This window comes from Zea mays, chromosome 9 (assembly GCF_902167145.1).
Source record: "Zea mays cultivar B73 chromosome 9, Zm-B73-REFERENCE-NAM-5.0, whole genome shotgun sequence".
NCBI lineage: Eukaryota > Viridiplantae > Streptophyta > Magnoliopsida > Poales > Poaceae > Zea > Zea mays.
Genome location: NC_050104.1, coordinates 92,152,436 through 92,224,524, shown reverse-complemented (window position 1 = coordinate 92,224,524; position 72,089 = coordinate 92,152,436). Strand labels below are relative to the sequence as shown.

The following is a 72,089-nucleotide window of genomic DNA, read 5'->3' as shown; positions in this document are numbered from 1 at the left end:
TCTTTGCCACCATTTGGTTTGTTTTTGCAAATCAAACTCAATTTCCTATCTCTAAGTCAAACACACATGTTGAAACATAAGGAGAGATATTTCACGAGAAATTGATCAAGGATTCAAAAACTCCCCCTTTTTCCCATAATTAAGCCTTCTCCTCACAAGAGACCAACTTTTGACAATAAGAGGCAAACAAGAGTATTTTGACAAACAAAAACTCTAACTCTACTATTTTCAAAATTCACAAGTGGTAGCTGATCCATTTATTGCTTTGGCCTTATTTTCTCCCCCTTTGGCATCAACCACCAAAACGGGATCAATTTTGGCCCTTTAACCCCATTGCCTCACCAAAAATCTTCAACTAAGAGTAAAAAGGCAATAAGAGCATAGAGATGAACTTGGAATAAGTTACTCTTTCATCGGAGTGCAGTGGAAGTCTTGCATGGTCCAAGTCCACCTTTTCCCTTTCAAACCTCCTTTGAGACTAAATTAAGCAAACTCAAGCACACAGTTAGTCTTAAAGGGTCAAGTTGTAGCACATCTCCCCCTAAATATGTGCATCACTTGAAGTGGACTTGTGAGGTCCGGGGAGTGTTTGTACAACTTGAGCACCATAAATAAACAACAAAATGCTTAAGGAACATGATCAAGGCATAAAACACATGTATGCTATAAATCAATCCAAGTTCCGCGAATCTAAGACATTTAGCTCACTACGCAACTTGCAAAAGGTCTGCTCATCTAAAGGCTTGGTAAAGATATCGGCTAGCTGGTTCTCGGTGCTAACATGAAACACTTCGATATCTCCCTTTTGCTGGTGGTCTCTCAAAAAGTGATGTCGGATGTCTATGTGCTTTGTGCGGCTGTGTTCAACAGGATTATCCGCCATGCGGATAGCACTCTCATTATCACATAGGAGTGGGACTTTGCTCAGATTGTAGCCAAAGTCCCGGAGGGTTTGCCTCATCCAAACTAGTTGTGCGCAACACTGTCCTGCGGCAACGTACTCGGCCTCAGCAGTGGATAGGGCAACGAAAGTTTGTTTCTTAGAACTCCAAGACACCAGGGACCTTCCTAAGAATTGGCATGTCCCCGATGTACTCTTCCTATCGACCTTACATCCAGCATAGTCGGAGTCTGAATATCCAATCAAGTCAAAGGTAGACCCCTTTGGATACCAGATCCCGAAGCAAGGCGTAGCGACTAAATATCTAAGAATTCGCTTCACCGCCACTAAGTGACATTCCCTTGGATCGGATTGAAATCTAGCACACATGCATACGCTAAGCATAATATCCGGTCTACTAGCACATAAATAAAGTAAAGACCCTATCATAGACCGGTATGCCTTTTGATCAACGGACTTACCTCCTTTGTTGAGGTCGGTGTGTCCGTCGGTTCCCATTGGAGTCTTTGCGGGCTTGGCGTCCTTCATCCCAAACCGCTTGATCAAGTCTTGCGTGTACTTCGTTTGGGAGATGAAGGTCCCATCCTTGAGTTGCCTCACTTGGAACCCAAGGAAATAGCTTAACTCGCCCATCATCGACATCTCAAACTTTTGAGTCATCACCCTGCTAAACTCTTCACAAGACTTTTGATTAGTAGAACCAAATATTATGTCATCGACATAAATTTGGCACACAAAAAGATCACCATCACAAGTCTTAGTAAAAAGAGTTGGATCGGCTTTCCCAACCTTGAAAGCATTAGCAATTAAAAATTCTCTAAGGCATTCATACCATGCTCTTGGGGCTTGCTTAAGTCCATAGAGCGCCTTAGAGAGCTTACACACGTGGTCGGGGTACCGTTCATCCTCGGAGCCAGGGGGTTGCTCCACGTACACCTCCTCCTTGATTGGCCCGTTGAGGAAAGCGCTCTTCACATCCATTTGGAACAACCTGAAAGAATGGTGAGCGGCATATGCTAGCAAAATGCAAATGGACTCTATCCTAGCCACAGGAGCAAAAGTCTCCTCAAAGTCCAAACCTGCGACTTGGGCATAACCTTTTGCCACAAGTCTAGCCTTGTTCCTTGTCACCACCCCATGCTCGTCTTGTTTGTTGCGAAACACCCACTTGGTTCCCACAACATTTTGCTTGGGACGAGGCACCAGTGTCCAAACTTCATTTCTCTTGAAGTTATTGAGCTCCTCTTGCATGGCCAACACCCAGTCCGGATCTAGCAAGGCCTCCTCTACCCTGAAAGGCTCAATAGAAGAGACAAAAGAGTAATGTTCACAAAAATTAACTAATCGAGATCGAGTAGTTACTCCCTTGCTAATGTCACCCAAAATTTGATCGACGGGATGATCCCTTTGGATCATCGCTCGGACTTGAGTTGGAGGTGCCGGTTGTGCTTCTTCCTCCATTACTTGATCATCTTGTGCTCCCCCTTGATCACACACCTCCTCTTGATGAACTTGTTCATCTTCTTGAGTTGGGGGATGCACCATTGTTGAGGAAGAAGGTTGATCTTTCTCCTTTTGTTCCATTGGCCTCACATCTCCAATCGCCATGGTGCGCATTGTGGCCGTTGGAACGTCTTCTTCATCTACATCATCAAGATCAACAACTTGCTCTCTTGGAGAGCCATTAGTCTCATCAAATACAACGTCGCTAGAGACTTCAACCAAACCCGATGATTTGTTGAAGACCCTATACGCTTTTGTATTTGAGTCATAACCTAACAAAAACCCTTCTATGACTTTGGGAGCAAATTTGGAATTCCTACCCTTCTTCACTAGAATGTAGCATTTACTCCCAAAAACTCGAAAATACGAAACATTGGGTTTGTTACCGGTTAGTAGCTCATACGAAGTCTTCTTGAGGAGGCGATGAAGGTAGACCCGGTTGATGGCGTGGCAAGCTGTGTTCACGGCTTCCGACCAAAAGCGCTCGGGGGTCTTGAACTCTCCAAGCATCGTCCTCGCCATGTCTATAAGCGTCCTGTTCTTCCTTTCTACCACACCATTTTGCTGTGGTGTGTAGGGAGCGGAGAACTCGTGCTTGATTCCTTCCTCCTCAAGATACTCCTCCACTTGAAGGTTCTTGAACTCGGACCCATTGTCGCTTCTTATCTTCTTCACCTTGAGCTCAAACTCGTTTTGAGCTCTCCTTAGGAAGCGCTTGAGGGTCCCTTGGGTTTCAGATTTATCCTGCAAGAAGAATACCCAAGTGAAGCGGGAAAAATCATCAACTATAACAAGACCATACTTACTTCCTCCCATGCTTAGATAGGCGACGGGTCCGAAGAGGTCCATATGAAGTAACTCCAGGGGTCTTGATGTTGTCATCACATTTTTGGCATGATGAGAGCTTCCCACCTGTTTCCCTGCTTGACAAGCTGCACAAGGTCTATCTTTTTCGAAAGTAACATTAGTTAGACCTATCACGTGTTCTTCCTTTAGAAGCTTGTGAAGGTTCTTCATCCCTACATGTGCTAAGCGGCGATGCCACAGCCAGCCCATGCTAGTCTTAGCAATTAAGCATGCATCTAGACCGGCCTCCTCTTTTGTAAAATCAACTAAATAGAGTTTGCCATCTAATACACCCTTAAAAGCTAATGAACCATCACTTCTTCTAAAGACAGACACATCTACATTTGTGAATAGACAATTATATCCCATATTACATAATTGACTTACGGATAGCAAATTATATCCAAGCGACTCAACTAAGAATACATTAGAAATAGAGTGCTCATTTGAGATTGCAATCTTGCCTAAGCCTTTAACCTTGCCTTGGTTCCCATCACCGAATATGATTGAATCTTGGGGATCCTTGTTCTTGACGTAGGAAGAGAACATCCTCTTTTCCCCCGTCATATGGTTTGTGCATCCACTGTCGATAATCCAGCTTGATCCCCCGGATGCATAAACCTGCAAGGCAAATTTAGGCTTGGGTCTTAGGTACCCAACTCATGTTGGGTCCTACAAGGTTAGTACAAATAGCCTTAGGGACCCAAATGCAAGTTTTATCTCCCTTGCATTTTTGCCCCTAAATTTCTAGCAATTATCTTCCTATCCTTTCTACAAATAGCAAAGGAAGCATTTAAAGCATGATAAATTGTAGAAGGTTCACTATTTGTTTTCCTAGGCACATGAACAACATTTCTTCTAGACATGTGATTAATAGCATTTCTCCTAGCTAAATTTCTATCATGCATAATAGAAGAACTAGAAGCAACCATAGCATGTGAATCAAAAGCATCATAACTTCTATAAACATTTATAGAATGTCTCCTATCATGATACATGAAGGCATGGTTCTTTTGAGCACTACTAGCCATAGGGGCCTTCCCTTTCTCCTTGGCGGAGATGGAAGCCTTTTGGCTTGTTAAGTTCTTGACTTCCCTCTTGAAGCCAAGACCATCCTTAATTGAGGGGTGTCTACCAATCATGTAGGCATCCCTTGCAAATTTTAGCTTGTCAAATTCACTCTTGCTAGTCTTAAGTTGAGCATTAAGACTAGCCACTTCATCATTTAATTTAGAAATGCAAGCTAGGTGTTCACTACAAGCATCAACATTAAAATCTTTGCACCTATTGCAAATTATAACATGTTCTACACAAGAGTTAGATTTATTTGCTACTTCTAGTTTAGCATTTAAATCATCATTAACACCTTTTAGAGTAGAAATGGTTTCATGACAAGTAGATAGTTCACAAGAAAGCATTTCATTCCTTTTAACTTCTAGAGCAAGAGAATTTCGTGCACTAACAAATTTATCATGCTCTTCATACAAAAGATCCTCTTGCTTTTCTAATAACCTATTCTTATCATTCAAGGCATCAATTAATTCATTAATTTTATCAACCTTGGTTCTATCTAGGCCTTTGAATAAACATGAATAATCTATTTCATCATCATCACTAGACTCATCCTCACTTGAAGAAGCATAAGTACTAGTATTACGAGTGCTTACCTTCTTTTCCCTTGCCATGAGGCAAGTGTGATGCTCGTTGGGGAAGAGGGATGACTTGTTGAAGGCAGTGGCGGCGAGTCCTTCGTTGTCGGAGTCGGACGAGGAGCAATCCGAATCCCACTCCTTTCCAAGATGTGCCTCGCCCTTCGCCTTCTTGTAGTTCTTCTTCTTTTCCCATTTCCACTCTTCTTTTCCTGGTCACTATCATTATCGGGACAATTAGCGATAAAATGACCAATCTTACCACATTTGAAGCAGGAGTGCTTCCCCTTCGTCTTGTTCTTGTTGGGGTGCTCCTTGCGACCCTTTAGCGTAGTCTTGAACCGCTTGATGATGAGTGCCATCTCTTCATCATTAAGCCTGGCCACCTCAACTTGCGCCACCTTGCTAGGTAGTGCCTCCTTGCTCCTTGTTGCCTTGAGAGCAATAGTTTGAGGTTCTTGGATTGGGCCATTTAATGCATCATCGACATATCTAGCCTCCTTGATCATCATCCGCCTACTTACGAACTTTCCAAGAATTTCCTCGGGCGTCATCTTCGTGTACCTAGGATTCTCACGAATATTGTTCACAAGATGTGGATCAAGGACGGTAAAGGACCTTAGCATTAGGCGGACAACGTCGTGGTCCGTCCATCGCGTGCTTCCATAGCTCCTTATCTTGTTGACGAGGGTTTTGAGCCTGTTGTACGTTTGGGTTGGCTCCTCCCCCTTTATCATCGCGAATCTCCCAAGTTCGCCTTCCACCAAGTCCATCTTGGTGAGGATGATGACGTCGTTCCCCTCATGTGAGATCTTGAGGGTGTCCCAGATCTGCTTGGCATTGTCCAAGCCGCTCACCTTATGATACTCGTCCCTGCACAATGAGGCTAACAACACAGTAGTAGCTTGTGCATTTTTATGAATCTGTTCATTGATAAACAAAGGACTATCCGAGCTATCAAATTTCATTCCACTCTCTACAATCTCCCATATACTAGGATGGAGAGAGAACAAGTGACTACGCATTTTGTGACTCCAAAATCCATAGTCCTCTCCATCAAACTGAGGAGGTTTACCAAGTGGAATGGAGAGTAAATGAGCATTGGTACTTTGAGGAATACGAGAATAATCAAAAGAGAAGTTTGAATTAACCGTCTTCTTATTCTCGTAGACGTTGTCGTCGTCCTTTTGGGAAGAAGAGGACTCGTCACTGTCGTCGTAGTAGACGATCTCCTTGATGCGCCTCGTCTTCTTCTTCTTCCCATCTCTTCGTTTGTGGCCCGAGCCCGAGTCGGTAGGCTTGTCATCTTTAGGCTCGTTGACGAAGGACTCCTTCTCCTTATCGCTGACCACCATCCCCTTGCCCCTAGGATCCATCTCTTCGGGCGGTTAGTCCCTTTCTTGAAGAGAACGCCTCTGATACCAATTGAGAGCACCTAGAGGGGGGAGTGAATAGGTGATCCTGTAAAAACTTGAAACTTAATCCGCAAAACTTGATTAGGAGTTAGCACGAATAAGCCAAGTGGCTAGAGAGGAGAACTCGCACAACACGATAACCACAAAGATATCAACACAGAGATGGCACGGTGGTTTATCCCGTGGTTCGGCCAAGTCCAACACTTGCCTACTCCACGTTGTGGCGTCCCAATGGACGAGGGTTGCAATCAACCCCTTTCAAGCGGTCCAAAGACCCACTTGAATACCACGGTGTTTTGCTTTTACTTTACTATATCCCGCTTGCGAGGAATCTCCACAACTTGGAGCCTCTCGCCCTTACACTTTGAAGTTCACAAAGAAGCATGGAGTAAGGGAGGGATGAGCAACACACACAAGACACAAAATCAGAGTACCAACACGCACACAAGTCGCAACAGGAGCTCACAACACAACTCAGCAAGTTCACAACTCAAATGGAGCTCTAATTGCTATCGCAAAGAATCAAATGCGTGGAATCGAAGTCTTGGTGCTTAGGAATGCTTAGAGAATGCTTGGTGTATTCCTCCATGCGCCTAGGGGTGCCTTTTATAGCCCCAAGGCAGCTAGGAGCCGTTGAGAGCATTCCAGGAAGGCAATTCTTGTCTTCTGTCGCCTGGCGCACCGGACAGTCCGGTGCACCATCGGACACTGTCCGGTGCGGATCTCCTTCCTTATTTGGCGAAGCCGACCGTTGGCGCTTTGGAGCTGTTGGCGCACCGGACACTGTCCGGTGCCCCCTTCCGACCGTTGGCTCGACCACGTGTCTCGCGCGGTCGACCGTTGGCCCGGCCGACCGTTGGCTCACCGGACAGTCCGGTGAATTATAGCCGTACGCTGTTAATCACTTCCCGAGAGCAGCAAGTTCGCCTGAGCCAGCCTGGCGCACCGGACAGTCCGGTGCACCCAGACAGAGCTGACTTTGGCTGAACAAAGCCATCTTTAATTTCAACTTGATTTTTTCTGTTTCCAGCACTTAGACACAATACATTAGTCTCTAAAACAATGTACTAAGTCCGAGAAACATACCTTTATACTTGATTTGTACTTTGTCCATCATTTAACACTTAGGCACTCGATGGGTCGCTGATGAAAACAGGAGCAGGTGCGGGCCTGCTCTTCATCTCACCCCTCGGGAAACATGTGCGCTACGTGCTGCGCCTCCATTTTCCGGCATCAAACAACATGGCCGAGTACGAGGCTTTGGTTAACGGGATGCGCATCGCCGTCGAGCTAGGGGTTCAGTGCCTTGACGCTCGTGGCGACTCGCAGCTCGTCATCGACCAAGTCATGAAGAACTCCCACTACCGCGATCGAAAAATGGAGGCCTACTGCGACGAAGTTCGGCGCTTGGAGGATAAGTTCTACAGGCTGGAGCTCAACCATATCGCTCGACGGTACGAGGCTGCGGATGGGCTGGCTAAAATAGCCTCGGGGAGGACGACGGTTCCCCCGAACATCTTCTGCAGGGACATACATCAACCATCCATGAAACTCGACGACGCGCCCGAGCCCGACGAGACCTCGGCCTAGCTCGAGGTACCCTCGGCCGCCGAGGGTGAGACCTTGCGCATCGAGGGAGAGCGGAATGGGGTTGCGCCAAACCAAAACAGACAGACCCCGTACCTACAATATCTCCATCGAGGAGAGCTATCCCTCGACAAGGCCGAAGCTCGGCGACTGGCTCGGCGCACCAAGTCATTCGTTTTACTAGGTGATGAAAAGGAGCTCTACCACCGCAGCCCCTCGGGCATTCTCCAACGATGCATATCCGTCGTCGAAGGACAAGAGCTGTTGCAAGAGATACACTCGGGGGCTTGCGGTCACCACGCAGCACCTCGAGCCCTCGTGGGAAACACCTTCCGACAAGGTTTCTACTAGCCGACCGCGGTGGCTGACGCCACTAGGATTGTACGCTCCTGCCAAGGGTGTCAATTCTACGCGAGACAGACGCACCTGCCCGCTTAGGCCCTGCAGACAATACCCATCACCTGGCCATTTGTCGTGTGGGGTCTGGACCTTGTCGGTCCCTTGTAGAAGGCACCCGGGGGCTTCTCGCACCTACTGGTCGCCATCGACAAATTCTCCAAGTGGATCGAGGTCCGACCCTTAACCAGCATCAGGTCCGAGCAGGCAGTGGCGTTCTTCACAAACATCATCCATCGCTTTGGGGTCCCGAACTCCATCATCACCGACAATGGCACGCAGTTCACTGGGAAGAAGTTCCTGGGCTTCTGCGAGGACCACCACATCCGTGTGGACTGGGCCGCCGTAGCTCACCCCATGACGAATGGGCAGGTGGAGCGTGCCAATGGTATGATTTTGCAGGGACTAAAACCAAGGATCCACAACGACCTCAACAAGTTTGGCAAGCGATGGATGAAAGAGCTACCCTCGGTGGTCTGGAGTCTGAGGATGACGCCGAGCCGGTCCACGGGTTTCTCGCTGTTCTTTCTAGTCTATGGGGCCGAGGCTATCTTACCCACGGACTTAGAATACGGTTCCCCGAGGTCAAAGGCGTACGACGACCAAAGCAACCAGACCAGCCGAGAAGATTCATTGGACCAACTGGAAGAGGCTCGGGACGTGGCCTTACTACACTCGGCGCGGTATCAGCAGTCTCTACGACGCTACCACGCCCGAATGGTTCGGCCCCGAGGCTTCCAGGTGGGAGACTTGGTACTTCGGCTCCGACAAGACGCCCGAGGGCGCCACAAGCTTACTCCTCCCTGGGAAGGGCCGTTCATCATCGCCAAGATTTTGAAGCCCGGAACATACAAGCTGGCCAACGATCAAGGCGAGGTCTACGGCAACGCTTGGAACATCCAACAGCTACGTCGCTTCTACCCTTAAGATGTTTCAAGTTGTTCATATACCTCGTTTTCTTTACATACATAAATAAAGTCTAACCGTCAAGGGAGGATCAGCCTTGCCTTGGCAAAGCCCGACCCTCCCTCGAGGGCTAGTAGGGGGGAACCCCCTCTGCGTCAAAATTTTCCTCAGAAAAGACTTTTGCTAGAACGTTTTTCGCGCTTTTCGACTGCTTCGATAGCAGGGTCCTAAAAACGACGAGAGTACACGTAAGCGTTAAGGCCGACCGAGCCGAGGGACTCCTACGCCTCCGGGATACGGATACCTCACTCATCACCTTCCGCAAAAAGTAACTCACGCTCGGACGAGGGATTCCGCTACCAAACAAGTCCTAACACACGAAACGAGAGGAAAGAAAACACAGCTTTATCCGGCGTTAAAATGTTTAGGCCTCAGCGGCTGTGAAAAACATACGCATGCTTCAGACAAACTGTTCTTGTAGGTTCAGACATCGGCAGGGGGAGGAGCAGCGCCCTCGGTGTCATTTCCACCCTCGGCAGAACCTGGCCCAGCCTCAGACGGCGACACGGGCGGAAGGATCTCCACCTCGAAGGAGGACGCCAGCGCCGCGCTTGGGCCCTCACGGCCAGGCTCTCCGCAAGGGTTCTGGCCCGAGCAGACACCCCGCTAGCCGCTCCGTAGCCTCAGCCAGCTGTCCCCCGAGGACCTCAGCCTGGCTCACGGCCTCGACGGCGTGACTCCAGGATTGGTCCCGCTCGCGGACGACCTGGCCAAGCTCCAGTCGCTGCTGCTGCACCTCCTCGGCCTGGGAAGCCACATGCTCCCGGGCCGACGAAGCCTCTTTTCGAGCCGACTCCGCCTCTGTCCACGCCGACACCGCTGCCTCCGGCTTCAGCTCATCGCAGAGCGGCCGAAGGTCCTAAAGCTGAGCGAGAGAAGCCTTGAGCGGCAAGGCCGACCGAGCCGAGGGACTCCTACGCCTCCGGGATACAGATACCTCACTCGCCACCTTCCGCGCAAGGCAACTCACACTCGGTTAAGTGGTTCAGCTAGACGACAGGCGAGTCCTAGTGCTCGAAATGAGGAAGAAACACGACATTACGATCAAATACCCAAATGTTCAGGCCTCAGCAGCCACAAAGAACAAACACCCATACTCAGGGTACCATTACAAATGGGACTCCGGTTCCACTCCCGCGGGTATGAACAACCTCCACACCAGAGGGCCTGTGGGACAACAAACTCCAGGTGGCTCGCCGGTGACCACTGCACCAGCAGCGCGACAACGACCTCCGTCTCGGGCGGCTAGACAGCAACAGCGATGGCCTCAGGGAAAACGCTACCGCTGAAAGGCCCTCGTTCGCGTCCCCTCACGGGGGACGAGAACCAGCCATTAAAGCCAAAGAGCCGGAGGTCCGGAGCGCAGGTGGCACTAACGGTCTCGTCGGCGGAGGCAACCGCTTTAGCAGAGGCAACCTCACCTATGGCGACCACCACCTCAGCACCGACGACGGCGGCCACCTGCCCACCAACACCGCACCAGCGAGCGGCGACCGCCCCAAAGCGCACCGACAGGTCCTCACTCCCGCTCTCGCCACAAGAATGAGAACGGGACCGTCCCAGAACACGAGTACCGCCCTCGCAGCTTACGACGTGTTGTGCGACCCCCCGGTGCAGCCGGCGACCGTCGCCCGGGTGGAAGACGGACAACTGCACCCTGTCCTGGCATCAGCAGTTCACCTTCCCCCGCGTAGCTGGAGGATGCCTCCTCCGCAGAGCTGGAGGATGCCCTTCTCCCCCGAATGTCGGAGGAAGAAACGGGTCGCCGACCCACACGGAGGCAGGCCCCAACTCGATGCGCCCTCCTCCCCAGCCCGGATGATGAACATCCTTGAAGCTGAGGGCGAGGCAGAGGGCGCAGCCCGGCTTGCTTCTCCCCACCACAAGGCTGGTGATCATCCCTACGGATGACCATTGATGAGGGACTGCAGCCGGACTGCATGATGAAAATCCTTGAAGCCGAGCGATGTCTGGAGAACGCCAACCCCCATGAGGTCGCGCTCCTCCAACAGCAGCAAGAAGAAGGCAACACGGGTGCACCCCATCTGGGGGCTCGGAAGGTGGAAGGGTGCAATGCATGAGGGGAGTGCGGAGGCATGTCTGCTGCCTGGGGGATCAATCCCTTTTTAAAGGCAGATCTCCTCACTCGCACCTCCAAGCGTCACGAGCAAAGTCTCCACCGGCGAGCTCCAGGGTTCCCACCCTCCGGCGCGAGGGCTGGGTTCCACATGTCATGCGAGTGGACCGGAAACAGAAGAAGCCAAACCGTTGCATGCGAAGCAGGTAACCGCCCCGCGGTTATAAGCGTTCCCCCATCCTTGCCGAAACCAGCGGGCGAAAGGGCGGACCGCCATGCAGGAGGCGTGCAACCGCACCACGGTTGTGCACCCTTTCGGCTTCGTCGCATCCGGTGGGTCAGCGCGAAGGCCCGGGCCCGCATGTCATGCAACCAGCGCAACGGTTACTGCGTGCAAGGAAACCGCACCGCCACTCGTGCCAATGTCGTGTCTTCTCGACTGCAGAACCAGTGCCGCGACTCGAGGCAGCCCTGCGCGTGACCCAACAGTGCCAATGGAGTGCAACGATCACGGGTCAGTCAACCGCGGGAAGAGGCGCGACAGTCGACATGGCCAAAAGCGGACCGACAGTAATTGCAGTAGCTGATGGGCGGAAGCAGCGGTCCAATCGCCTGCAGGCTCGCATCCCCTCCTGAAGCGGCAGGGGAGCCCTCTCCCACGGAGTAAAGACGGCGCGCCCGTGTTCCGTTCCTCGAACGGCTCGCGCACGCGCAACGGCCGCCCCGCGAATCGCCCGTCCTGTCGCGTTAACTCCTCGGCAGGGCAGGCGACACCTTTGGCAGACGAGGCGGGCATCGCTTCACCTCCGCCATGATGAACGCGTCAAAAAGGTGCACCACATTATTTAAATCCATATCCTTTTCCTTTTCCTCTCTCTCTTTCTTGCCACAGGGACCGGGAAAGGGGATATTTCAAAAAGGATCCTTCTCAGCGAAGGAAACGGGCCCCCAAGCCCTCCTACTGATCAGGGGTTCGAAGGCTGGCCCCTCGGAAGGGTTCGACAGCCGCCCTAGAGCACTCGGGCTCTGAGCCCATTACTGATCAAGGGTTCGAAGGCTGGCCCCTCGGAAGGGTTTGACAGCCGCCCCAGAGCACTCGGGCTTCGCGCCCTTTACTGATCAGGGGTTCGAAGGTTGGCCCCTCGGAAGGGTTCGACAGCCGCCCCAAAGCACGCAGAGTGAGGGATGACTCTGGGTACATCCGTTACATGGCCGAGGCTCGGGCTATGCTCCTGAGGTACCCTAGGACATTTCCGAGACCAGCAGGAGCGATTTTGTAACGGAATCCCACCAGAGGGAGGCATCGAGCCCTCGGACCCTATCGAATGGGTCAGGGTCCGGCAAATCACCTGCAGGTACTTTTGGAGCGCGCCCCTGGGCCACTAGCCGACCCTTATCGAACGGGGCACGGGCGTCCACTCGGATCACCCGTTAGCAACTCACTGGAAACACCATGTTCGACGCCCTCCGAGGTCAACATGGCGCTTTCCCCCCTTCCTCCTTGCGGAAAGGCGACGAAGGGGCGTATAATAAAAGTCGAGACAGTCCTTGATCGTCCTCTCGCTCCGTGCAGAGGCTCGGGGGCTTCTCTCGCAACCCGGCTACGGCCAAACCGTTGACAACGTCAACAAACCAGCCTAAAAGCTCGGAACCTGACCATGCACCCGGGCTACGGCCAGGCCGCATGAGGGAACAACAAGGCCAGTCGAGGCATCACGAAAAGCATTAAGACCTCAGAGGAGTAAAACCACTCCTCCGAGGCCTCGGGGGCTACACCCGGCGGGTGCGCTCGTGCGCACCCACCGGAACAAAGTATAACCGAGAAAGGTCGGTCACCTCACAAAGAAATGCGGTAAAGCCTCCAAGCGAGTACCAACACTCTCTTCGAGGCTCGGGGGCTACTGTCGGGTACCGTAAGGGGTACCCCCAACACTCCTAAACACGGCTGGTAAGCACCCTCAGCACAAACCGCAAAGACTGATGGGCACGGTTCAAAACAAGGCCTCGTCTACCAAGGGACGCAACCTCGCCTCGCCCGAGCCCGGCCTCGGGCAGGAACAGTAGTCCCGGACGAGTTCACGCCTCACCCGAGGGCCTCCTCAGGCAGTGAGCGCACCCTCAGCTCGCTCGAAGCCCAGCTCGGGCAGGCTTCGTCGTGAAGCAACCTTGGCCAGATCGCCTTACCAACCGACCGTATCACAGGCACATTCAATGCGAAGATCGCCTGGCACCTCATCCTGACACGCGCGCCGCAGTCGGCAAAGTCGAAGTGACCACAGTCACTTCGCCCCTTCACTGTCCGATCTGACAGGAAAACAACGCCGCTCGCACCGCTCCGACTGCTGTGCCAACCACCCGGGTAAGGCTGACAACAGCCGAGTTCAGCCTCGGGCGCAACAGGAAGCTCCGCCTCGCCCGACCTTAGGCCACGGCCTCGGGAGGAGATCTCCGCCTCGCCCGACCCCAGGACTCGACCTCAGTCTCGACCTCGGGAGGAATCGCGTCCTCGCCCGACCCCGGCCTCGGCCTCGGCCTCGGGAGAAGTCTCCGCCTCGCCCGACCTTGGGCTCGGACCGACCGCGCCACAGGGGATACATCATTACCTTACCCCTAGCTAGCTTAGGCTACGAGGGAACAAGACCGACGTCTCATCTGGCTCGCCCCGGTAACAGGTAATGATGGTTCCCCGCGTGCGTCCATGACGTCGGTGGTTCTCAGCCCCCTACGGAAGCAAGGAGACGTCAGCAGGATCCCAGCCGCACCGCCAGCTGTGCTTCTGCAGGCTCAGGCACTTCTCCGACGACTATGTTATCGCGTACGCAGGGCTCAAGCACTTCTCCGACAGCCACGTTGGCATGTACACAGGGCTCAGGCACTTCTCTGCCAGACACGTTAGCGCATATCTACATCCCCCACTGTACATCTGGACCCTCTCTTTGCATCTATAAAAGGGAGGTCCAGGGCCTTCATGCGAGGGAGGGTCGCGCGGGGAACGAGCAAACGAACAAGCTCACTCTCTGAAAGGGAATTAGGCTTACACCTAGTTCCTAAATAATTTTGGTGGTTGAATTGCCCAACACAAATCTTTGGACTAACTAGTTTGCCCAAGTGTATAGATTATACAGGTGTAAAAGGTTCACACTCAGCCAATAAAAAGACCAAGTTTTGGATTCAATAAAGGAGCAAAGGGGCAACCGAGGGCACCCCTGGTCTGGCGCACCGGACTGTCCGGTGCGCCACCGGACAGTGAACAGTACCTGTCCGGTGCACCAGGGGACTCAGACTCAAACTCTTCACCTTCGGGATTTCTCGGAAGCCGGCGCGCTATAATTCACCGGACTGTCCGGTGTGCACCGGACATGTCCGGTGCTCCAAGGAAGCGCGGCCTCCAGAACTCGCCAGCCTCGGGTTCGCGTGGCAGCCGCTCCGCTATAATTCACCGGACTGTCCGGTGTGCACCGGACTGTCCGGTGTGCCAGCGGAGCAACGGCTCCCTGCGGCGCCAACGGCTCCCTGCGGAGCATTTAATGCGCGCACAGCGCGCGCAGAAGTCAGAATCGCCCATGCCGGTGCACCGGACATCAAACAGTGCATGTCCGGTGTGCACCGGACACCCAGGCGGGCCCACAAGTCAGAAGCTCCAACGGTCAGAATCCAACGGCAGTGATGACGTGGCAGGGGCACCGGACTGTCCGGTGTGCACCGGACTGTCCGGTGCGCCATCGCGCAGACACCTCCAGCCAACGGTCAAGTTTGGTGGTTGGGGCTATAAATACCCCAACCACCCCACCATTCATTAGCATCCAAGTTTTCCACTTCTCAACTACTACAAGAGCTCTAGCATTCAATTCTAGACACATTCAAAGAGATCAAATCCTCTCCAATTCCACACAAGGGTTTAGTGATTAGCGAGAGAGATTTGCCGTGTTCATTTGAGCTCTTGCGCTTGGATTGCTTCTTTTCTTTCTCACTTGTTCTTGTGATCAAAACTCCATTGTAATCAAGGCAAGAGGCACCAATTGTGTGGTGGCCCTTGCGGGGAAGTTTTGTTCCCGGCTTTGATTTGAGAAGAGAAGCTCACTCGGTCCGAGGGACCGTTTGAGAGAGGGAAGGGTTGAAAAAGACCCGGCCTTTGTGGCCTCCTCAACGGGGAGTAGGTTTGAGAGAACCGAACCTCGGTAAAACAAATCCGTGTGTCACACTTCATTATTTGCTCGCGATTTGTTTTGCGCCCTCTCTCGTAGACTCGTTTATATTCCTAACGCTAACCCGGCTTGTAGTTGTGTTTATATTTGTAAATTCCAGTTTCGCCCTATTCACCCCCCCTCTAGGCGACTATCAATTGGTATCGGAGCCCGGTTCTTCATTAGAGCCTAACCGCTCGAAGTGATGTCGGGAGATCACGCCAAGAAGGAGATGGAGACCGGCGAAAAGCCCACTACAAGCCAAGGGAGCACTTCATCGGAAGAGTCCCGCACCAAAAGGAGGGAGAAGAAGAAGAGCTCCTCCAACAAAGGGAAGGAGAAGAAATCTTCTTCTCATCACAAAGAGAAGAAGGAAAAATCTTCTTCCCACAAGCCGCATCGGAAAGGCGACAAGCACAAGAGGATGAGGAAGGTGGTCTACTACGAGACCGACACTTCATCAACATCGACCTCCGACTCCGATGCGCCCTCCGTCACTTCTAAGCGCCAAGAGCGCAAGAAGTATAGTAAGATCCCCCTACGCTACCCTCGCATTTCCAAACATACACCCTTACTTTCCGTCCCACTAGGCAAACCACCAACTTTTGATGGTGAAGATTACGCTAGGTGGAGCGATTTAATGCGATTTCATCTAATCTCGCTCCACAAAAGCATATGGGATGTTGTTGAGTTTGGTGCGCAGGTACCATCTATAGGGGATGAGAACTATGATGAAGATGAGGTAGCCCAAATCGAGCACTTCAACTCACAAGCCACAACAATTCTCCTCGCCTCACTAAGCAAAGAGGAATATAACAAAGTACAAGGGTTGAAGAACGCCAAAGAGGTTTGGGATGTACTCAAAACCGCGCACGAGGGAGATGAGCTCACCAAGATCACCAAGCGGGAAACGATCGAGGGGGAGCTCGGTCGATTCCGGCTTAACAAAGGGGAGGAGCCACAACACATGTACAACCGGCTCAAGACTTTGGTAAACCAAGTGCGCAACCTCGGGAGCAAAAAGTGGGATGACCACGAAGTGGTAAATGTTATTTTAAGATCTCTCATTTTTCTTAATCCCACTCAAGTTCAATTGATTCGTGGTAATCCTAGATATACTAAAATGACCCCCGAGGAAGTTATCGGGCATTTTGTAAGTTTTGAGTGCATGATAGAAGGCTCGAGGAAAATCAACGAGCTTGGCGAGCCATCCGAAGCTCAACCCGTGGCATTCAAGGCGACGGAAGAGAAGAAGGAGGAGTCTACACCAAGTAGACAACCAATAGACGCCTCCAAGCTCGACAATGAGGAAATGGCACTCGTCATCAAGAGCTTTCGCCAAATCCTCAAGCAAAGGAGGGGGAAGGACTACAAGTCCCACTCCAAGAAGGTTTGCTACAAGTGTGGTAAGCCCGGTCATTTTATTGCTAAATGTCCTATATCTAGTGACAGTGATCGAGGCGACGACAAGAAGGGAAGAAGGAAGGAGAAGAAAAGGTACTACAAGAAGAAGGGCGGCGATGCCCATGTTTGTCGGGAATGGGATTCCGACGAAAGCTCAAGCGACTCCTCCGACGACGAGGACGCCGCCAACATCGCCGTCACCAAGGGGCTCCTCTTCCCCAACGTCGGCCACAAGTGCCTCATGGCAAAGGACGGCAAAAAGAAGAAGGTTAAATCCAACTCCTCCACTAAATATGAATCGTCTAGTGATGATAATGCTAGTGATGAGGAGGATAATTTGCGTATTCTCTTTGCCAATCTTAACATGGAGCAAAAAGAAAAATTAAATGAATTGATTAGTGCTATTCATGAAAAGGATGACCTTTTGGACTCCCAAGAGGATTGTCTAATTAAAGAAAACAAGAAACATGTTAAGGTTAAAAAGGCTTATGCTCTTGAAATTGAGAAATGTGAAAAATTATCTAGTGAGCTAAGCACTTGTCATGAGATGATTGACAACCTTAGAAATGAAAATGCTATTTTAAGTGCTAAGGTTGATACTCATGTTTGTAATGTTTCAATTCCCAATCCTAGGAATAATAATGATGATTTGCTTGCTAGGATTGAAGAATTAAACATTTCTCTTACTAGTCTTAGATTAGAGAATGAAAATTTGATTGCTAAGGCTAGAGATTTTGATGTTTGCAATACTACCATTTCCGACCTTAGAACTAAGAATGAAATGTTGCATGCTAAGGTTGTAGAACTTAAATCTTGCAAACCCTCTACATCTAATGTTGGGCATGTTTCTATTTGCACTAGATGTAGAGATGTTGATGTTAATGCTATTCTTGATCATATGGCTTTAATTAAACAACAAAATGATCATATAGCAAAATTAGATGCTAAAATTGCCGAGCACAACCTAGAGAATGAGAAATTTAAATTTGCTCGTAGCATGCTTTATAATGGGAGACGCCCTGGCATTAAGGATGGCATTGGCTTCCAAAGGGGAGACAATGTCAAACTTAATGCCCCTCCTAAAAATTTGTCTAACTTTGTTAAGGGCAAGGCTCCCATGCCTCAGGATAACGAGGGTTACATTTTGTACCCTGCCGGTTATCCCGAGAGCAAAATTAGGAGAATTCACTCTAGGGAGTCTCACTCTGGCCCTAATCATGCTTATATGTATAAGGGTGAGACATCTAGTTCTAGGCAACCAACCCATGCTAAGTTGCCTAAGAAGAAAATTCCTAATGCATCAAATCATCATGCCATTTCATTTAAAACTTTTGATGCATCTTATGTGCTTACTAGCAAATCCGGCAAGGTAGTTGCCAAATTTGTTGGGGGCAAACACAAGGGCTCCAAGACTTGTGTTTGGGTACCCAAAGTTCTTGTGTCTAATGCCAAAGGACCCAAAACCGTTTGGGTACCTAAAGTCAAGAACTAAAATTGTTTTGTAGGTTTATGCATCCGGGGGCTCAAGTTGGATACTCGACAGCGGGTGCACAAACCATATGACTGGGGAGAAAAGAATGTTCTCCTCATATGAGAAAAACCAAGATCCCCAACGAGCTATCACATTCGGGGATGGAAATCAAGGTTTGGTCAAAGGATTGGGTAAAATTGCTATATCTCCTGACCATTCTATTTCCAATGTTTTTCTTGTAGATTCTTTAGATTACAACTTGCTTTCTGTTTCTCAATTATGTCAAATGGGCTACAACTGTCTATTCACTGATATAGGTGTCACTGTCTTTAGAAGAAGTGATGATTCAATAGCATTTAAGGGAGTGTTAGAGGGTCAGCTATACTTGGTAGATTTTGATAGAGCTGAACTTGACACTTGCTTAATTGCTAAGACTAACATGGGTTGGCTCTGGCACCGCCGACTAGCCCATGTTGGGATGAAGAATCTTCATAAGCTTCTAAAGGGAGAGCACATTTTAGGATTAACAAATGTTCTTTTTGAGAAAGACAGGATTTGTAGCGCATGCCAGGCCGGGAAGCAAGTTGGAGTCCATCATCCACACAAGAACATCATGACGACCGACAGGCCGTTGGAGCTCCTACACATGGATCTATTCGGCCCGATTGCTTACATAAGCATCGGCGGGAGTAAGTATTGTCTTGTAATAGTGGATGATTATTCTCGCTTCACTTGGGTATTCTTTTTGCAGGAAAAATCTCAAACTCAAGAGACCTTAAAGGGATTCTTGAGACGAGCTCGAAATGAGTTCGGCTTGAGGATCAAGAAAATTAGAAGCGACAACGGGACGGAGTTCAAGAACTCTCAAATTGAAGGCTTCCTTGAGGAGGAGGGCATCAAGCATGAGTTCTCTTCTCCCTACACTCCACAACAAAATGGTGTAGTGGAGAGGAAGAATCGAACTCTATTGGACATGGCAAGAACCATGCTTGATGAATACAAGACACCGGACCGGTTTTGGGCCGAAGCGGTCAACACCGCCTGCTACGCCATCAACCGGTTATATCTTCACCGAATCCTCAAGAAGACATCCTATGAACTCCTAACCGGTAAAAAGCCCAACATTTCATATTTTAGAGTTTTTGGTAGCAAATGCTTTATTCTTGTTAAAAGAGGTAGAAAATCTAAATTTGCTCCTAAAACTGTAGAAGGCTTTTTACTTGGTTATGACTCAAACACAAGGGCATATAGGGTCTTTAACAAGTCCACTGGACTAGTTGAAGTCTCATGTGACGTTGTGTTTGATGAAACTAACGGCTCTCAAGTAGAGCAAGTTGATCTTGATGAGATAGGTAATGAAGAGGCTCCATGCATCGCGCTAAGGAACATGTCCATTGGGGATGTGTGCCCTAAGGAATCCGAAGAGCCTCCAAATGCACAAGATCAACCATCCTCCTCCATGCAAGCATCTCCACCAACCCAAAATGAGGATGAGGCTCAAGATGATGAAGGGCAAAATCAAGAAGATGAGCCACCTCAAGATAATGGCAATGATCAAGGGGGAGATGAAAATAATCAAGAAAAGGAGGATGAGGAAGAACCAAGACCGCCACACCCAAGAGTCCACCAAGCAATCCAACGAGATCACCCCGTCGACACCATCCTCGGTGACATTCAAAAGGGGGTAACTACTCGATCTCGGGTTGCTCATTTTTGTGAACATTACTCTTTTGTTTCCTCTATTGAGCCACACAGGGTAGAGGAAGCTCTCCAAGATTCGGATTGGGTGGTGGCGATGCAAGAGGAGCTCAACAACTTCACCAGAAATGAGGTATGGCATTTAGTTCCACGTCCTAACCAAAATGTTGTAGGAACCAAATGGGTCTTCCGCAACAAGCAAGATGAGCATGGTGTGGTGACAAGGAACAAAGCTCGACTCGTGGCCAAAGGGTATTCACAAGTCGAAGGTTTGGATTTCGGTGAAACCTATGCACCCGTAGCTAGGCTTGAGTCAATTCGCATATTATTGGCCTATGCTACTTACCATGGCTTTAAGCTCTATCAAATGGACGTGAAAAGTGCCTTCCTTAATGGACCGATCAAGGAAGAGGTCTATGTTGAGCAACCTCCCGGCTTTGAAGACAGTGAGTATCCTAACCATGTTTATAGGCTCTCTAAGGCGCTTTATGGGCTCAAGCAAGCCCCAAGAGCATGGTATGAATGCCTTAGAGATTTCCTTATTGCTAATGGCTTCAAAGTCGGAAAAGCCGATCCTACACTCTTTACTAAAATTCTTAAAAATGACTTGTTTGTATGCCAAATTTATGTTGATGATATTATATTTGGGTCTACTAACGAGTCTACATGTGAAGAGTTTAGTAGGATCATGACACAGAAATTCGAGATGTCAATGATGGGGGAGTTGAAGTATTTTCTGGGATTCCAAGTCAAGCAACTCCAAGAGGGCACCTTCATTAGCCAAACGAAGTACACTCAAGACATTCTAACCAAGTTTGGGATGAAGGATGCCAAACCCATCAAGACACCCATGGGAACTAATGGGCATCTCGACCTCGACACGGGAGGTAAGTCCGTGGATCAAAAGGTATACCGGTCGATGATTGGTTCATTGCTTTATTTATGTGCATCTCGACCGGACATTATGCTTTCCGTTTGCATGTGTGCAAGATTTCAATCCGACCCTAAGGAATCACACCTTACGGCCGTAAAACGAATCTTGAGATATTTGGCTTACACACCTAAGTTTGGGCTTTGGTACCCTCGGGGATCCACATTTGATTTGATTGGTTATTCGGATGCCGATTGGGCAGGGTGCAAAATTAATAGGAAGAGCACATCGGGGACTTGCCAGTTCTTGGGAAGATCCTTGGTGTCTTGGGCTTCAAAGAAGCAAAATTCGGTCGCTCTTTCCACCGCCGAAGCCGAGTACATTGCCGCAGGACATTGTTGCGCGCAATTGCTTTGGATGAGGCAAACCCTGCGGGACTACGGTTACAAATTAACCAAAGTCCCTTTGCTATGTGATAATGAGAGTGCAATCAAAATGGCCGACAATCCCGTCGAGCACAGCCGCACTAAGCACATAGCCATTCGGTATCATTTTCTTAGGGATCACCAACAAAAGGGAGATATCGAGATTTCTTACATTAACACTAAAGATCAATTAGCCGATATCTTTACCAAGCCTCTTGATGAACAATCTTTTACCAGACTTAGGCATGAGCTCAATATTCTTGATTCTAGAAATTTCTTTTGCTAGCTTGCACACATAGCTCTTTTGAATACCTTTGATTATATCTCTTTTATGTACTATGACTAATATGTTTTCAAGTCTATTTCGAACCAAGTCATAGGTATATTGAAAGGGAATTGGAGTCTTCGGCGAAGACAAAGGCTTCCACTCCGTAACTCATGCTTCGCCATCACTCCGAGCACCTCTCTATTCCTTGGGGAGAAATGAGCATCAAAGAAAAGGACTTCATCCTTGGGGGAGAGAGTAAAAGCTCAAAAGCAAAAGGACCGGACTTCGTCTTTGGTATAATCTTAACTCATTTACTTATGACCAAAGGGAAGAAATTACTTCGAGGGCTCTAATGATTCCGTTTTTGGCGATTCATGCCAAAAAGGGGGAGAAATGAGCCCAAAGCAAAAGGACCGCACCACCACCACCAAATTCAAAAACTTAGTGCTTTCCAAAAAGTATTTATCATTTGGTATCCTATTGTGTTCAAAAGGGGGAGAAAGTAGTATTTCAAAAATGGTATATCAAAACCCTCTTGAACACTAAGAGGTGGATCTCTTTTAGGGGGAGTTTTGTTTAGTCAAAGGAAAAGCATTTGAAACAGGGGGAAAAGAACTTTGAAAAGGATTTACAAAAGAATTTGCAAAAACAAAACTCGTGGTGCAAACGTGGTCCAAAATGCTAAATAAAGAAAGAAACATTCCATGCATATCCTGTAAAGTAGTTATATTGGCTCAATTCCAAGCAACCTTTACACTTACATTATGCAAATTATGCACATCTCTATTTGCTTTGGTTTGTGTTGGCATCAATCACCAAAAAGGGGGAGATTGAAAGGGAATTAGGCTTACACCTAGTTCCTAAATAATTTTGGTGGTTGAATTGCCCAACACAAATCTTTGGACTAACTAGTTTGCCCAAGTGTATAGATTATACAGGTGTAAAAGGTTCACACTCAGCCAATAAAAAGACCAAGTTTTGGATTCAATAAAGGAGCAAAGGGGCAACCGAGGGCACCCCTGGTCTGGCGCACCGGACTGTCCGGTGCGCCACCGGACAGTGAACAGTACCTGTCCGGTGCACCAGGGGACTCAGACTCAAACTCTTCACCTTCGGGATTTCTCGGAAGCCGGCGCGCTATAATTCACCGGACTGTCCGGTGTGCACCGGACATGTCCGGTGCTCCAAGGAAGCGCGGCCTCCAGAACTCGCCAGCCTCGGGTTCGCGTGGCAGCCGCTCCGCTATAATTCACCGGACTGTCCGGTGTGCACCGGACTGTCCGGTGTGCACCGGACTGTCCGGTGTGCCAGCGGAGCAACGGCTCCCTGCGGCGCCAACGGCTCCCTGCGGAGCATTTAATGCGCGCACAGCGCGCGCAGAAGTCAGAATCGCCCATGCCGGTGCACCGGACATCAAACAGTGCATGTCCGGTGTGCACCGGACACCCAGGCGGGCCCACAAGTCAGAAGCTCCAACGGTCAGAATCCAACGGCAGTGATGACGTGGCAGGGGCACCGGACTGTCCGGTGTGCACCGGACTGTCCGGTGCGCCATCGCGCAGACACCTCCAGCCAACGGTCAAGTTTGGTGGTTGGGGCTATAAATACCCCAACCACCCCACCATTCATTAGCATCCAAGTTTTCCACTTCTCAACTACTACAAGAGCTCTAGCATTCAATTCTAGACACATTCAAAGAGATCAAATCCTCTCCAATTCCACACAAGGGTTTAGTGATTAGCGAGAGAGATTTGCCGTGTTCATTTGAGCTCTTGCGCTTGGATTGCTTCTTTTCTTTCTCACTTGTTCTTGTGATCAAAACTCCATTGTAATCAAGGCAAGAGGCACCAATTGTGTGGTGGCCCTTGCGGGGAAGTTTTGTTCCCGGCTTTGATTTGAGAAGAGAAGCTCACTCGGTCCGAGGGACCGTTTGAGAGAGGGAAGGGTTGAAAAAGACCCGGCCTTTGTGGCCTCCTCAACGGGGAGTAGGTTTGAGAGAACCGAACCTCGGTAAAACAAATCCGTGTGTCACACTTCATTATTTGCTCGCGATTTGTTTTGCGCCCTCTCTCGTAGACTCGTTTATATTCCTAACGCTAACCCGGCTTGTAGTTGTGTTTATATTTGTAAATTCCAGTTTCGCCCTATTCACCCCCCCTCTAGGCGACTATCACTCTCTCTCTCTCTCGCGACGCTTGTAACCCCTACTACAAGCACCCCGGTGCGAGATAACACGAGCCACATTTCCCTCTTGTGTTCCATCTTGCGCCAACCCATCTGGGCAGGGGCACGCAGCGATAAATTCACTGGTCGGCTTGGTTGAGGGTCCCCCGGGGTCCGAAACGCCGATAGATATAAATTTAAATAGAAAAGAATTAAATCCCCTCCTATTCAAATTTAAATAGAAAGAGATTTAATCCTCTCCAATCCTCTCAATTTCCCCACTAAAGTCTAGATATTCTAGGAATGAGTGAGATTGATGTAGATTGAGATATATTAAACGAGAATTTGATCTATTAAGGGCGTGTTTGGCAACAAAGTTTTTCATACTACGGTTTTGAAATACTATGATTTACATTTGTTCATGACAAAAATACTACAGTTTTCAAAACCACGGCAAAACATGGTTTTTTAAAATACCGAGATCTGTTTGGGAGTGAAGGAAATACATCATGTTTGCTGGATACTGTACAGTAGACAGAACTATGACGTTGGGGCTGGGCGGAAGGTATGCGTGAAAAAAGCAGAAGAAAACAGAGGTTTGAGTGGAGTTTCCAAAAGAGAAAATCCCTTCAATGCCATCGAAACTTATATCAATCTCTTAAATGCCATCTAAAATTATACCATTCCTTTAAAGCCATTGATTTATATTTTCCATCCCTTCAACGCCATTGCAGTTACATATCGCCGTTAAATGGTGTACGGGCCCATGTGTCATAGCCTAGCATCCTACTCACGTGCCTCGCTAGAGCTAGCAAGCTGACGATCGCGCGCTGCCTGCAAGCTGCAACGTATCCATCTGCATGCACGAGAGAATGACCAGCTCCAGCTGAACTGAGCTGCCAGGTGCCAATGCCAGCAGGCATGGATCGATCAGACTGCACCAGTACAAACCAAACATCATGTAGTATTTGTACGTACAGTCCCTCCCGTTCCCTTGTTCGATTCTCAGCGCCCCGCTCTTTGACAAATACATGAGACGCGCTTCTTCTAGAGCAGATACGTCTCACGATCCTCTCACGTCGCGTCGCCGCTGCACGCACGCTTCGTCGATCTCATACGCTCGAGCTCGGGGCTCGAGTAGCTGGCCGCCTTTCGGATTCCATGCATGCGCATGCATATTGCAGGTGCAGACAGTCAGCCTCGCGTGTGCCGTACGTCCACCGTCGGCCACAAGGTTACAACACGCACGGGACCGGTCGGCCTACGTGCTCGCTCGGACGCACGCACACTCGATAGGACGGACAACAGGCACAGATGCATGGATGGATGGATGGAGTCGATGATGCAATGTCGGTTCACCGTTTCATGCATGCATGGGCTGATTGCAGGCTGCAGCAGCGCGTATGCAAGGGCAGGCGAGGAGCAGAGCTCGGGTCCTCGCGCGCGACATATGGCTGGGGCTGGGGGGCAGGCAGGCAGGCACCACACGGATCAGGTCACAGCACCCCGCGAAGCACAGGCGCCTGCAGTCCAGTCGTCCAGCGGCATGCAGAGCGAGCAGGCCTCGAGGCCAACGCCGCACGTGGCAGGGTCTTGAGCTCGAGCGCGTCCCCTCGAGGCACTGGACGTCGCCAATGTTGAGGTGTTCGACGAGCCGACGTTGGGAGGTGTCGACGGTGGGCTTGCGAACGGACGTGCAGTGGAAGTATCGGTCTGCCTCGGCTCAGTCCCCGCCGCCGTCGAACAGCCTTGGCTCGCCTCGGCCCGGTCCCCGACGTCGAGCTAAGGTCGACAAGACCGCCACGCACGCTCCAGGCCGGCGGGGGGGCTGCGGTCGGTGCTGCTTCGCCTTCGGCCTTGCTGGTCATGGCAAACAAAGATGATGGGAGGAGGTTAGTGCATGCCATGTGGGTCCAGCTACACCAACAAACGGCGTTGGCCAGCTTTTGACGGCAATGGTAGAGAGGGGAATAAAATCTAAAATTGATGGCATAGAAGGAATGCTATAATTTATAATGGCACATAAAGTATCGATATAATTTTCAGTGGCATAGAGGGAATTAACTCTTTCCAAAACTCTAAAAATACTACAGCTTTAAGTAGACCATGGTATTTGAAACTGTGTTTTATTAGTAGCATCCAAACACGTTTTAATTTTTAATACTACGGTATCATCAAATACTACAGTATTCATTCAAAACTGTAACAAAACTGTGCTCCCAAAAAGAATTTAAACACCCTTGGTACCTCTGAGCCACTCCAATTCAAAAGCATCGAAACTAGGCCTAACCGAACAACCAGCATTCCGCAACGACCCCCAAGCTCAACATCAGCTACCACTCGTGCAGTCACCCTCCCGCTACGACCTACGATCATGACCAAAGGACCGATCGAGCGCGTGCCGCTTCGTCTCGGCTCGTCCCAAGTCCTAACCCTATATAAGCACAGGGTCTGGCTTCCTGCCCCTGCCCCCCTGCCCCACACTTTAGCCCAAGGAGGCCGGCCTCGCCTCGCCTCGCCTCGCTTCATACGCCCGCCCGCCCCTGCCGATCCATCCACCCAATAAAGCGCCTGTACAGATCCAACCCTTAGGATCCGGATCGCCTTACCCCCCCGCGACGATTTGCGCGATTCGATTCGATTCGATTCGATTATCCTCCGATTTTCCCCGTTTTTTGTAGGTTTCCTCTCTTTTTCGATCGGTGTGCTAGGGTTTGGGCGCGCGGAGGCGTCGCATTCCAGGGTAATCATTGGTTCGACGGGCTAGGGTGCTTTCTCACCCGGGGAACGGAAGCGAATCCAGACGATGGAGAAGAAGAAGGTGGCGATACCGCTGGTGTGCCACGGCCACTCGCGGCCGGTGGTGGACCTCTTCTACAGCCCCGTCACACCCGATGGCTACTTCCTCATCAGCGCCAGCAAGGGTAAGCGAATCCTCAACTTCCCTTCCCGTGTGATAGTTCATTTTAGTTTTCTGATTGGCTAGGATTGGCTTGGTGGTTGAGTGATTGTGATGCGATGATCTGCTGTTACTTATATGTGTTTACGAGATATTGGTTAGGATGATGTGTTTGATCGTTATATTTTCAATCTAATTTTATGTGGATGTAAGAATTAGTTGCCAGTGCAATTTGTGCCATGATAGTCTCCTGATGCTTTAAACTATGTAGTTTATTTGGTGTGGGTTCAATGTTTCGTTGGTGTGGGGGCTCAACATTTGTAAACTACATATACTGTAGACGTTGGACATTGTTCTTTTGCTGGTCAAGTAAATACGATTACATACCCATGTTGTTTAAGATAATGGTTTTAGTTGATGGTGTAATTAGGCGAACCATCAAGTAATCTAGATTTTTGGATTTTCATAAAAAGAGTTTTGATTTTTATCAAAACAATATTAATAAGTTGGTTATAATCATTGTTTTTTTAGAAAAGAGCCAATCATTCAAAGATATCTATTATTTTTATTGTATGTTTAAATGGAGTTCAGACTGAAAACATAAGAAAGAAAACATCGGACATGAATCACAGGAAAAAAAGCATCGCAGTCACTTGGATCTGGAAAGCGGAAGACAAAATCATGGAAACCAAGCGGAAAAAAGTCAGACAAAAATAACCAAGCATGAAGTTTGAACGAAAAATCCGAATGGAGGTCTGACTGAAACAGGAACAGAAATGTGGATGACCTGGAACAGAAACACAGATGTCTTACACACAGAATGATCTGGAAAGAAACACAGGACGGTGTATATGAGGAGTCAGAAAAAAGTTACGACAAAACAAACAACAACAAAGCCTTTTATCTCAAGCAAGTTGGGGTAGGCTAGAAAAAAGCTACCATGACAGAATTTCTCTCTTTAATATGAGGTGTAGATATAAGAGCAATTTTCATAGCTTTATTTTTTGAGCACCACCGAGTTACAAGTAGAATGGATGAAAGCAAAATGAAACAGTTGGATATTCATGAATACCATGTTAAAAGCTTGACAAAGAAATAGTTATGGTTAAACAGAAACATGCATGCACATCTCGGTTGTGGACTACTAAAGAACAACCTGGATCCATTGGGACCTTGTTTGGATGTAGTCGGATTCACATAAATCCACATGTGTTGGGTTGGATTATAGTGGAACTTGAACTAAATTCCACCCCAGCACAGGTTGATTGAGGTGAGTCTGACAACATCTAAACAAAGCCTAAGAAGCTAATGCATGGTTTCATATCCGACCCCTATGAAAGGTGAACATATTTTATGCTAACCTTTACCTTACTCCATTTTTTCTTTGAAAGAAGGATGATCTTGTGGTATTTGATTCGAACATTTTCAAGTTGTATTATTAAGTTTTTTTATTTCCACATATATTTTTCTTGAAATATTAGATGCATTCCCTTCTTGTAAGGAATGCTCTATAAAGCATCCTTGCAATAATAAATTCTCTATAGAGGTGTTAGAAATATGAATGATAAAGGTACATCAGATGAAACAATAAGCCAATAATAAATAGCTTGTTGTCCTAGTTGTCAGCAACTAAACATTGTAGGACTAAGCCTCAATTGGGTACCAGCAGTGTATTAATCTCTATCTTGCAGTTTTTCCTGATTTAACTGTGTGCCCATATTGCAAGGCGAATAATGAGAATGGTGAACTTCCTATCTATCGTGTGATCATTAGAGCGATTTAAGTGCTTTGCTAAATGTTATCCACGAAAAGAATATTATATCATAGAATCTGTAGATATTTATGCATTCGAGAAGAGTGAGCAGGTTCTAGGCTAGGTTTCGGTAACGATCTTGGATTGGGATTTTGGGACCAAGTGATAGTCGAAAGGAGTTAGACATCTTATCTGGTTTTACATGGCAAAGGTTATACATTTTTTTATGCTTCATGGCTTCATTACCAAGCTTTGAATGATTTCACACTGTTTGCAGACCAGTAAACTTTGCAAATAGGAGAAGCATACATGTCCTCTCGTGTTGCTACCTATTGAATGATCTTATTATTTTTTCGTTTCACAGATACAAATCCAATGCTTCGTAATGGTGAGACTGGCGACTGGATTGGGACTTTTCAAGGTCATAAAGGAGCTGTTTGGAGCTGTTGCCTTGACAGGAATGCTCTGAGGGCTGCATCTGCTTCTGCTGACTTTTCAGCGTATGGTTTTCTTGCTCTTTGAAATTCCAATTAGAATTGTTGTTCATTTTCCCTTCTACAAAATTGATTGCTTACTGTATCAAATAATCCCTGCTTTATGGATACTTTCTGTAAATGCTTTCTTTATTTGCTTTCCTGAGACATGAACTTAAAGGCGCTAAAGTTCATCCTGACACTCTGATCGGCCAGCAACTTGACACACAATTAGGTAGATCTATACCGGGCATATTCATTAATGTGTTCTCTGAGGACAGATGTCATGAAACATGTTCAATTATTTACTTGTTCGTTGCCCTTAACATGCATCATTTCATACCGAACTATCATGTGAATATAGGATGGAATAGATATGCTGACCTGGAAAAAATATTTTACTTCTTGGTTTTATTCTATAGGATCAAGAATGTAGTTACATAAGTTTTGTTGTTGAAGTTGAACACTTGGATGAGCAAACTGTAAAACCTAACGAGGGTCAATCGGGATTGAAGAATTTGGGAAAGTGTTATTTTCTGTCTGTGTGTGTGTGTGCGCGCGCACTATGATTAAACTCCTAAGGTTTAGGAAGTAAGTGGCCTACCATTGCCATAGCCGTAATCTATATTCCCTCATCCCTCCATCCACAAATATATGGGATTCTGGGTAACATAACTCCCATAAAATCTTTTTAATGGTATTGTTAACCTGCCATTTATTCTTGCCAATTGAAACTTACAAACATACTTTAGTTAGGGCTATATGAGTCTTCCCTATGCAGTTTTTTATTTTTAAATATCTGTTCTTAAAATTCCAGGATTCCTTTTATTTGTGGGACAGTGGGAGTAGACGATCTTGGGTACTGTGTGTGATGTGGTTTATTGATTGGTAGATGGGATAGCAGATAGATCTGTGACTGGCTCTGAGCTGCACTTGTTTGATCTATTCTGTGCTTAATCTCAACTGATACAAGGGTGTCCCTTTTATAGAGACAACTTGACCCCTCAGCAAATATCATAACCGAATCTATCTTATCTCTAACTAACTCTATCCTAATGGATCTGCTCAGTCCAATGTGGATGTTACACAATTCTGTTTAGGGCTAGTTTGGGAGCAAAGGGATTGGAGGGAATTGAGGGGTCTAGAATCCCCTTATTCAAAATTGAATAAGGGGATTCTAGCCCCCTCAATATCCTCCAATTCCCTTGCTCCCAAACTAGCCCTTAGCAAATGTATATCTTTTAAGTAGGTTTATTAATTCAATATAATATATACAATTGCATGCAGAATGAATGAATACTACTAATTTGGAAGTTTGCATGACAAAGTAACAATTGGCAGGCGTAAACACTTTAACATATCCACTTCAATGTTCATTCCTGATTTGAATTCTCTGTTAGTGACTAATTTTGATGTTCCTTTTCCAGTAAAGTATGGGATGCACTTACTGGGGATGAGCTACATTCATTTGAACACAAGCATATAGTTCGGGCATGTGCCTTCTCTGAGGTAGTTCTTGCTAATGCTTATCTTATCCTCATCTCAATGAAGTATATGTAGAAACCATGATTGTCGTTTTTGGTGTGTCCTTTCCACCTAAAATGTTGTACATAGTTCTTCAACAAAATTTCTTGAATACTGGTAACTACTGAACAATTTGGCGAGTTATATCAAAGCTTGCTCTAATTCATTTTTCTTACTGCAATGATCGGATATCTGAAAAGTGTACTGGTAATATGGTTGATTTATATCCGTGGCCACATCTTACTTAGCATTATTAGCATTTGTTCACTTAACTTCATTATAGTCCTGCCAAAGTGGCCATTTTAGTTTACTGCTTATAGAACTATTACCCCCCCAACACACACACACACACACACACAAAGACTGTATTTGCATGTTTCTGATATCACCACCTGCAAAAAACATGTTGGAGTTTGCTGCATTTGGCTTCCATAAAGCCAATATACAAGTATTTGCAAACTAAAATAATTTTGATTGAGAAAACATATGATTTGGGTTTGGTGCAGGCACTTTATCTCTTGTTCTTTCATTTTATGTTTTACATGCTGTTGTACAAAAATGGTCCTGTACTTTATGGGTTATTTCTGACCTTACTTAAATTGCTGTTGACACTGCAGGATACACACCTTTTACTCACTGGAGGCATGGAAAAGATTTTGCGTGTGTATGATATGAATCGTCCTGATGCAGCTCCAAGAGAGCTTGACAAATCACCTGGTTCCGTCCGAACTGCTGCTTGGCTTCATAGTGACCAAACTATATTGAGTTCCTGCACTGACATGGGTGGAGTAAGGTGTGTGCATGGAAGAAATGCCTCAATCAATGATATACATTTATACTGGTTGGCCTCTATATTTACCTACTATAGCTGTATTCCTATTAATTCAATTTTATGGTACCGTGCAGGCTGTGGGATGTTAGAACTGGAAAAATTGTCCAAACTCTTGAAACCAAGGCTTCTGTCACTAGTGCAGAAGTAAGCCAGGATGGCAGGTTCATCACTACTGCTGATGGCTCAAGTGTAAAATTCTGGGACGCGAATCAGTAATATTCTTTTATCACCCTTTTTAAATACTTTGGTTGATTGATCCCTACCTGACAAACATTTTGTATTTTGCATCAGCTTTGGCCTTGTTAAAAGCTATGATATGCCATGCAATGTGGAATCGGCTTCACTTGAACCTAAGTCTGGGAGTAAATTTGTCGCTGGAGGAGAAGATTTATGGGTTCATGTATTTGATTTCTTCACTGGTGAAGAAATAGGTAAGTCTTAAAATTTTCAGCTCTTTAGCATGCGTTTCAGGACTCCTATTGTACCTTTGCCTTTACAAATAGAAAGACTACCATAGCAGCCCTGTTTGGCTTTCAATCAAATGAATCTTATCTGTTGTGTTATGCTATTCTAGCTTTCAGTATTTGACATGTTGAGGATTTATTTAGCTACATTATTAGTTACATTCTATTAGTGTTTTAGCATCAATGCTAGTCCCTGGCCACTAGTCTATAGTACAAAATAAAACCATGTAGCAAAAATTGTATATAGGAATCAAAACTTCTTCCCCTGAGTACCAATTGTGTTTGGACTAAGAAAAAGTTGGCAATGATAGAATCCGGAATTCCGGATTTCCACAATTTGCCAGTGTTGGACCAAGTGTTCCTTACATACCTGGGTTTTCTAGAGATGTTTTTCCTATCATATGTTCCAAAATTGACTTACCTTGAGGACTTGAGGTATCAAGGGTAAAACAGCCTTTTGGGCGAGGGCATTTTCACAAGAAACTATTGTTTGCCGGTGGCTAGTTGTAGAAGCACTTATACCCGTAGCATATATGCATGTCTGGGGATGGCTCGGCATCTGTTTTTGTGTCCCAGGTTCATCCAGAATCACTTGTCTATCCAAACAGTTTTGGCTACATTACTTGATAATCACCATAATTTTCGTCTGTTGATATGTTGATGGCATTTGTGTTTCTTAAGTTGAGAACCTTTTCTCTTCTCTGTTACTATAAAGCATCAGTTTCCACCATCGTCAGTTTCTGTTGAAATGTTTATTGCCCATTAGTGGTTCTCTTTTCTCATCTTCAGTATTTCTAAGAGAGGTATTCCTGTTTATGGTTTTACTCCACCTTCCAATTGAAATGACTATAACTGATATTTAATGCAGCTTGTAACAAAGGACATCATGGTCCAGTCCACTGTGTCCGGTTTGCACCTTGTGGTGAATCATACGCATCGGGTTCAGAAGATGGCACCATTCGGATCTGGCAGCTTAGCCCGGCTAATGCTGATGACAATGAGGTGGCCAATGCAAATGGCAAGACAACTGCTGGGGTAAACGAAGTTACAACCAAGATCGAAGGCTTCCACATTCCCAAGGAGGGGCAGACCGAGGGGTAGGATCTCATGTGTTTTGTGGTGCTTGTGGTTCTTATTGCGAGGAGATTGCCATCAGAGCTGCAGTGGTCATTCAGTTTCCCTCTGCGGAGTCATCATGTCTGCGATCCAAGGGTATCCTGGCTTCATGAGTCATCATCAGCACTGGGGAAAAACAAGCAAGCAAATGGTGGTGGGTTTTTGGATGGGGCCCTCGCTTTGATAGAACATAGCAATTGTAGCGTCAAAAATAAACAAGAGTTGGGTAGTTTAGGTACCGTGTTTGCGTTCATTAAAGTGAAGTATTCTGTATCACCACAGGTAACCTTGATTGTGGTGACTATTTTTTTTTGGTTTGCCTCACCGTGTTCCAGTCCCCTAAAAAAATACTTGAGGCCTTCATCGTTGGAACACCGACCTTCAAAGCTGTAGACCACTTCTTGATCCTGAGGTAGTTCTGGAGCGTCATGCCTATCAAATGATAGATTTCTGTTCAGATGGCTTGAGCTCTCTAGACATGCTCTTGTGGTGGCTCTCTACTAGACATGCTCTTGTGGTTGCTTCCACGGTACTGAAGACCAGGACACGACGATACACGAATCATGTGTTATTGTGCTACCCGAAATTCATGCTTGCTTTAGGTATCCCATAAGGAGAACATCTGGGATATGGCACATGTTTCGTTTTGCAGCGAACATCCCTGCTTTCGCAAAAGGGAATCGCGTCACATGCCCCGCCATGTGAGTCAAACTTGGCTGAACGGTGAATGCATCTGATCGGCCTTTCTGCGATGGTTTCGGGCTGCGGCGTCCATGTGAAATTACTGGCCAGACCAGTTGCTGTTCATGGCTATCTCATTCTCATGATTGGCACCAGCTGTGATATCACTGGTACAGTGGTACCGTTTGATAATCGTTTCGTCCAGCAGAGAACGGGAATTTCTGCTCCAAACTGCTGTTGTCACGGAACGGACCATTGGTTCAGAACCTCAGATCTAACTACCGCACACGACAAATGGTTTCTGAGAAAAAAGTTGCGTACTCCAAAGGACGGTCTTGCAATTCTGATCTTGTGTTGGCCTCATCCTCACATGGAGTCAGTGTCACAGGACGTTGTAGGCTTCTGCATGCCTGCCTGCTACAGGAAAATGGAAAAACGCCGTTTTATGCTGACTCCGTTCCAGGGCGCCTGCACAGCACTGCACACAGCGACGAAAAAGGGATGAATATTTTTTCCATATTCGTTCGCCTAGGTTCAAAACGCTATATAGATAGTCTATATCTGAATCCGTAGATTTAATATCTGACCGTATATATATATATAATTTTTATTCGGTTCTGAGATTTGCAAGGATTCATCAGGAATTCAGGATGTGGTTGGCAAATGGAGCATCACTTGGGTTTCTGCAGCCACAGAAGGAAGGCAGCAGACAGCAGGCGCATCAGGCAGCTACGAACTGGCCGGATGCGGAGCACGGGGACCTCACCGACCCCCTTGCAGTTGCAGCGCACACTTGCGTGCAGGCTGGATTGATGTGCATGTTCCATGGACACATTTCAGAGCCATTATCACCTTTTCAGGTACTAGCAAATATGTATACTACTGCATCTCCTTGCTGGCCAAACCTTTTTTTTTCTTGTATAAAGATAAACATCCATGTGTACACCCTGTTCATTGTTTTTCTATGAATCCAGTGATACCAAGATCAAGTGGTCAACTCTATTTTAATTCAAAAATAATGCTAGGACAACCAGACAGGCTACAACTGCTATCAAGCAATAATTTACAGGTTGGATATTGATTACAAGTATGAATGCATAATTGACAGGCTCTTCCTTCTAAATCACTCAAGCGAGCTCAGATCCACATCAGAACCAGCAGCTCAAAGTCACTCCGGGCAATCACACTATCACACAGCACGCAATTGGTACCTCCCGATAACAAACTATAGTTGCAACAGAACACTGGTAAAGATGTTAGAACAGAACCAATCAATTGGATAGGGGAATTTCAAGTTTAAGTTGGCCTGCAATGGGAACATCTCAATCACGCAGCAAAGAATGCAAATCGATTGCTCTCTCCAATCTGAATAAATAGGACATATCAGGCATTCAGACAACCCTAGCGAGCCGAAGAACACACCCTTTCTACCTAACCGAATCATCTACTCAAGTTCCTTCACAGATGCCATGCTACAACTGAATACAAGAACCAACGGTGGAAACGATGGAATAAATCTCTGCCCAGCCCCTGACAATCACCCAACTCCACTTGCCACCTAATAATAAGAAGAATGGTTCTTCAAGCGCCACCAACCTTTGAAATCTTTGGAACATCCACCGGGAAGTTGTCAATCTCATCCATCCAGGGGCTCTTCTCCTTGGCCGGGTTCACCGTCCGGAGTGCCTTCCAGACGGCGCTGTTGCACTTGAATCCAGAACCAAATGCGATCTGCCAGATCCTGTCGCGCTTCCTGATCCTACCCTTTGCCTCAGTGTACGCCAGCTCGTACCAGAGTGAGCTGCTTGATGTGTTGCCAAACCTGTACAGGGTCATCCTCGATGGCTCCATGTGCCAGTCAGTGAGCTCCAGGTTCTTCTCCAGCTCATCCAGCACAGCGCGGCCGCCTGCGTGGATGCAGAAGTGCTCGAAAGCCAGCTTGAAGTCAGGGATGTATGGCTTGATTTTCATCTTGAGCACCTTCTTGGCAATCAATGTGCCCATGAAGAGAAGTTGCTCTGATAATGGGAGCACCAACGGCCCCAGCGTGGTGATGTTGGTCTTAAGTGCGTCTCCGGCCACTGCCATGAGGTCCTTGGACAGTGACACGCCAATCTTGCCAATCTCATCTTCCTCCTGTGTCACGCAGCCGAAGCACTTGTCGTTGGCGCCCTTGTGCGTGCGCACCGTGTGCACCAGCTCATACTTGGACCTCCGCCTGTCAGACCGCCTGTTCGAGAGCAGGATGGCCGCGCCACCCATCCGGAACAGGCAATTCGACACAAGCATGGACCGGTTGTTCCCAAAGTACCAATTCAGTGTGATGTTCTCCATGCTGATCACCAGGGCGTAAGAGTTGGGGTGCACCTGCAGCAGATCCTTGGCGAGGTCGATGGACAGAAGCCCGGCGCTGCAGCCCATCCCGCCGAGGTTGTAGCTCACAATATTCCCCCTCAGCTTGTAATGGTTCACCACCATGGCTGACAGCGACGGCGTCGGGTTGAACAGGCTGCAGTTGACCACTAGGACACCAATGTCCTTGGGCCTGACACCGGTCTTCTCGAGCAGCTGGTCGATGGCGCCGAACATGACGGCGCGCGCCTCCTTACGCGCCTCGTCCATGCACGGGTTAGGGGGCACCCGGAGCACGGCGGGGGGAAGGTACGTGTCCTCGCCGAGGCCGGAGCGCTCGAGGATCTTGCGCTGGAACTCGAGGTTCTCGTCCGTGAAGGATCCGGTGAGCTTGGAGCAGTGCATGAAGGTCTCGCGCGTGCACTTGCGCTCCGACTCCGGCTTGTAGCAGGCGAAGTCGAGCAGGTACACGGGGCGCGGGCGGGTGAGGAAGTAAACGGTGGAGAGGAAGACGAGCAGCGTGGAGCAGGCGACGACGGAGAGGAGGTTGAAGCGGAGCTGCTCCCACAGGTCGGCGAGGTCATGCGGGGAGACGGTGGAGAGCTGCACGGCGACGAGCGCCATCAGCGGCGACAGCAGCAGGTACATCCCGTGGGATATGAGGTAGTGGTACCCCAGCTTCACATACTTGAGCCGCACTGACTGCTGGAAGTCCGGCAACCGCCTCCGTGGCTGCGCCGGCGGAGCGGGGGCATTGGGCGGCGCTGACGTCTCCATTCTGAAAACAATAGAGACTGCTGTCAGAAAGTCCCAAATGCCAGGATCTCAGCCAAGAACTTCTGGATCTCTAAAATCGTGGTTCAGATTGGAAACCGCAGAAAATCCAAATCTAACGCGGGCGAGTCATCAAGGTTTTCAGGCGTACCAGGAGGAAGAAGCGGACGTAAGGAGGAGGCGACGACGGAGGGAGAGAAGGCTTAAGCCGGCAAGCCGCCGCCTTCCCTCTCTTGTCTCTCGATCTCCGCGCTAATGCGGCCGCGAGCGCCACGGGGAGGCGCCCAGCTCGGTGGTTTAATAGGGGGCAAGGGAAGCCACGCGAAATGAACAAATGGAGAAGACAAGGGGGCCGTTGAAGAGGAAAGTTCATCTAGCCCCTCCGTAAAGTTCTGTAAATCTAATTTGGCCCCAAAAGGATTTGAGCTGGGCACCGCACTGTGCAGCTGGCACCTGAAAATATTATGCCACCTTTTGCCAAGAAGTACGAAGGCATGTATGATTGTTGAGAAAAAAAATCTTGCAGTTATCAACGTAGTATACGTTAAATAAAAATAACTCTGTAATCATATAGTGGGGCGAGGATTCATATTCAAGGCAATAATTATCTAATTGTCGTACATTTTTTCTAACGCTTCGTTTAGATTATTGGAATTGAATTCCATTCTAATAATAGTAATTTAGGTATATATTAATTAATCTAATTAAATTTTATATAAAATATATTTGTATACTATTATTAGAAAGATGTCGGAAATATTTATGTGTTATAATTTTACTATAGAGGAGTGAGATAAATAGTGTCATTTAAGTTACAGAGTAGAAACAAATTATACTACTGTATAAAATCATTTCTCATCCACCACCCCATGAATTTGAGATAGCCTTATATCTGAACTTTAGAAAGTTGTGGAATGTCAAATTCTAAACTAAATAAGTTACTTTATTGAATAAATTCCAATTCCTCTAAAATAAAGAGATCCAAACGCCCCGTAAAAGAAAAATCGTCCATTTCTTTAAAGCACCTTGGCACTATTTTGAGTCCTTGGCCTCATAAAAAAACACCCTTTCTCTACAAGAGTGAAGTGGTTCGATAGATTCTAATTCAAAGCGTGTACGTCGACTCTATAAACAATCAAATTTTGATTAGAATAAATCTGAAAACTTACTATAAGACGGTTAGGGATTATTGCCAGAGCGCTAAATGCACAAATAAGAATTCTATATATTTCATAATTGTCTTTTAAAGTATCTCCAACAATACCTTAAATCGGTGCCTTAAATTGAAATATAGAGCTCTACATAGAAAAAATTAATTCAATAATACCTCATTTTATAAAATTTGGTTAAAAAATTATAAGCATGCTCTCAATTGTCTTAAATATAATACATCGCAGTGAGCTGCCCTATAATCTAGATTTAAGGCTTTACTAGTTGTGTGCCCGTACATTACAACGGGAACATATAATACCATTGATAGCTTATGTACGTTGGGATGAGCATCGACATATATCTGACCGGATCTTCTTCTTCCTTGGGGATCTGGAGAAAAGCCTGTTCGGAAGCCAAACATGTTAAGACCTGATCATGTGCTGCCCTTGTGTCTCTGATCATCATCAGCACAATGTTCGACGCTTGTATGAGTCTTGTTAATTTGCATGCCTCGTGCATAGTCTCTCAACCATCAATTCATTATGGTATACAGAATTCGTGTGAGTTGTGACAAACATTATCAATTTCATATAAATTATTTTAAAGAATCAATATAGAGTTTTATATGATAGAGAAATACATGTGGATTAAAAAATGCTAAACAAAAGATCTAAAATATAATAGTTCGATCAAGTTGCATAAGATGTACAATTTTTCAATTGCTTCTGCATTTGAAAGTCCACCTTTCTATGTTATCTTTGCTATTTCTGACTTAATAGAATTCAAATAGTATTGAACACTAAGAAAACTACAAAATGAGATGGAGTTGTGTTGACTGAAAAACATATGTATGTAGCATTTGGAATAAATAATACACTTTAAGTATTCAAGTACCAGATAATGCCAGACAAGGGATTAATTCCACAGAGCAAAGTACAAAATCCATGACAAGATATTTCATAATAGTTTTAAAAAGGAAGGCTTTTGCTTAAAATATGAGGCCTTAATCTCAAAATGTGTATATGTGATATTGAACGGGTCACCACCAATGCCTACACAAGTTGACTGCCCCAAACCTACAGCTGTTGTTTGAAACACTCGTCAACAGAAATCAGACATGCATTAACCAAACATAGTCATGTGCTCGTGCGTTGCCACGACTCACAAATTATTAATCTTTATTTTTGCATAATTTTAGATTTTTACCGTTTAAATGTGGGAGAGGAGAGAGAGGTGAATGGAATAGTAGAGATAAGATTTATAAGAAATAGGGATCTGCACCAAAAACATAAACACAAATTAATTAGCATATTCTTGCCCCCTCAAGTTAAAATCATGCATCAATAGTACGACAACAATACAAATCTGGTGTGCATACTACAGAACAAGAATGTAGGCATTACCTTAATTAAAAAAGTAATGTGCTAGTATTAGTAGTACCTTCTAGGGTTGAGTCTTCCTCAACACCCTTGTATGCCCAGTGGCATGATGCAATGATGTTCTCAGACGCATATCTTGCGATATTTATTTATAACCAGTCAAAAACTCAGAGAGTAATCTTACTTTACGAAGGATTTGAAACATAAAGAAAATTATGAAAATTACTGTATTAATCAACGAAAAAACACTCGATGCAACAACATACAAAGATCAATTAAATGCCCAAGCACAAAAAATCTGAATGTGAAGCAAAACATATATACATATCTGGACATACAGTCTCGTTCTTGCCGCATGCTTCCCAGCTGGACACTTCTCCGACCATTCTCTGTACTACCGAGCGAATAAAGGTCTGAATAATTAACATTTAGCTTCTCTCTTTCTCTCTATCTATAGAAAACTCTTATCCTAGTTCCATATCATTATGTTTTTCTTCAGTGTGTCGATGTAACCGGCTACGCTGTCTCCATAGAAGTCGTCTTTAGTCGGCTAGATGATGCTGGCGTTCCAAACCGGGCAATTAGTGAACAAAACAGAGCATGCCCTAGCATCTAGGTTCCTATAGATTTCAAGATCATGACTGATGATGTCCAATATTTGACGTATGTACATAGTGTAAAACAGTCTTCCTTGCATACCAGTGGAAGTCGACGGTGTTCCCTCCTTTGTCGGAGTGAAGTGGCTATGGAGTACATGTAGTAGTTGTGTTAGCAGTCAGTAGCATGAGCGATCAGCCACATTGTTGATCTGATCAAACACACCAAATAGAGCACATCAAACCTTGCTTGTGGTTTGTACTACCTAGTGTATGTCTCTGATGAAGTGCGAGAGGAACATGAGCGCTTGTGTTATATTATCTGCACTGCAGAAAAGCAATGTTCATGACTGTTAATGACAAATTGTCCAAAACTTTGCAGAATTGGAGCATGCACATACGAGTAGCAGAGTAGCGACATTACATTATGGGGGAGAAGATCTCCCATAGGTGGGGAGCTAGGAGGTACAGTTGTTGATGGCGCCCACGACGCACAGGCCCTTGACACCATCCTTGTCCTTGTAGTCCCCTGATAAAACAGAAAAAACGACGCATGACGACCATGAGCACAAGATTGCGTGTCAGATTCATCTTGGAACGAGGGGTGTGGTCGCTTACCATCGTAGTTGTAGGTGCAGAGGAAGTAAGAAGAATTCGTTAATTACTGTTATAGAGAATAAAATGATGTAGATGGCTTAATCTAGGCTGTTGAATGTCATTATCATAAGGCATATCCACTATGCTGCAAGCCTGGAACCTTTTATTCACGTAAAGTAAGCATGTGATGTGAACTCCGTCATGCTAGCTTCATACAAGTTACACACACTCAAAGAAGTTGCCAGGAAACCAACATTTTTGTCTCTTGTATCTAGTCTTGCACTGGGGGCAGCATTGGTTCCCCTCGCGCTCATACTCATAGCATGGGCGGCAGACAAGGAAGGCACACTCATTGCAGGCAACAAAGACATCGCCAGTGGCTGAAACACCTATAGAGTCACCACAAATCTGGCAGACCTGCCCATTCGCACTCTTTGTGGGTTTAGCCTGCATTAGCGAGATAACGACAAAGTCAGCACACATGCAATCAGAAATTCAGCATTAGAGGACACCTCAGTGACTCATGCACTTTACTGGTGAGCAACAGACTGTAAAATCAACCTGCGATCAAGTGTCTATTAGTCTTGAAGTCGAGGCTAAGATCAAAATGCCAGGAAGGTAATTTCGAATTTACATAAGATGAACTAATTCAATGGTGTAGTAGTCATAAACAAAGGCACGCTGCAGCAGGGCAAAGAAGGATCTAATTCACCGTCGGTCCATGGTAATTATGACAAGGAATTGTTGAGGCATGGGTAAACACAGAGATCTAAACAATCTGAGGCTCCATTTCACTGGATCTCCAGGACAGTGAAACATGAACAATATATCATTACCTATTGCCGATTTGGCAACTGTTCGAAGAATTGGACCGAGCATGAACAGTTCAGAAATTGCCAGGAGGACATGTCTGATCTGGTGACTTACACGGCGCAACGGAAGCATCGCTGAAATGGACAGGCAAAATCTACGAGCAGAGACACGCAGAAGCGACCGCATTTGAGGGGCGAACCCCAAGCGTTAGACTAAAGACTAACACCTCGGCCCAGATCCAGCGACAGACGCACGCGCACGACATGAGCCGCTAGAAACTGAATCTGAAGCAGGCAACGAGGGCGTCACTGGATTGGCTGGATGTACCGGGCCCGGCGCATCGCCGTCATGGCGGATCATGACGAACTCGTTGCGGTTGTGCGAGCCCGCCACCATCCCCATTTTGATCAGCAAACCACACCAGCAAGCGCCCATGAGAAGACGGGTCGCGGCCGGTCAGACCCACCGCTCCTGCGTCGGTTGGGAAATCAAAGTCGCAGTCGGATCTGGGCGAGCAGGGCGTGAATCCGGGCATGACGGCGACAATGGTGAGGAGATCTGGGGAGGAGCGGGCGGGATCAAGGCGGTGGCGCTCGTGCCCCTCCGGTCTCGCTTTGGGCTGGTTCGGGGCGGCTACAGGGTTCCACGGGTCGCGCTAGGTCGGCGTGCGGCATGCGTCAGGCGGGCGGGATTGCGGTGTGCGGGTGGTAGGGCGGGCGAGAGGGCGGTTCGCCATGGTCGCGGCGGGATTTGCGGGCTTGCGGTGTGCGGGCGGGAGGACGGTTCGCCTTGGTCGAGGCGGGGTTTGCAGGTTTGCGGCGTGCGGACGGGCGAGCGTAGGGAGGCGGGGGCAGTCTACAGTAAGTTCTTAATAGTTAGTGGAGATTACTGTTTCTATATGCCTATATCAATCATAGCTGAATGCCCGTGCGTTGCAACGGGAATATATAATACCAGTATACTACGATAACTTATATACAAAATATGTGTTATAGCGTTATGAGAAAATGTTTCATAATCAATTTGTGATTCTGACCATACATAAATTTTGTTATTTATAATCTATCTGTTTCACCACTACATTGCAACCATCAGTATCATGTAGACTTCGATATATGTCACGATTTGCATGGTCTCATTATTGGAGAGCACGTTTCACACATACCGGAAGAAATTCCCTCGTACGTCGTTAGTCATCGGACACGTACCACCATACGCTTTTGCTTAAAGAACAAGGTAAGTGTATGGGTTTGCAAGACTAATGGCCAAACATCGTATAACCATAAAGTTAGAATACTATATTAATATATTAAATAAATTAATCCAATAGACATAGATTAACCCAATTAACATATGATAAATAAATATCTATTTATAAAAGTATTAAACATGGTATAATCAATGTTGTTACTGCGTAGTAAATATTCATACGAGACTAACACAACTGGAATGGTTCAATTTTGAATTAAAATGGGGAAGTTACGAATTTCCAAAGTTTCTATGTATTTGATATAGGATTAATTAGGAAATCAATTTTATTGTTGTTTTCATGACAAAACAGAGGTATTATGTGATAAAAAATAATATTATAGAATTATAGAAATTAGAATGAACTCATTTGGATTTAATATGAAATTTCCATGAATTAAATGGGTTTCTGAATTATTTTTAAACTAAAAATCAATTTCTAAACTTCTTTTCCATATTTTCTTTATTTCCTGGACTGCGTCCCAAATTCTAGAAAGATCAGGGGCCAAGCTATAAATGTTTTTCTAGATTTAGTGAGCATATAGAGTGGACGGCGGGTTAAACACAAAAGATGCCTTAGTTGAAATTGTACACAATTCAACATGAGTCATGTTGGCTAGAGGGTGGAAGGCTAGGCATTCTGCTCAATAGATCCAAGGTTCGATCCCTCAGCAGCCACGGTTTGATTTTTTTTTCTGCGCCTAGAACAGGGGAGGGTAGAACGGCAGAACGGCAGACTACTCTTACCTTCTTAATAAGTTGTATAGATTGTTGGAGTAGAATATTTTGTTGGTGATTTAAATTCTATAAAATATATTCATTTTTAAATTATAGAGTATTTTTATTAGTCACTGAAAGTCGTCTAGAGGGGGGTGAATAGGTGAAACCTAAAATTTATAAACTTTGAACACGCACTTCACTCGGGTTTAGGGTTAGAAATAAATATTATTGAATTCGTAGTGCGGAAAATAGTTCTTGTTATGAGTTGCTCAATCAATGTAGATAACTTTGGGAGCAAACTCAAAACGATGTGAGCAAGAGAATTTAGAGGGAGAGAGGAGATTGAAGAAACAAATCGAATGGTGAAGATTAACACAAGTGGACATGGTGATTTGTTTCTCGAGGTTCGGTTCCAAAGAACCTACTCCCCGTTGAGGAGGCCACAAAGGTTGGGTCTATTCCAACCCTTTCCCTCTCTCATTCGGTCACTTAGACCGGTCGAATGCTTTTTCTTAATCACACGGGTCACTAAGACCCCGCAAGGATCACCACACAATTAGGTGTCTCTTGCTATCTTTACAAAGTACTTAGAAAGGTTAGAGTGGGAAGAAGAAAGCAATCCAAGCAACAATAGCAACAAAAGAAACACAAATCACCCTCTCTCAAGTCACTAAGCACTTGATTTGATTTTGGATCTTGGAGAGGATTTGATGCTTTGATTGTGTCTTAGAGTGTATGCTTTTGCTCTAGTATTGAATGAGAAGGTTGGAAAGATTGGATGGCTTGAATAGTGGTGGTTGGGGGTATTTATAGCCCCAACCACTATGCTAGTCGTTGCTGTGGATGGACACACCGGACAGTCCAGTGGTGCACCGGACACTCTACTGTTCACTATCCGGTGGTGCCACGTCAGTCGATCGTTGGGGTTTGGAGCTGTTGACCGTTAAAGTCTTCTATCCTCTTGCGGCACCGGACAGTCCAGTGGCACACCGGACAGTCTGGTGCGTTCTGACTTTACAGACCGACTTCTGACTTTTGCTCTGCTGACTGTGCTGCAGTCAGCGCATTCGACCATTGAGCAAAGTTGACCGTTGCTCCGTTGTCTCACTGGACAGTCCGGTGGTGCACCAGACAGTCCGATGAATTATAGAGGACGCGCGCTGAGAAAACCCGAGAGCGGCCAGTTCGCGAGGTGCTCGACCAGGTTATCGGACAGTGTCCGGTGCGCCACTGGCTGCACCAATTCTTATATGCTCCAAACTTTGTAGAATTCCCTCGAGTCTTTTTCTTTGTATGTTTATGTTGAACTTTATGCACCTAATAAAAAATAGCAACTAGGCAAACTAGTTATTCCATATGGTTTATGATGGACGTCAAACACCAAAATCGATTATAGAAAATGATTAAGTCCTTTTCCCTTTCAATCTCCCCCTTTTTGTGACTGATGCCAACACAAACCAAACCAAAGCAAATACAAAGTGTAGAAATGTAACTAGTTTGCATTTTGTCAGATGTGCATAAGTTACTTTGAAATGAAAACATTTTTAAACATATATGGTTGCTTTAATCTAGTTTAATATTTTAGACCACTTTTGCACCACTTAGTTTTGTTTTTGCAAATCTTTTGGAAAAGTATTTTCAAATTTTTTGCAAATAGCCAATGGTATAAGAATATGATTTTTAAAAGCATTTTCAAGTTTTTGAAAATTCTCCCCCTGTTTCAAATGCTTTTCCTTTGGCTAAATAAAAGGCTTCCCCTGAAGAAATTCTCCCCTTAGCTGTCAAGAGGGTTTTTGCAATTTGAATAATCTCTCCCCCCCTTTTTGAAAAAGTTTTTAGAAAATAGGGTGGTGGTGCGGTCCTTTTGCTTTGGGCCTATTATTCTCTCTCCCTTTGGCATTTAGCGCAAAAAACGAAGAGAACTAGAGGCCTATTATTCTCCCCCTTTTTGGAAAAGTATATGAATGAAAGTTCATGAGTAGGGCAAATGATAAATGATACCGACAAAGTCATAATGGAAGCCTTGTCTTTGCCATATACTCCATTTCCCTTTCAATCTAAGACTAAGGATAGAAATACACTTGAAAGCACATTAAGTCTTAGCTTTGGCACAATAAGAAAGATGCATTTGTACCAAATGAGAGAGACATGATCAAAGGTATATAAATGAGCAATTTGTGCAAGATTTCAATCAAAGTTTTGAGAATCGAGGATATTGAGTTCATTAATAAGCTTGCTAAAAGTCTTTTCATCCAGGGGCTTAGTGAAAATATTGGCTAATTGGTTGTGGATGCTAACATAAGCAATTTCGATATCTCCCTTTTGTTAGTGATCTCTCAAAAAGTGATACCCGATGTCTATGTGCTTAGTGCGGATGTGTTCAACGGGATTATCCGCCATGCGGATTGCACTCTCATTATCACATAGGAGAGGGACTTTGCTCAACTTGTAGCCATAGTCCCTAAGGGTTTGCCTCATCCAAAGTAATTGTGCACATCAATGTCCTGCAGCAATATACTCGTCTTCGGTGGTGGATAGAGCTACTGAGTTTTGTTTATTTGAAGCCCAAGACACCAGAGATCTTCTCAGAAACTGACAAGTCCATGATGTGCTCTTCCTATCAATTTTACATCCAGCATAATCGGCATCAGAATACCCAATTAGATCAAAGGTAGGTCCCTTGGGGTACCAAAGCCCAAACTTAGGAGTGTAAACTAAATATCTCATGATTCTTTTCATGGCCCTAAGGTGAACTTCCTTAGGATTTGCCTGTAACCTTGCACACATGCATATTGAAAGCATAATATCCGGTCGTGAAGCACATAAATAGAGTAAAGAACCTATCTTCGACCGATATACCTTTTGGTCTACAGATTTACCTCCTGTACCGAGGTCGAGATGCCCATTTGTTCCCATGGGTATCTTGATGGGTTTGGCATTCTTCGTTCCAAACTTCTTGAGTATATCTTGAATGTACTTAGTTTGGCAGATGAAGATGCCTTCTTGGAGTTGCTTGATTTGGAATCCAAGGAAATACTTCAACTCCCCCATCATAGACATCTCGAATTTCTGTATCATAATCCTACTAAACTATTCACAAGATGACTTGTTAGTAGACCCAAAGATACTATCATCAACATAAATTTGGCATATAAACAAGTCTTTATCAATTGTTTTAGTAAAAAGAGTAGGATCAGCTTTTCAAACTTTGAAGCCATTAGTGATAAGAAAGTCTCTTAGGCATTCATACCATGCTCTTTGGGCTTATTTGAGCCCATAAAGCGCCTTTGAGAGTTTATAAACATGTGTAGGATACTCACTATCTTCAAACCCGAGAGGTTGCTCAACAAACACCTCTTCCTTGATAGGGCCATTGAGGAAAGCACTTTTCATGTCCATTTGATACAACTTAAAGCCATGGTAAGTAGCATAGGCAAGTAATATACGAATTGACTCAAGCCTAGCTACGGGTGCATATGTTTCATCGAAATCTAAACCTTCGACTTGTGAATATCCCTTGGCAACAAGTCGGGCTTTATTCCTAGTCACCACATCATGCTCATCTTTTTTGTTGTGGAATACCCACTTGGTACCTACAACATTTTGGTTAGGACGTGGAACTAAATGGCATACCTCATTACTCGTGAAGTTGTTGAGCTCCTCTTGCATTGCCACCACCCAATCTGGATCTCTTAGTGCATCATCTATCATGTATGGCTCAATAGAAGACACAAAAGAGTAATGTTCACAAAAATGAGCAACTCGAGATCTAGTGGTTACCCCATGTGAATGTCACCAAGAATGGAGTTGACGGGTTGATCTCTTTGAATTGCTTGGTGGACTCTTGGGTGCGGTGGTCTTTGATCTTGAATTTCTTGATCATCTTCCTTGTCTTGATCATCTTCATCTCCCCCTTGATCATTGTCCTCCTCTTGAGGTGGCTCATCGTCTTGATCTTCATCCTCTTCTTCTTGAGCCATATCCTCATCTTGAGTTGGTGGAGATGCTAGCGTGTATGGAAGATGATGGTTGATCTTGTGCTTGTGAAGGCTCTTCAGATTATTTTGGACACACATCCCCAATGGACATGTTCCTTAGCGCGACACATGGAGCCTCTTCATCATCTAATTCATCAAGATCAACTTGCTCTACTTGAGAGCCGTTAGTGTCATCAAACACAATGTCACAAGGAACTTCAACTAATCCAGTGGACTTGTTGAAGACTCTATATGCCCTTGTGTTTGAGTCATAACCAAGTAAAAAGCCTTCTACTGCTTTAGGAGCAAATTTAGAATTTCTACTTCTTTTGATAAGAATAAAGCATTTGCTCCCAAAAACTCTAAAATAAGAAACATTGGGCTTTTTATCGGTGAGGAGTTCATACGATGTTTTCTTGAGGATTCGATGAAGGTAGAGTCGGTTGATGGAGTAGCAAGCAGTGTTTATCGCCTCTGCCCAAAATCGATCTGGTGTCTTGTATTCATCAAGCATGGTCCTTGCCATATCCAAAAGAGTTCTATTCTTCCTCTCCACAACACCATTCTGTTGAGGTGTGTAGGGAGAAGAGAACTCATGCTTGATGCCCTCCTCCTCAAGAAATCCTTTAATTTGAGAGTTCTTGAACTCCGTTCCATTGTCGTTTCTAATCTTCTTGATTCTCAATCCGAACTCATTTTGAGCCCGACTCAAGAATCTCTTTAAGGTCTCTAGGGTTTGAGATTTTTCCTGCAAAAAGAATACCCAAGTGAAGCAAGAATAATAATCCACAATAACACGTCAATACTTACTCCCTCTGATGCTTATGTAAGCGATCGGGTTGAATAGATCCATGTGGAGTAGCTCGAGCGGCCTTTCGGTCGTCATGATTTTCTTGTGTGGATGATGAACTCCAACCTGCTTCCCTGCTTGACATGCGCTACAAATCTTGTCTTTCTCAAAATGAACATTTGTTCGTCCTAAAATGTGTTCCCCTTTAGAAGTTTGTGAAGATTCTTCATTCCAACATGTGCAAGTCGGCGATGCCAGATCCAGCCCATGTTAGTCTTAGCAATTAAGCAAGTGTCTAGTTCAGCATTGTTGTCATTGAAATTGACTAAATATAGCTGACCATCCAATACTCCCTTAAAAGCTATTGAATCATAACTTCTTCTAAAGACGGTAACACCAACATCAGTAAAAAGACAGTTGTAGCCCATTTTGCATAATTGAGAATCAGAAAGCAAGTTGTAATCTAAAGAATCTACAAGAAAACATTAGAAATGGAATGGTCAGGAGATATAGCAATTTTACCCAAACCTTTAACCAAACCCTGATTTCCATCCCTGAATGTAATCGCTTTTGGGGATGTTGGTCACTTGTTCTCAAATGTTGTGGATCAAGAACAAGGCAACACAATTGTTAAACATTAAGGACCTTCGTCCTCCGAAGCATTATCTGCTCTCAGATATAATGATCTTCGGACGAAGGTCATGAAAGACATGTCTTCATCATATCAAAGATAAATAAAAATACATAAAGATAAAAAATATAATTCATTGATCCATTTGCATTTGTATTTTATAATATACACATGAATATTAACAGAGTTAATATTACATTGATACCTTCGGCTTGTTCTAAGGTGCTGACACGAGAGAGCAGTTGCAATTCAACGTGAACAATACGATGTTACTGTTCATCTATTTATAGGCACGAGATGCAGCCCGGGTAAAATTACATTCATGACCCTCAACATTTGTTCATAGACATAACTTAGATTACTATGGTCTATCTAGTATTTTCCTCCTCTGCTTGATCTAAACCAAAGCTGGTGGTAGCTTCGGCATTTGGCGTCGTTGCTTCTATGCAAGGTCTTCATCTTGAGAACATTCGACAGAAGGAGGGAGGACTTCTGTATCACTTTGCCGAAGGTGTTTTTGTCTTGAGGACCTTCGGCGGAGAAGAAGACCCCCAACAGTAGCCCATTCGCGGTGCTAGATCGTTTTTTCATAACAAGCCCGGTCCGCGACAAACATAAAGGCTTCGGAATGCCGAAGGTTCGAAAACACCTTCCCTGAGCTTGTTATAAAAAACGATTAAAATATTCCGAACGCTGGCCGGTCCACCGTTCAGCCAGTATACATGCTTTGGCGGTTCACCTTCTCCTCCTGCAGGGCTATATAAACAGACAGGTTGGTGAGAAGTTAACACATCATTCATTGCTATTACACTGTTGTGCTGTTGAAAATTTTAGCTGAAGCCGAAGCTCTCTACATTGTGCTTTCAAACAAGCACTTCGTCACTTAAGATCAACTTCGTCTAAAAGAAGCTGAACACTGAAATGACTAGAGTAAGATCCACCGCTAGGGTGTCCCGTGAGGGAGATGAAATTGAAGTAACTGAGACAACACCCATATCAGAAATGATGAGGCGGTCAGGACTGGTTGTGCAGGAGGAAGCTATTGCCAAAGGTACCTCTAACGCTGAAGCGGAACAAGTTGTGGCCGAAGTCGGGAGTGATAACGAAAGTGAATAGGACGATAATATTCTATGCCCAACAAAACCGATGAATTTGGAAAATCCACAGTAAAAGCAGAGGATCTAGTTGTGATGAAGAAGCTAGGTTATTTTGGAGAAAATGGAGATGGACTGATTCGCTTTGCATACCGGACTTTCATAAACAGCTATGGGACCTTGGTCTGATGTTATCTTCATGCATAGATATGCTAGATGAAGTATTGCTTCGAAGGCGTTTAATGTTCCTCGACCAATGATTGCATTGTAAGGATACTCCATATCAACAATGTCAAAGATAACTTGCTTTGTCCTTGTATTGTGAACATAGCCAAAGGTAATTGACATTGTTATCTTGCCAAGTGCCACTATCTGCCTTCCTCTGAAGCCACAGAGGGGATGTGTTGCATCATGTATCTTATCATCCTATTCTTGCATTTTCTTGAAGGCTTTTGCGAAGATGATGTCTGCTGCACTGCCTGTGTCTACAAGGACATTGTGAACCAGAAACCCTTTGGTAACACAAGATTTGACCATTGCATCATTATGGGGGTAGTCCTTGAGCTGAAAGTCCTCCTGAGAGAAGGTGATTGGAATGTGTGACCGTTTGGATTTGATGAAGGGTCCTTGAATTCCGACATGTTGTACCATTCTTTGTGCCTCTTTTTTCTGCTTCTTATTAGCTGGCTGTCACACCCGTTTCTAGGGGCAAAACCGAATGCATAGCATATGTGGGCCAGGATCCATTTTCCACACATATGTTGACGTCACAAGTGTAATACATCAAAAGACAATGCAATAAAGGCGTAAAGAGAGTAGAGTAACTTTATTACATCATCTGGATCATAATATCTTAAACAAGTATCATAATCAAAGTATGACATAATTAAACATGGACACTCTTCCACAGGAAGGTGACTGGCGCATCGTTAGACTCAAAACTCATTAACGTCATCTGCGAAGTCTTCGTCATCACCCTCTGATCAAAATATTAGTTGGTCAATATTTTATTAGCAACACCTGTCTTACTAATAAGTGTATCACAAATATCCCAATTAATCAAAGGTATAAGAATATATCAAAAGCACTTAAGTGAAATCACTTAAGCAAACCACTGGTAGATCCTCAGATCACAATTTATTTTCCATCTTTAAGTTCAATTATCAAGTGAAGGTCCAGGTTGCTCTTAATCGTGAGCACGACTGACATATCAGTTTTACACTCTGCAGAGGTGGTACAACTTTACCCACAAGCCATGTATCCCATATAGCCTGGGTTGATCGGACCCGTAAACACTGCCGAGGTGAATGGCTAGGGATCCATTATGAGGCTTTCACAAAATATCCTTAGTACAAAGCCACCCGCTAAGGTTTCCATGTCAGTATTGATGGCCCTCTAGGTGAGGTAACTTAGCCAAGACTACCACCCCATGTTAACATGAGCTGCCACCAAACCACTGCCGTCCCCTCTTGCGGTCTTGCCCATCTTTCAGGTAGGGTTGCTAAGCACTAAGTCTATAGAGCTAATTACCAAAGCCAGAGCCATTATAGCACTCGTGGTTGCACTGTTATCCTGGGTGGTCACTCCATGTTCCATTTAACACAAAATGTTCTTGTTTAACCATCGGGTTAACATCAAAATAAAACTTCATTTCCAAAACATTGTATCATCAAAAGAGTGACATCATATTCATCAAGTTGAGCAATAGAAAAAATTGCTAAGCAAAGCATTTATCCCAGGGTAATTCAAGGAATAGGGTTGGTAATTCTAGGAAATCCTTATTTAGGCAAATCCAATCAAATTATGCAATATATCCAAAAAGTAAACATTATTATATGCATTATTTGGGTACAAATAGAAATGCAGGGGGAGAATCCACTTGCCTTGAACGAAAGTGTCCTGTGGGTCATCCTCGAACAAGTTTGGTTCGTCTACCTCACAGCCAACTTCTAGCATCGATTTGCGTATCGTACATACAAAAGAATACGTACGCCAAATAAATAAACATACACCATTACATGGGTAATCATTCACCATTACATATACATTCATACATCACACTATTATACTCATAAATACGTCTTAAAGCATAAATACTTATTAATCCACTATGACTTCTACTTTGAGTTATCATCGGTGAAAATATGAGTAGGTGACTATAACGCTAGATTATCTAGTATAATACAGATTAAAATGTCTTAATGAACTTTATAGAAAATAATTGTTTTCTTTCTAAATAGAAATCTTACGTATAGCTAAAATGTTTATTTCTAAATCACCTAACATTAATATTCTAAGAATTATTGTAAATTACAAATTTTGGACTTTAGTAACGTAATCATGGTTATTATGACATAAATAGATATTTTTACTAATTCTAAGTAATTAAGTGCTATACTTATGAATACATTTATTATGACTAGTAAAACCTATATTTTCATGTGACCAAAGAATACGTGGCCTAGTGTTTCTTCTACTTCCTTATATAAAAAGATTACACTTAAATCACTACTAACAAATATCGTTCCATGTGCTAAAGCGAAGTTAATTGTAAATGTTTCTAGTATGTGAATCACCATGTTAGTGAATAATGACCTTATTTATTTCTTGAAATATAAAATAACACATCTGTCCAAAATATTGTTGCAGGGGCTAGTTCACGATTACATGTATAGTTTGGGGTCTCTTTCCAATAGTTTCTAAACTGAAAATCTCAGAATTAATTTTATACAAAGCCAGGGGCTAAAACGAAAAATGTGCTTCTTCTACCTTGAGATTTTGCTCACGCGCAGGAATGGAGCTAGACTGGGGAAGGGGTTCGGCCGAGCAGGGGAGGAGCAGGGGGCTCGATCGAGAGGGCGAGGACAGGCACGGACCGTCCGGCCGGGGTGCGGACGACGGGGCGCGGTCGATGGAGCTCCGGCGAGCGGCGAGGTAGCTCGGCCGCGGTCGACGGCGAGCAAGGGAGAGAGGAGAGCATGAGAGAGAGAGAGAGAGCTCGAGGAGGGGGAGAGGGAGAGCTCGGGGCTTTTATAGAGCGAGAGAGGGAGAGGAGAGGGCATCGAGGGGGAGGAACGGCCGGCCATGGCCATTAACGACCATCAATGGCAAGGTTAATGGGGGAGAATAAGTGGGGGAGGGAGAAGAGGAAACAGTGGCGTCGGTTTTCGGCGTGGGAGGCGGACGGGCGCGGACGCCGAGGGGCGCGACTCGGCCGAGGTCGGGCCTGGGGCGGAGGCGGCGGCACAACCAGAGGGAGGAAGGAGAGGAGGGGCCAGGGCAGGCCCCACCTGGCGGTGAGAGAGGGGAGGCAATGGGGGCGCGCGCGACTGCTGGGCCTATTGGGCCAAATGGTCGGTTAGGGTTAGGGTTTCTCGATTTTTTTGTTTTTTTCTCTTTTCTTTTCTATTTAAAAATATAAATAAATATTTTTTAAATAATTCTAAAAAATCATAGTAATTATTCCAAAATTATTTATAACTAAAATATTTATTTTTGGACCAATATTTCTATATTAATTAATTGGATTTTCAATATGAAAGAAATTCTACTAAACATCCAAAAATCAAATATAAGCAAACAAAATTACTCTAAATGCAAATAAAAATCAAACACTTGAAAGCAAAATTCATTACCATATTTACCACTAATAATCTAAATGCATTATTTTTAGTTGATGGTTTTGTAGTGTTACAAACCTACCCCTTAAAAGAATCTCGTCCTCGAGATTAAGGAATTTCTAAGAATAACTGGGGGAATTTTGCTCTGAGTTCATCTTCTCTTTCCCAAGTGGCCTCATCTTCCGAATGATGACTCCACTGAACTTTACACATGTTGATAACTTTACTCCGTGTAATTCTACGAGATGTTTCCAAAATTCTGATGGGGTACTCCGAATAAGTCAAATCCTCCTTAACATTGAGTTCTTCCATAGGTAATTGTTCCTCCAGTACTCTTAACCATTTCTTAAGTTATGACACATGAAATACGTCATGCACATCCGACAAACTATCGGGTAGCTCTAACTGGTACGCTACTTCACCTTTTCTTTCCAAAATTTTGAAAGGGCCAATGTAGCGAGGAGATAGTTTACCCTTAACCTTAAATCTTTTCATGCCTCTCATCGGTGAAACTTTAAGGTATACGAAGTCTCCTACTTCAAAAATCAACTCTCTTCTTCTATTGTCAGCATAGCTTTTCTGTCTCGACTGTGATGTTTTCAAATTCTCTCTGATAATCTGTACTTGCTTTTCCGCCTCTTGGAAAATTTCTGGACCAAACACTTGACTTTCTCCTATCTGATTCCAATAAAGCGGTGTTCTACACTTTCGCCCATAAAGTGCTTCAAACGGTGCCATTTTTAAACTTGCCTGGTAACTATTGTTGTACGAGAATTCCGCATAAGGCAAACTTTTATCACAGCTTCTACCATGCTTTAGAGCGCAAGCTCTTAACATATCTTCCAACACTTGGTTTGTTTTTTTCCGTTTGCCCATCCGTTTGCGGATGATAAGCTGAACTAAAGTTTAGTTTGGTATCCATGGATTCATGTACTATTTTCCAAAAGCGCGAGGTAAATTGGGTTCCTTGATCTGATACGATCTTCTTTGGTACTCCATGCAGACAAACAATCCTCAACATGTATAACTCGGCTAACTGGGCTCCTGAGTAGGTTGTCTTCATAGGTATAAAGTGTGCCACTTCAGTCAACCTGTCCACTATAACCCATATTGAATCATAGCCATCCCTAGTACGGGGTAGTCCAACTATGAAATCCATACTGATTTCTTCCCATTTCCATTTCGGTACCTTGAGAGGTTGTAGCAATCCTGCTGGTCTTTGGTGTTCGGCTTTAACTCGTTGACACACGTCACATAGTGCAACATGAGTAGCCACATCTCTTTTCAAACCGTACCACCAATAATTTTCCTTTAGATCCTGGTACATCTTAGTACTTCCAGGGTGAATAGAATAAGCTGAATCATGGGTTTATCTTAAGATAAGTTGGCGTAGGTGCTCGATTTCTGGTACACAGATTCTCTTTTTAAACCATACTATGTCTTGTTCATCTTCTGTGAAATCTGGGCTTTTCCCAAACTAATTTGTGTCTTAATTTCTTTGATTTTCTCATCAGACTCCTGTCTTTTATGAATCTCTTCTTCCAAAGTAGATTCAACTTCCATAACTGTTGCTTCCATATTGCTGAGCATACCAAGGTTGAGTTGTTCCATTTCCTAGCACAATTCCTGTGACATCAAATGAGTAGTGATGCTGTTCACTTGACCTTTACGGCTCAAAGCATCAGCCACTACATTTGCTTTCCCTGGGTGATATTGTATTTCCAAATCATAGTCTTTGATTAACTCAAGTCATCTTCTCTGTCTTAGGTTGAGTTCTTTCTGCGTGAAGATGTATTTCAAGCTTTTGTGATCCGTGAAGATTTTACACTTGTTTCCAATCATGTAGTGCCTCCAAATCTTCAAAGCGTGCACTACGGCAACTAATTCCAAATCCTGTGTAGGATAATTCTTTTCATGATTCTGTAATTGCCTTGAAGCATAGTAAATCACTTTTCCTTCTTGCATTAACACACATCCAAGTCCTAGATGTGATGCATCGCAATACACATCAAATCCTTTATGAATATCAGGCATAATTAATACTGGTGCAGTGGTTAGCCTTTCCTTTAATTCCTCGAAACATTTCTAACATGCTTCATCCCACTTGAACTCTTTACCTTTTCCAACAGTGAAGTAAGGGGTTTCACTATTTTGGAGAAGCCTTCAATGAATCTTCTGTAGTATCCTGCTAATCCAAGAAAACTCGTGATCTTGGACACATATGTGGGTTATTTCCAATATAGTATTTCACTTATTTTACCGGATTCTACCTTGATTCCTCCATTGGTGATAATATGACCTAGGAAAGCGACTTCCTTCAGCCAAAAATCACACTTCAAAAATTTCGCATACAACTGATTGTCGCGAAGTTTCTGTTGAACTAATCTAAGATGATCTTCATGTGCTTCTTCACTCTTAGAGTATATAAGTATGTCATCAATGAATACCACCACAAACTGGTCAAGGTATTCCATGAATACTTTATTCATCAAGTTCATAAAGTAAGCTGGTGCATTAGTCAGTCCAAAAGACATGACCAAAAACTCATATAGTCCATATCTTGTAGTGAAGGCCGTTTTGGGTATATCTTCAATACGAATCTTCAACTGATGATAGCCTGATCTTAGATCTATTTTTGAGAATACTTTATCTCCTCTCATCTGATCAAACAGATCTTCAATCCGAGGTAACGTGTACTTGTTCTTAATCGTTAGTTCGTTCAAGCTTCTATAGTCCACACACATTCTCCTTGAACCATCTTTCTTGTTCACGAATAGAGCTAGGGCTCCCCATGGTGATGAATTGGGGCGAATAAAACCTTTTTCTAGTAATTCTTCTATTTGTTTCTTCAGTTCAATTAAATCTTTGACATCCATTTGGTAAGCTCTTTTTGAAATTGGTGTGTTTCGGGTAATAGTTCAATAGAAAACTCTATATCATGATCAGGTGGCATACCTGGTAATTCTTCTAGAAATACGTCTGGGTATTCACACACTATTCTGATGTGCTCCAAAGATTTTTCTTCCAGCTAATTTACCATTGCCTCTGCTTTTGCTGGCATACTGACCTTGACTTCAATTCTTTCTCCTTGCGGACTGGTTAATGTAACCATCCTTTTGGCACAAGATATTACTCCATCATACTTGGTCAAGTAGTCTATTCGAAGTATCACATCGATTCCACTTGATTCCAAAATTATCAGTTCTACTAGAAAGCTTAGGCCTCTAATTTCAATCTTAGTCTGAGGGCATGAGTGAGTGGCTCTAAGTTCACCTCCTGGTGATCGAATTAATAGTTTCTTCTTCAAGGGATAGTTTGGTATATTATGTTTTTCCACAAATGACTTTGTTATGAAGGAGTGAGATGCTCCAGAATCAAATAAAACTGGTGCAGGTATGGAGTTAATAAGAAACATACCATACACCACGTTAGCATCCTCAGGAACTGATTCCACTGTCACATGATTGACTTTTCCTCTACTCTGGTTCCGCGGAGTCTTGTTCTATGCAGATCCACGAGCAGGTGTGTTTTGGTCAGTCCTCTGGTTGCTGTTCTTCTGGGGTGTCTGTTGATTACGCCTTGGGCAGTTGTTGGCATAGTGGCCAAGTTCGCCAGACTTGAAACAACCATTAGGTTGAACTGGGGTATTTGTGTTGTTGTTCTTGGCCGGTGTGTTCACGGCGCTTCCTTGATGATTCTGTTGTTGACCACTAGACCTTTGACTGGTCTAAGTGCTGCTTCTCTGCTGGTTCTGGTATTGATTGCTCCTCTGACCTTGTTGTCCAGAGCGCTGTACTTGATAGTTATTGTTTCCACTCTGATTTCCGGAGTGAAACTGAGAACCTTGGGAGTTGTTTTGACGGGTATTCCTGCTGGTCTGCCCTTGATACTTACTCTTGTGATCCAACAACTCTTTCCTTTTGCTTTCAAGGCCAATTGCCTTGTTCAACAAAGTATGAAAATTGGGGAAGCTGTGGCTCTGTAATTGGTAGTTCAATGGTCCAATCAAGCCTTCCAAGAAACGTTCTTGGCGCTTCTCGTCAGTGTCCACTTCCTCTGGGGCGTAACATGAAAGCTGGGTGAAGCGATCACGGTACTCACTAACAGTAATGTTCCCTTGTGTGAGGGAAAGGAACTCCTTCTTCTTGGGCTTCATGATTCCCGAGGGAATATGATGAGCATGGAAGTTCACTTGGAACTCTTGCCGGGTTATGGCATCAGCATTGGCGTGTGCCGCGGTGAAGTCATCCCACCAATCGGACACGACTCCTTCGAGTCTTCCTGAAGCGTACAAGATCATCTCTCGGTCAATGCACTGGGTGATGTCCAACTTCTTTCCAATGACCTTAAGTCAGTCATCAGCATTCAAAAGGTCTACTGCATGAGAGAAAGCAGGCGGGTGATGACTCATGAAGTCTTGGTGCTTGTCTCTAGCTTGGGGTGCATGTTGTTGTTGTTGTTGTTGTTGTTGTTGGTACTGTTAGTTCTGTTGATTCTGTTGAATCTGCTGTACTGAAGCTGTGAGTCCTTGCAGAAGTTGCATCTGTGCTGCGATGAATTGATCCATAGTGGGGTTGGGTGGTGGTGGTGGCAACTGCTGACCATGCTGATTCTGCTGGTTATTAGGACCTGATCGAGTGTTCACCATCTGGTTGGTTAGAAAGTGCAATCCTAGGGTGTGAGGAGTAGAAAATATTTTAGGGGGAATGGCTTATTATTAATTATATATATATATATATTTATGCTCTTATGTCCATAATTCCATAAGACCATTGCACTCAAGCAAAAATCCAAATCAAACATTTCAAACAACACCATCACATGGTTGTTATTATTAATATTGTAATAATAAAAAGGTGTTTTTTGTCTAACGCAAAACTAACTTATTACAACATAATAATCGAAGAATCTAAAGCAGCCTGGTGATGGATCCTGGTTCTCCATAGCGGATCCTCTTACGGGGAGGGGATAACGCCATGGTAGGGACTTGAACTTCAGGGGGATTCCTTCCATCGAGCTGAGCTTCCAGGGCTGCGATCCTTGTGTGTGCATCCTCCAGCTCCAAGTGTACCCTAGAGAGGTCCACGGTAGCACTATCCAGGTCGGTGTTAAGACCTGCCACCACACCAGCTAGGGTGTTGAGGTGATCTTCTCCAGCTCCACCTGGAACAATGCTGGTCTTGCTTTCTCCACGAATACGCAGAGGAAGATGCATGTACCTCGTGTTGTGTAGCTGCTGCCGGTAGGTGTGGCTGATGGACCATAGAGTTCGCCTAGCAGCATCGCTGACCGAAGCAGCGTAGGTGGATAGCGGCATCAGAGACTCATGAGCTGACAGAGTCCTGAACCCTCTATCACCTGCATCCATCACCCTGACATAAATACGAGTGATGTAGTAGCAAGCCCGAGGAGGCTCGTACACTCGCATTGTCTCATACAAGGGTCAGACGTAGGTTCCCATCGCATGTAGAACATCCTGCAACAGGTTAGGGAAGTGCACTGTCTCAAACATTGAGGTATAATGTTCAGTGACAGGCCATAGCCCCACATAGTGGTCCTGTTGTTCTTCGTTGGCTTCCTCGTTTATGTTTTCCTCATCTTCTTCTTCTTCCTCTTTGTCGTCTTCATCGTCGTCACCAGAGTCGTCTGGGTCGTCGCCTCCAGGAGCAGGGGCTTGGACTGCTGGTGCTGGCGGTGCTGAAGCTGACGATCCAGCTGTGAAGGCTAGTGATTCTGCCAACGGGGTGGGCGTAGGCAGAAACTCCTCCGAGCTGTCTTCCAGAATGACTCCGTTCTCCACACGAATGTGAGGGAGATCCACAGAGATTTCCTCTACTACCACTGGGTAGACAGGAACTTGCCGTGGCGGAGGGATGTAGTTGGTGTTGATCCGAGTGGTTTGAATGGTACGAACCATCTACAAGAGAAATTGTCAACTCAGTTGAATTTTAAAGAGGTAAGGTTAATAAAATAATTTTGTAAGAACAAAATTAGCATGTTTTGAACAGACTAGGCTTTCCATTTCTAACTAGTCTAACGACCTAGAGTCAGCATAGCTTTGATACCACTCTATCACACCCGGTTCTGGGGGCAAAACCGAATGCATAGCATATGTGGGCCAGGATCCATTTTCGACACATATGTTGACGTCACAAGTGTAATATATCAAAGACAATGCAATAAAGGCGTAAAGAGAGTAGAGTAACTTTATTAAATCATCTGGATCATAGTATCTTAAACAAGTATCATAATCAAAGTACGGTGGAATTTAAACATGGACACTCTTCCACAGGAAGGTGACTGGCGCATCGTTAGACTCAAAACTCATCAACATCATCTGTGAAGTCTTCGTCATCACCCTCTTATCAAAATATTAGCAAGGGTGAGCTCACTTATGGTCGGGGCTCAACAAGTGGGGGAAATAATGCAAGTTAACAAGGTAGGCTATGGATAAGCGGTAAGCATTTTAGTTGGTCAATATTTTATTAGCAACACCGGTCTTACTAATAAGTGTATCCCAAATATCCCAAATAATCAAAGGTACAATAATATATCAAAAGCACTTAAGTGAAATCAATTAAGCAAACCACCGGTAGATCCTCAGATCACGATTCATTTTCCATCTTTAAGTTCAATTATCATGTGAGGGTCCAGGTTGCTCTTAACCGTGAGCACGACTGACATATTAGTTTTACACTCTGCAGAGGTGGTACAACTTTACCCACAAGCCATGTATCCCATCTAGCCTGGGTTGATCGGACCTGTAAACACTGCCGAGGTGAATGGCTAGGGATCCATTATGTGGCTTTCACAAAATATCCTTAGTACAAAGCCACCCGCTAAGGTTTCCACGTCAGTATTGATGGCCCTCTAGGTGAGGTAACTTAGCCAAGACTACCACCCCATGTTAACACGAGCTGCCACCAAACCACTGCCGCCCCCTCTTGCCCATCTTTCAGGTAGGGTTGCTAAGCACTAAGTCTATAGAGCTAATTACCAAAGCCAGAGCCATTATAGCACTCGTGGTTGCACTGTTATCCTGGGTGGTCACTCCTTGTTTCATTTAACACAAAATGTTCTTGTTTAACCATCGGGTTAACATCAAAATAAAACTTCATTTCTGAAACATAGTATCATTAAAAGAGTGACATCATATTCATCAAGTTGAGCAAGAGCAAAAATTGCTAAGCAAAGCATTTATCCCAGGGTAATTCAAGGAATAGGGTTGGTAATTCTAGGAAATCCTTATTTAGGCAAATCCCATCAAATTATGCAATATATCAAAAAAGTAAACATTATTATAAGCATTATTTGGGTACAAATAGAAATGCAGGGGGAGAATCCACTTGCCTTGCACGAAAGTGTCCTATGGGTCGTCCTCGAACGAGTTTTGTTCGTCTACCTCACAGTCAACTTCTACCATCGATTTGCGTTTCGTACATACAAAAGAATACATACGCCAAATAAATAAACACACACCATTACATGGGTAATCATTCATCATTGCATATACATTCATACATCACACTATTATACTCATAAATACGTCTTAAAGCATAAATACTTATTAATCCACTATGACTTCTACTTTGAGTTATCATCGGTGAAAATATGAGTAGGTGATTATGACACTAGTTTATCTAGTATAATATAGATAAAAATGTCTTAACGAACTTGTCGGAGAGGAAAAATCTCCGGCCGGGTGGCGGAACGCACCCGCCCTAAATCCTAAGATGAGGAGGGGCCTAAGTGTTTTGCCTGTCTGCTAGATGGTCGATGAACACGAGTGAACACGAGGATTTTGAGTGGTTCAGGCCGCCGGAGTGTAATACCCTACTCCACTGTCTGTGTGTTGTATTGAGTCTTGTGTGCTTGAGAGCTTGCCTTGTAACGTTGTGTGCCTTCCCTTTTATAGCTCAAGGGAGGCACATACAAGGATGCTGAGCCCCGACATGTGGGCCCAGGAACATAACAAAAGGAATACACTATAGGAGTAACTAATGCAAGTAACGCCTGAGCAATCTCCTGGTGCCACGATGTCCGCAGTCCATGCAATATTGATATGCGGTGTCTGCTTCCTTGGTAACATGCGAGTAATGATGAGCATAGTGCACACGACAGTATGGACGTGCTGCCTACCAGTGGAATGGACAGGCAATTCGCCTGCAGAATGGACAGGTCGCCATCTACCAGAGGAATGGACAGGTCGCCGCCTGCCAGGGGAATGGACATGTCTCAATAAATGCAGAGGCGGCACATCGCCTGCCAGTGGAATGGACAGGCGGCATGCCTTATCCTCAATAAATGCAGAGGCCACGTAGCCCAGAGGCCTTACGTCAGGCTCCACCCGTTGGCTTACGTCACGTGCGGTAGGCCACGCGGTAGCATCAGGTCTCCACCTGGGCGAGGAGCAGAAGCGTATACGATAAGGTCCGGACATGTGTCGGCTCCGGACCCCCGTCTGGCCTTGATTAAGGCATGGGTATTCTCTGTCCCAGAATCCCGGGACCCTGCTATGAGCGGCCCGGACCCCACACAGAGGGGTCCAGATCCCATCCTAGGGGTTCGGTTTGCGCCCGTGGAGGTCCTGGACCTTACCCAGAGGCCCGGTCTGTATATACAGTGGTCCGACACTTTCCCATGGGGGTCCGGACTCACTGTTGATACCTTGGAGTATATTATCTTCTCTGGCCACGTGGCGGCCCCGGAGCCGTCCACGCGATGGGGTCGGGTGCTGTTGCAGGCCCATAGTAGTCACTCGAAGCTGGGGTGAGTCACGGCCTGGCCCCACGCACAGCTCCTTTACCACGCAACCAAAGATAGTCGCGTGGGTACCGCGTCTTCTTACAGTAGTAAGGGGTACCCCTGTTTTAGGGTACCGACAGTGGCCCCTGGGCCCACCTCAGGGGAGGATGCGAGTTTGCAGGTGTGGCCAAAGCTTGTACTTCGCCTCGACATGGCTTGTTTGGTGATTGGCGCGCCGCTTCAGTGCGTGCTGACGCACTCACCGTCAATCTGCCTTCGGTCACGCCAACTGCCATATCTGTCCCCGCGGCTGACTGACCCATGGCCCCCACGCCTGGTGGTTTCACCGAGCCACGCGCGGGGCGCCTCGATACCACTGCATTGGTTTTAAAAAATTACCCTCTATCTTCTGTCGCGGTCCCGAGGAGGCGCAGTACCGGCGCGAGCGGCGATTCGCTCTTTCCACACCCTGGATCCGACACCCAAGGAGTATGACTCGTGGGCCTGGGCCTCCGTGTCATAGACTGGGCTGTTGTTTCTTGCGGCGGAGATGAAGAGGCGTGCTACCACGGGCGGCGGTTCGCTCTTCGAGCGCGCGCGGCGGTTCGCTTTTTCCGCACCCGAAGTTCAGCGCACAATCTATATGACTTGTGGACCCAGGCCCCCGTGTCATAGACTGGGTTGCCTTGGTGCGCGTCAGGCGAGATTTTCTGTGGCGATAGCAGAGCGCGGAAGGGTTTTCCTAACAAGGACTCTGGTTTCCTTGAAAAGGATTCTCCTCCGCGTGCAGCAGCTACCCTTTCGCATTTTCTTCCAATCGACCATGCCCTTTCGCCTTCGTGCTCCTCTGCACCCCTTTGCCTTCGCGCTCTTCTGCTTTGCGTCGCCGTAGTTGCCATGGCTTCATTAGGTCATCCCGAGCGTTTCCAGTCTGAGGGGGCGCTCAACCTGGTGCGCAACCTGCTCGGATGGAGCACGTCGGTGCTCGTCGGAAGGATCCGCGCCGGTGCCACTCCCCTCGGTGATCTCGCCCCCGGAGAGTTCATGTTGTTCGTCTCCTACCTCTCTTGCGGGTTGGCGCTGCCGATCTCGCCTTTCTTCCTGGTGCTATTGGAGGAGCTCGGGCTCTAGCTTCAGCACCTCATGCACCACTCCATCCTCCAGGCGGCCATCTTCATCCACCTCTGCAAGATGTTTGTGGGGGTGGTCCCCTGCACCTCCCTCTTCTGCCATTTCTTCATGCTGGTGAAGTCTGGGAAGGCTAAGGACCACCTCGGTGCCTACTACTTCCAGACAAGGTTAGATTCAGCCGTGGCCTACATCCCCACCCTCGGTGGCGCAAGGTGGGAAAACTGGCGTAGCAACTGGGTGATAGCCAGTGCCGAGGCCAACGACCGCCTCATCCTACCGAGTGACGGGCCATCACTCAATCGGAAGCAATGGAGGGCCAAGCCATCGCTGGCGCCGGAGTTCCTGCCCGTACTGGACAGGATCAAGACTTTGGCAACCGGTGGTCTGACGTTGATGCACGTGGTCGGTGACTTCCTGAAGCGCTGGATCGCGCCGCTGCAGAGGAGGGCACACCTATGTTGCTGGTTCACCGGCCCGAACGACATCAACCGGATCTAGCGCAGGCTGGGGACCGACTTTTCCTAGGAGGAGCTGGAACTTCTGGTGAAGGGGATTAATGGTGAGTCCTTTGTCCCTGAGTCCTTAATCCTCCCCCAGGGCATCCCTGCACTCTGCGACGACCTAGGGTTGAGGACGGCGATCTTGGCCACGCTGCCGACCCTCGACGAGAGCGGCGTGGCGGTTCACCAGACCGGCGGCCGGGACCCCCACCGTGGGATCCGGATCTCCGATGCACCGGCTGGAGGCCCCCTTCTTGCTGGCGTGGCTCCTAGTGCCCCGCCGTGGCTCCTAGCACCCCCGCTGCAGCCCCCACCCCTTGGACAAGGGCAATGGGCTGCAAGCAGTTCCTCCGCCCTAGGTGGCACCGGGGGGGGGGGGGGGGGGTCGGAGGAAGAGAGGCGACGCCGGCTGAGCGCGCTGACGGGTCATTTGTTTCGGACCCCCTAGAAGCGTTAGAGGACTGCTGGTGGGGCCAAGGAGGCCGGCTCCTAGGCCCAGGGCGTGCAGAGGCGTGTCAGTCCTACGCCACCACCACCACCGGGTCCGCCGCCACCACAACCACCACCACCATTGGTCCCACCGCCGCCACCACCTAGGGGTGATCTCCTCCAGGGGCACTAGCAGTAGCAACAACAACAGTAGTAGCAACAGCAGCGGTCGCCCTGCTTCCAGGGTCGCTGGAAAGTCCAGGGCCCCAAGTGAGTGTAACCCCTTTTTTCCATTAGTCTATTTATCATGCCGACGGGTCTTAACCCATCCTTTGCTTGTCAGGGCTTCCTCCCCCTCTACACTGAAGGCCACACCTCCTTCGCCAGATACCATGCCCGCCGGCGGGTCTGGCTCTCAGCAGCAGGTATCTGCTAGGAGTGGTGCCGGTGGTCCGCCCTCGGCTGCTGCAATTGCGCCGACGGCTACCGCAGCCTCAACGACGACGATGCCGTCGAGTACACCGTCGGCAGTGGCGGAGGAGGTCCCAACTGCACCCACCCCCGCCATCGAGGGTGACGTGGGGGGCGCGTCCAGCTCCATCCTGCCGCCCACTCTAGAGGAGACGGAGGTGGTTTTTGGGCGGCGGCTTCGGTCAGGCGCCAAGCCGGACGTGGTGCCAATCCCCCTTCCCCGAGTGCTATCTCGCGCCCACCAATCTCTCAATGAAACCGAGCAGCTATCCGGTGGGAATGGGAGGCGCTAGAATCTGAGCACCAGCACCTCAGCGACTGGCGCACCCAGCTGGAGGAGCGCACCAAGGCGGCGTCTTACCAGTTCGCCTCTGAGCGGTCCGAACTCGCGTGGGACCGCAAAGATTACAAAAGGGACCTCCAGAAGGTGTTCGCTAGGGAGATGGAGGCATCGTGTCGGGAGAAGAGGCTAGCCAAGAGGGAGGAGGCCCTGAGCGAGAGGGAGGCCCTCACAATAGAGCTCCGGGCCAAGCTGAAGGCCCTGGATCAGACCCTGGAGGCCCAGCGGGTCCAGCAAGTGGAGGCTATAGATAAGATCCAAAAATAGGAGCGGGAGCTGGAGGACAAGACCAGCAACATTGCCCTCGCCGAGGAGAACCTCAAGGAGAAGGATGCGTCCCTGGATAGGCGGGAGACGGATCTCGCCTGGCGGGAGAAGGATCTCGCCTTCAGGGAAGAAATGTTTGAAAGGCGGGAGACGTTGCTGGCCGAGCATGAGCTCGAGACGGAGGAGAAGGAGCGGAAGCTAGAGGAGCGGGTCTGCCAGTTCGAAGCGACGCAGGCAGCGCCGGGTCCGCAGGTGGCAGAGGCTGCCAAGAAGGCCCTGGAAGATCTCCAGGCAGAACACCGCGCTGGGGTCCAGCGGATAGCTGAGTGGGCCGGCGAGGCGAGGTCGGCGCTGGCGCCACTGGGGATAAGTCCCATCCCAGTGTCGGGGCCGCCAGTGTCGATCTCCGATGCCCTCCTGGTGCTGGACTCCGCTGCCGAACGCCTCCGTCTCCTAGACCAGATCCTCGGTGCCCGCTTGGAGGCAGAGGACAGCACGCTCTGCTGGGTGGTGGTGGATTACGTGCTAACGTGCTTCCGGAGCAATGACCCGGCGATGTCCTTGGCACCGGTGCTCGACGGTCCGATGGCCGCCACAGAAGACGCCGCCCGGGAGACGTCCAAGACGCCATGGAGACGGTGGCCGCGCGCTTCTAGCGCGACCCTGCCGATGCCGAGTAGTTCATACATGCAGAAATGAGGCTAGGGCTCCGCTTGAAGGCGGGTGTAATAACTTTTGGTTTTGTACAATACTCTTGAGAACTATTAATTAAACATCACTTATCTGTATGCTATTTGTCCTCGCTGTGTGTAGCGTTACCAACTTCTCCCTGGTACTTGGCCCTCCTGGGATGTAGGCTCAATGTGTCAAGGCTGGATACCAGTATTCCTAAGGGAAAATTAGTTGGTGACCTGGCCCCCAGGATGCAGTCTGTACTGGGACCTGGACCTATACACAACTTCGGCTAGGAAGTGTTAGTAGCACATCCATAGGACCCATCGTCTGGTATCTGCCATCCTTTGGTTCATGCAATAGGGCCTGCAGGATTTAGTCTAGGAAGCCAAGCTGTATGCCCGGATCCCTTGGATCACAATTCCAAATACTAGGACGCCCGTCGCAGAGTGGTGAAGCATGCAGGCTTAGGGTATGGGACCATGCTAAGTGGCTACACAGCTGCGGACCACCCCAGGAGACGTGTGTCCATTCTCTAGAACCGAACCCTAGGTTGCCGGACCCACAGGACTATAGTTCCAAATACTAGGGTGCCCGTCCCAGAGCGGTGGAGCGTGCAGGCTTAGGGTACGGAACCAAGCTAAGCGGCTACACAGCTCCGGACCACCCCAAGGAGCGAGCGCCTATTCTCTAGAACTGGCCCCTAGGCTGTCGGACCCCTTGCCTTTGTAGAGGGGTCCTAAACTGCAACCCTTGATACTCAATTCGGATGTCATCATACCAGCAAGGGTGGGAAACTGTATGGGTGGGTTAGATAAAAAGTAACGGTTGTGAACTGAAGCAGAATAAAACCATCATAAAAGCTCCTCTAGGGGTAAATTCTTTCCTTATAACTTGATATACGCGGGTGCAGGCCAACAGGCCAGGCTTATGAGGACGGACCTCACCGGATTGACGTACACATATGCACAACCTAGTTATGAAGGAAGCAAACTCAACCCCCTAGTTTCGCTTCTATGGGAAGAACTTACGAAGGTGCTCTATGTTCCAAGGATTGGGAAGAGGCACTCCTTCAGTTGTGGCAAGGCGGACACACCCGGGTCGGCATACTTCCGTCACCTTGAAGGGTCCTTCCCAACTGGGGGAGAGTTTGTGGAGCCCTTCTAGGTTCAGTACTTGCCTTAGGACTAGGTCCCCGACCCTGAGCTCCCTACTATGCATGAACCGTTGGTGGTAGCGCCTGAGCGATTGGTTGTACCGTGCATTTCGGATCGCCGCTTGCCACCTACGCTCGTCGATGAAGTCCACGTCCTCACGTCGTAGCTGTTCCTGTATAGACTCATCAAACGACTGGACCCGTGGGGAGCCCATAATGATTTCTGGGGGAAGACAGGCTTCAACCCCGTAGACCAGGAAGAACGGGGTCTCCCTAGTAGCTCGGCTGGGTGTGGTCCGATTCCCCCATAGCACGCACGGGAGCTCGTTGACCCAATTTGCACCATGCTTTTTCAAGGAGTCATAGGTGCGTGTCTTGAGTCCCCTAAGGATTTCTGCATTTGCCCTCTCCACCTGGCCGTTGCTCTTGGGATGAGCCATAGACGCAAAGCAGAGCTGGGTGCCAATGCCCTCACAATACTCCTGGAAGAGCCAACTCCTGAACTGGGTCCCATTGTCCGTAATGATACGGCTTGGGACCCCGAATCTGCAGACGATCAACTTGAGGAAGGCAACAGCAGCATCCTGGGTGATGCTAACCACAGGGGTGGCCTCAGGCCACTTCGTGAACTTGTCGATGGCGACAAAGAGGAAACAGTACCCACCGACGGCCCTAGGGAATGGTCCCAGGATATCCACCCCCCATACGGCGAATGGCCAGGAGGGTGGAATCATCTGTAGAGCCTGAGCTGGTGTGTGTATCTACTTTGCATGGAATTGACACGCCTTACAGGACTTTACCATCTCAGCTGCATCCTGGATGGCGGTTGGCCAGTAGAAGCCATGCCAGAAGGCCTTACTGACCAGCGTGCGAGATGAGGAATGACTTCCGCACTCACCTCCATGGATCTCCGTGAGCAACTCATGGACCTCCTCCTGGGTAATGCATCGCATGAGAATGCCGTTGGCGCCACGACGGTAGAGATCCCCTTCCACCACCGCGTATCGTTTAGCCAACCGCACTATGCGCTCTGCGGACACATGATCTTCAGGAAGGATGTTTTCCTTTAGGTAGTCCCGGATCTCGGAGATCCATGCATCGGGACCAATCTGAGATACTGGCTGTGGCGCTAAGGGGTTGGCATGACCCCCTGTAGCACACACAGTCTTCGGTGGGTTCTGTAGATGGTACGCCACCGGGACCGCTAGCTTTGTGGTGCTAGTCTCGTCCCCTTCGCCCAGTTCGGTAGGCTGGGCGGTGGGTCTCAGCAGCCATATTTCGAAGACGCCCTCGGGCACAGGTGCCCAAGTTGATGCCCTCTAGGAGAGTTCATCTGCTGCCGAGTTGTCAGCCCGAGGAACATATTGTAGTTCCAGGGCCGTGAAGTCTTTTTCCAGCTTCCTTATGAGGAGGAGGTAAGCTGCGAGCCTGGGCTCATTGCAGCTACATTCCCTGCGGACCTGCTTGATGGTCAGCTGGGAGTCCCCCTTCACGAGGAGCTGGCGAATCCCTAGGGATAGGGCCGCCGACAAGCCGAAGATCAGTGCTTCGTACTCCGCCATGTTGTTGGTGGCCTTGAACTCAAGGTGCACCATGTACTTCACTTGATCTCCGCTTGGGTCGATGAGGACCACTCCGGCTCCGCCACCCTGCTGACGGGCAGATCTGTCGAAGAAGAGTGTCAAGTGGGGCTCGATGAAGATTGGACCCCTGGGCTCCGCAGGTGTGGGGTCCGAATCGGGATCCGAACCCACAAGGGCACTCGGGGGAGGTGTCCACTCCACGATGAAGTCAGCCAGGGCCTGGCTCTTGACGGCGTGGCGAGGCTGGAAGTCCAGCTGGAACTCAACGAGCTCCGCGGCCCACTTGGCGATGTTTCCTGTGGCGTTAGAGTTGTGGAGGATGGCCCTTAACGGAAAGGAGGTCACCACCACGACCCTGTGTGCCTGGAAATAGTGGCGCAGCTTCCAGGACGCAACAAGCACATCATAGAGAAGTTTGTGTGTCTCAAGGTACCTGGCCTTTGCTTCATGGAGGACCTCGCTGACGTAGTAGACCGGCCTCTGAACGGTCCGGACCCCTGTAGCCGGTCCCGAGCCCTCAGGTTCCTGGCCTTCTTGTGCCGTCCTTTCGACGACCAGCACCATGCTCACCGCTTCTACAGCCGCCGTGATGTATAAATACAACGACTCCCCAGGTTCTGGAGCTACCAGTATTGGTAGGGAGACCAGGTGCTGCTTCAACTCTTGAAAGGCTTGTTCCGCCTCTTCGGTCCAAGAGAATGGGCCGGACTTCCGCAACAGCTTGAAGAAGGGTAGCGCCCTCTTAGCCAGCCTTGAAATGAAGCGGCTAAGGGCGGCTAATGACCCTATAAGCTTTTGGATGTCCTTGATACGGATCGGAGGCCTCATTGCCTCAATCGCTTTGATCTTCTCCGGGTTTGCTTCAATGCCCCGGTGCGAAACCAGGAACCCCAGCAACTTTCCTGCGGAGACACCAAAGACGCACTTGTCCGGGTTCAGCTGCGTGCGTGTTGCCCGCAGCTTTTCGAAGACCAGGGTTAAGTCTTCCACTAGGGTCGACCCTCTCTTAGTCTTGACCACAATGTCATCGACGTATACCTCTACTCTGTCCCTAATCAGGTCCCCAACAGTCTTACTCATCGCCCGCACAAATGTCGGCAAGGCGTTTTTCAGACCGTAAGGCATTACGACATAGCAGTAAAGCCCATCCACTGTTACAAAAGCATTATGCTTCCTATCTTCCTTAGACATCTAGATTTGATGGAAACCAGAGTAAGCATCTAAGAAGGACAAGAGGTCGCACCCGGAGGTAGAATCCACGATTTGATCTATACGTGGAAGTGGATACGGGTCCTTGGGACAAGCTTTATTAAGGCTGGTGTAGTCAATGCACATCCGAAGCTTCTCGTTTGCCTTTGGAACGATGACTAGATTGGCCAGCCACACTGGGTGATGAACTTCTTCGATGAAGGCGGCGTCCAGTAGCTTCCGGACCTCCTTTCGGATGAAGTCCTGCCGCTCAACGGACTATCTCTGAGGCTTCTGACTCACTGGTTTGGCGTCAGGATGGATCTTTAGATGGTGCTCGATCACCTCCCTGGGGATCCTAGGCATCTGCGACGGCTCCCATGCGAACACGTCGGCATTTGCCTGGAGGAAGGCGACGAGCGCGAGTTCCTATTTTTCCTCCAGATCACCCGCAATGCGAGTGGTCTGGGGGGGAATCTGCGCAGAGCCGGATGGCCTTGACGGGGACGTCGTCCACTCCGGATGGCCACACCTTTGGCACCTTGGTAGGCGCCTTGGTACCGGAGGTCGAGGGCTTCCTCCCTCCGTCGTCCGGGTGAGCAGTTTCCGTCGCTAGGGCGTGCAGCTTCTCCACAGCCGCAAGCGCAGTGGCGCGGTCGCCCCGCATGGTGAGGACCCCGGCTGGAGACGACATGTTGAGGACCAAATACCCGTAATGGGCAATGGCCATGAACCAGTACAGGGCCGGCCTGCCAATGTTGGCATTGAACGGGAGGTTAACCTCCGCAACGTCGAACTGGACGTTCTCTGTGCGGAAGTTTTCCTCCGTCCCGAATGTAACCGGGAGCGTGATGCTCCCAAGGGGATACACCGGTTGAGCGCCCACTCCAGAGAATGGACGAGAGGGTCCCAGTCGAGACCCTGGGATCTGCAGCTGCCTGAATGCAGAGTGGCTGATGACGTTGAGCCTAGCCCCACCGTCGATCAGAACAGGATGCAACTTGATGTTGGCAATGACAGGGGCGGTGATGAGCGGCAGTATGCCGGCCCCTGCCATGTTCTCGGGGCAGTCGGATGCCCCAAAGGAGATAGTGGTGCTCCGCCACCGCTGGTGTGGGGCTGCCCTCGGGACCCCTGGGGCCGCCGACAGGACCTCGCGGCGCAGGGACTTCACGTTCCTGCGGGAGGTGAGTTCCCAGCTTCTGTCGTACATCACGTACAACTTCTTGCGGCGGTCGTTATCATCACCGGAGTCAGAGTCTCCAGTGAGGATGTCCTTGAGGACCTGCTCGGGGGACTGATACCCGAGGTCCCGTTCTCCCGCGGCCACATCACTGTCGTCGACCCTCTCTTTGCCAGGCCGACGATGAGGTGGGGAGCCATCCTTGGAAGTCTGCTCGCGCCGCTCGCTGACGCGCTTCGCGAGCTTGATGATCTCGCGACACTCCGAGGCGCTGTGGCGACTGTTGGGGTGCACAGAGCATGAGCCGCTGTTGCCTCCCTGTGGCCGTGGGCGCTTGTTGCGCTCGTTCCGGCCCCTAGTCACAGTTGCGATGACCGAAGCAGCAGACTGCGTCCTCTCGTGGCCGCGGTTCTTCTTCTTTTTCTTTTTGCCGTCCTGGGTGACGGCACCCGAGCCACCCGTCTGGGCAACTCCGGTCTGTGGTGTCGAGTGCCATGCACGGCCCTCGACAGCTCTGGCACACTTGTCAGCCAGAGCAAAGAGCGTGGTGACAGTTTCCACGTCATGCGTGGCCTACTTCTCCAGCATCTTCTCATCACGCACCCCCTGGCGGAAAGCGGTGACGATGGAAGCATTAGAAATACGAGGTATAGTCCCTTGTAACTTGGTGAAGCGGGAGATGAAAGCCCGGAGAGTTTCCCCGGGTTCCTGCCTCACTGCATGGAGGTGAGCCTCCACGCCATGCTGCTGATAAGCACTGGCGAAGTTCGCTGTGAACCACGCACAGAGCTCTTCCTAGGAGTAGATCGATCCTGGGGTGAGGTTCATGAGCCAGGTCCGGGCTGGCCCAGACAAGGCTACATGGAAGTATGTTACCATTACAGCAGTGTCTCCACCTGCTGCCGTAATAGCGGTGACGTATACCTGCAAGAATTCCGACGGATTTGACGTACCGTCGTACTTCTCCGGCAGGTGCGGCCGGAACTTGGATGGCCAAGTCGCCGCGCGGAGATGATCCGCCAGTGCAGCGCAGCCCACGCCAGCCAATGGGACACCCGCCTAAATTCGGGCACCCCTTGGAGTTTGTAGCACAACTGCGGTGAAGTCTAGGTCGA

The 72,089-nt window shown here is 47.2% G+C and overlaps 2 protein-coding genes across 3 annotated transcripts; one reads left to right on the top strand and one right to left on the bottom strand.

Moving 5' to 3' along the window:
- Positions 1-26,281: 26,281 nt before the first annotated feature.
- On the top strand, positions 26,282-33,444 carry LOC100274502 (uncharacterized). 2 transcript variants are annotated; one of them, XM_035962162.1, is made up of 7 exons: positions 26,282-26,748; positions 27,356-28,976; positions 30,377-30,458; positions 31,091-31,266; positions 31,380-31,517; positions 31,597-31,736; positions 32,638-33,342. In XM_035962162.1, exons 2-7 carry the CDS (start codon positions 28,813-28,815, stop codon positions 32,868-32,870), a joined length of 933 nt encoding a protein of 310 aa, XP_035818055.1. In that variant the 5' UTR covers positions 26,282-26,748; positions 27,356-28,812; the 3' UTR covers positions 32,871-33,342. The 2 variants fall into 2 exon arrangements, with proteins under 2 accessions (XP_035818055.1, NP_001142332.1); NM_001148860.1 differs by having other exon boundaries at positions 26,303-26,748; positions 28,841-28,976; positions 32,638-33,444.
- Positions 33,445-34,897: 1,453 nt separating this feature from the next.
- Positions 34,898-36,994, bottom strand: LOC542018 (fatty acid elongase 1). The gene is made up of 2 exons (NM_001279650.2): positions 36,844-36,994; positions 34,898-36,696 (listed from the first exon to the last, which is right to left on the bottom strand). Exon 2 carries the CDS (start codon positions 36,693-36,695, stop codon positions 35,148-35,150), a length of 1,548 nt encoding a protein of 515 aa, NP_001266579.2. The 5' UTR covers position 36,696; positions 36,844-36,994; the 3' UTR covers positions 34,898-35,147.
- Positions 36,995-72,089: the final 35,095 nt, after the last annotated feature.

Bases quoted from the DNA above. Each gene is read 5' to 3' on its own strand.
- LOC100274502 (NM_001148860.1), top strand. From the start codon at position 26,631: ATGGAGAAGAAGAAGGTGGCGATACCGCTGGTGTGCCACGGCCACTCG. The intron at 30,459-31,090 runs GTAGTTCTTGCT...TTGACACTGCAG, and splicing joins GGGCATGTGCCTTCTCTGAG to GATACACACCTTTTACTCAC. The intron at 31,737-32,637 runs GTAAGTCTTAAA...TATTTAATGCAG, and splicing joins CTTCACTGGTGAAGAAATAG to CTTGTAACAAAGGACATCAT.
- LOC542018 (NM_001279650.2), bottom strand. From the start codon at position 36,695: ATGGAGACGTCAGCGCCGCCCAATGCCCCCGCTCCGCCGGCGCAGCCA.